Raw genomic sequence first — 72,089 nt, 5'->3', positions numbered from 1 at the left:
CCCTCTGATCACTCTCAAAATATGTGACAACATAGAGGATACAACCAGCTTTGTAATGCACTTGGTTTGGAGATAATCCAACGGTTAGATATTCAGATACACTCGATGCAATAAAGACAGAAAATGCAGTCTCGGAAGACACAAGCCGGGACCGCGGCCCAAACCTCATTTCCCCACTGGTAGAAGCACCGCGACCGCGGCCATTAGTCGTTCACTTCCCAGACAACCTAATTAAAGCCCAAGTCGATTCCCTTTATTATTTCTGAAGCCCTAGTCTAGGACAACTCTAGAAGCTATAAATACCCCCTTTAGGTCATTCTAAAGGGTGTGTTCGTCTTTGTGCTTAGATTTTTGTGTGAGACTCACAAACCCTAGAGAGAGAGGCTGCCGTTTTATAAGGAGGAGCCGCTGAAGGAGAGCATCATCGCGCCTCCGCCGTCGCCTCTGTTCTTCGTTTTTCTTCCCTGTTTTCTTTAATTTCCTGCAACTTTCAATACTCTATGATGATTCGTTACAATATGTTTGTGTAGTTTTCTAGTTGGGTTTAAAGGAATTGTTCAAAGGGAATTTTGTGTGTCTTCTTCTATGACTCAATAGATTTAGGATATATAATCTTCTACATGTTCTTTGTTTGCCTTTGATCTTACTGCGTTATTCTTTGCTGGCCACTTAGAAGCCAATCTGATATGATATGTTGCGAAAGCTTTGATTGATTGTCTAAACTAGGGTGAAACGAATAATTCTTCTATAGGAGTGGAAACCTACCTTTAGTTGAGTTGTGAATGTTGATGAGTCTTGTTCTGCTATTGCATCTTCTCCTTTCCAGGATCAGAGTGGAAATCTACTGATCAGGGTTGCGAGAGAAAATTGTTTAGTGCTGCGAAAGTAGGCTATTCATACTTCCGTGCCTCGAGTTCTAGAACATACGTAGTTGATTACCTTTATCATTTGTTTAAAATCGACATAGCTTAGTCCATGAATCCCTGAGATACCCTTGAGCCCAGCGTTTGTTTTTAATTGCTTACAACCTTCGATTTTATTTGTTTTTCATTCAATTTTTCTGCTTTCAATCTGCCATCGATTTTTACTTGCTTTCATTTGCTTTCGTTTTTCAATTTCTTTTTTTTTTGCTTTCTGATGTTGGTGTGGTGTGACTTGATGTGTGGTGTCGAGGGTTGTCAAGTTTTACCCTAATTGAAATCAATAGCCGCAAGTGCACTGCTGATCGATTGTAGTACTTAGGGATCAAATCCACAGGGGAAGGAGGATCTTTTGCTGCAAAAAGCCTTTGAAATAAGTTAAAGTAAGGAAGTCTAGAACAAAAACGGTTTAGTGGGGGGTTTGGTAGTGTGTTTAAAATCTAAAAACGAAATCTTAAAAGAGAATACGGAAATTAAATGGCGTAATAACTAAACTTAACGAAAATAACTAAAAATAATAAAAACGGATATTCTAATGCTTAAATGAAAACGAACTAAAAAGGAAAGACAATATTGAAATTAAAGCTTAAAGAAAATCGGTGTAAAACAATGGAGAAGAAAGCGTTGGGGTTCAGGGAAGTTTTCTCAGGGGTACGAACGATTCAAAACATTGCTAGAGAGGAAATTTTGTAAGATCTTAGCTTAAACTTTTCGAACTGGAGTCACGGACGTATGAATACGCCACTGTCGTGATCATAGACAACTATCTCTCTCAACCCTGACCAGTAGGTTTCCACTCTGGCCCTGGAAGAGAAGAGATGCATTATGTTTAAGACTCGTCCTAATTCACAAATCGCCCATAGGTAGGTTTCCACTCCTATGTTTGTTTTGCTCTCCCAAACTAGATCTGATACCTGATGAACACTTTCGTCTCACCAAGCATCTGGATCAGATTGTAGTTCATGACGCTACCCTCATGCAGTAAAAACGAATTCAGAAGAAAAACTTCTAAGATTCATCTCAATAGCCAATGGAATCCTCACCGAACATATATATCCCCATCGAAAATCCCTTAATCCCAACAATAAAACTACTCAGACATAATGAACGAAATCAAAGACATAATATTAAGAAGTATAATAGAAACCGAAATTGAAAAAGAAAGAACAAGGGTTCAAGAGAACAAATCTCTCTCTCCCTAAAAGCTAAAGCAAAAACAATAAGAATATGAAGTAAATATTTTGGTGGTGATAGGTTACACGATTTAGGGTTTCTAAGACATGTATTTATAGTGCTCAAGACCTCTCTGGACGTCACTTAGGGTTTCTCCAAATGTGGGCTTCAGAAATGGGCTTTTTGGGCTCGGAGGTTGAAGGCCGCGGTCGGGACAAGTGTGACCGCGGTGGATGAGTGGTTTGCCGCGGTCGGGATGCTCCTGACCGCGGGAAAATGCTTGTTGGCCGCAGGTGGAAGTGCTGGCCAGCTGGTTTACGGGACATCTTGCTCTTCGCGTATCTTTTGATTGAACCGTTGGATTGCCAAGCTGTAAAGTGCACTGGAAAGCTGATACTTTCATCTTTAAGGTATCCAAATTTGAGCTGGATCAGACGGTGAGAAGGCCTTCAATCAGGGGTGAACTTCTGACGGTTTGACTCTGAGCTGAAATCTGGTTTTCTATCCATTTTGTTAAGCTTTTCCCTAAGTTACCTGAAAAGAGTCTTGGAACTACAAATTCTAGAAAAACGTAATAAAAGTACTTAAAAGCAATTAAAAACATAGAAAAAGTATTTCAAAACGATCCATAAAAGTGGTCAAAATACGGTGTTATCAACTCCCCCTGACTTAAACCTTTGTTTGTCCTCAAACAAAGCAAAAGCCTAAACTGGTTAAGTGAAAAGAAAAATAGGGAATGCACAAATCTCATAGACATGAACTCCTAAACTAGGACCAAAGATAGTGCATCAATCCACAACTTAGTCTAGAAAATTCTCACTAATGCACAAGAGATACTAGTCCACTTTTTCCGTCATGCAAAACTTAAACAATTTAAATCTTGATTTCAGTCAACTAGCTCTCTACATTCATTAAGTTCAATAGTGAGTTCTCATTAAAGACATCATCCAGGGTAGACGGCGTTTGGCATTAAAGGGCTATTTAAGTGGTGGAGTTAAAGTGTTTCGGGTTACCTGAAGATCTGGAGGATGCAAGATAATATGCAAAACCGCAAGAGAGATAAAGACCTGTTTATGACCACAGTTTTCAATCACTTCTTCTTGCCAAATGTTGTTGCATAATCCTTCCTCCTTTGTTGTAAACAGTTGTTCCCCCAGACTTAGATTCTTTCCGGGAATCAGAAAACAATCTCCAAAACTCCATAAAATCGAACTCCAGTTGCCTTAGGACTTAAAATTCGACCTCTCTAGACTCTCTAAGGCTTTTATCTCCTTTCTTTTCTTATTTTCGGATTTTTTTTTTTTATTAACGAAAGGAAATGCCTTTTAAAGAGAGAGATAGACTAGAGGACGAGATTGTACCAAAGTTTGAGATTTTTCTAAGGCAAACTGAGTTTCTCTTGTATTGAATCCTTCCGGGAACTTTTCCGGCAAATCGCAGGTCTCTGTCCTTGGTGACTGAAAACTGCGTCGTTCCTCTTTCTCTCCAACATTTTTGCACTTATCTGCATATAAGACAATAGAAAACAAGAGTGCATGTGGTTTGAAAGAGGATTGGTTAAGGTGGGGAACTAGCTAAAGATGAACTAGCCATTCAGGATCAACAGAGAGTGGTAAAAGGATAAAAGAGTCCTGAATGTATGATTCGTTTCCCTGGTCTAATGCTTCAATGAGAAAATTAAGTCCAAATTAAGTCCAAATAAAACAGAGCTAGTGTATCCCTTCATCTAAATCGAAATCATTCAAATTCCTCTGGGGTACTTCGTTTCAAATGTGCTTAGCTACCACCTAGTCTAGTCCTAAGTCATGAATGAGCAAGTCACTAGGAACAGTCTAAAGCACACAGTCAACTATCATTGATTCATGTTCACCTTTCCCTTTAAAACGTATTTTGTTTTGAAAACCGATTTTGAAAAACTTTAAGGAAAATGAAAAAAATGTAGATAATGCAAGACTCATGAAAGAAAAGTGGTTAGAAAGGGATGAAATCCTCCCCCAGACTTAAATCACACTGTCCTCAGTGTGAAACAAGTCGAGATTGGATGAGAAAAATGCATAGATAATCGAATTGGTAAGAACAAAGAGAACTTACCTGGATCCGGGATGCTGGTGGAGATGAACCGGATTCATTCGAAGGGGTTTGGGAAGGTGATTAGGTGGTGATGAAGGTGGTGGAGGGTGATGAATGAGGTGGAGGGTGATTGGTGAGGTGAAATGAGGTGAAAGGGGTGGTTTGGGTCGGGCTTGGATGTCAACGACCAAATGCCGCGGTCAGGGGCTGCACGACCGCGGCAACTAAGTGCTTGGCCGCGGTTAGGACTACGCGACCGCGGTCGATGAGTAGTTTCCCGCGGTCAGAACGTCTGCGACCACGGGGGCTTATATCGCGGCCTCTTCCTGCTTCTCCTTGGTTCCTGCTGGGCCGAGCAGTCAGGTACCATCCTCCTTTTTGGTCTTTTCGGGTTTTTTGATTTTTTTGGCTTTTTTGTTTTATAAGAAACACCTGAAACTAAGAAAAAGAAAAAGATCAAAAGAAAAAGAAAGAAAAATTCTAAAGAAAACAATACCTAAATGGGTTGCCTCCCATTAAGCGCTTTTGTTTTAAGTCGTTTAGCTCGACTTTTGGTATTGGACGTGACTTATTCCAATGAAGAAGACCTTGTCCTGAGACAAGTCTTTTTCGACATCTCCTTGCTTTGCTTAGCAGATTCTTCGTCACTCCAAAGTTCTTCTTCAAACTCTTCTGTTGCAGGACGTTTTCCTGCTTTGCTGTTGTATGGAACAGCTTCTGTGAAGACATCTTTGTCGATATTAGCAAATGAAATCCTCCGGTTTGGCCTGTCCATTATAGCTCCGGAAGTTGCTAGAAAAGACCATCCGAGAATCACTGGATAAGTTGCATCTCTCGTCTCGACAATGTATAAGTCGACAGGAACTATGCAATCTCCTATTCTCAAAGGAATTTCATGAGCTATTCCTTGAGGTGTTGCATTTGAATCATCAGCTAGGCTAATTTTTGCTCTAGTCCTGCGCAGGTGTTTAATACCAAATCTCAAAGCAATTGCCTTGGACATCATGTTAAGACAAGCTCCAGAATCACATAGCACGTTTTTAAACATTTCTCCTCTAATAGAACAAGAGATAAGAAACTGACCTGTAGTCTTGACCTTACGGAGAATTCGAACTTGCCTTTCTCTGTAGGTGTTGGCTGGTGTCTCAAACGCAGAATAGGATTCACAAAAGAAGGCTGCAGCATCATATTCAATGATTGAATCAATGTACGACATCTTTATTTTGCTGCACGTCTGGTCCTCTTGGATTGAAGAGTCAGCTGAATCTTCAACACATTCCTTTGCCATCATACAAGGTAATGATTCATGCCGATCTGGTTCTTCATCTGAAACTTGGTTCTCTTCTTCCTGAGTTGCTTTTTTAGGTGCTGGAGGCTGAAGTTGGGACAGAAGGTGTATTATTTTCCTCTCAAAACCTGGAGGAACATCTGAACGACCAACTCCCGCGGTCAGAGGAGTCGCGACCGCGGGAAAAGTGCTCTTGGCCGCGGTCAGGACGCTTGGACCAGCGGCTCTGGATATGACTTGCTCAAAGTCCGTTTCTTCCTTCTTGTACTTGACACGAACTCCTCCTGCATCTTTATTAGGTAGACTAGCATCATATGAACTCATACCAGGGCGTTGATGTGCATCTTCATCAGGATTTTTGGGAGATTTCTTAGAAAATCTCTCAATTTGCTCAATGTTGGGCATCTGCTCCATTCTTGCATCAATCTCCCGTGCTTTGAGCTCGAGTTTGTTCAGCCTGTGCTCGATCTCTTGCAGCTCTTCGTCTGTCTTCTCTCTATACCAGGAGGTGGACTCTCTGACTTCTTTAATCTCCTGTTTTGATTCAACAATATCACTTGAGTTTTGTATGATGTCATACCCTTGTCTTGTCTGCTCTGTTGCGACTGGGTGGATCATCCCAGCTAGTGTTTGTGAGTCCTTGTGGGTTTGCTCTTCCAAAACTCGAATATGGTTGGCCATATCATCGAATTTTCTGTTGAACTCTTCAGAGATTGAATCATTTTTCTTGAGCAGGGTGTTTTCGGTGAGAATCTGCTGATCAAGAAATTGGTTTATGATTCCTTCGAGGCGTTCCAAACGTCTGCTGATACTCAAGTTTTCCTCTTGCTGACTAGGGTTCTGAAGTGGAGGATTATAGGCGTGTGGCTCGAAGTAGGTCGGAGGAGGGCCATAAGGATCTTCCCGGCATCGAACAGTCTCTCTGCGCCGGTGGTAAGGGTGGTTTGGCTGGCTGTATCGATCCATGTAGCTAGGATTTCGGACTTGGTGTTCTTCTCTGCGTCTGGTGGCTTGAGGAGTGTTATAGAAACCTTCCTCATAGTGTATATTTCGATTTATAGGATCCATATCTTCTGAAATGGAAACAAAATAACCGAAAAATGGAAAGTTGCAGAAAAAGGGGGTTCTAGAGTCGATTTACTAACCTTTCTCGGGGTTTTGCAGAAAAGAAAACGCGTGCCTTCCCCGGCAACGGCGCCAAAAACTTGATGTTGGTGTGGTGTGTCTTGATGTGTGGTGTCGAAGGTTGTCAAGTTTTACCCTAATTGAAATCAATAGCCGCAAGTGCACAGCTGATCGATTGTAGTACTTAGAGATCGAATCCACAGGGAATGAGGATCTTTTGCGGCAAAAAGCCTTTGAAATAAGTTAAAGTAAGGAAGTCTAGAACAAAAACGGTTTAGTGGGGGTTTGGTAGTGTGTTTAAAATCTAAAAACGAGATCTTAAAAGAGAATACGGAAATTAAATGGCGTAATAACTAAACTTAACGAAAATAACTAAAAATAATAAAAACGGATATTCTAATGCTTAAATGAAAATGAACTAAAAAGGAAAGACAATATTGAATTAAAGCTTAAAGAAAATCGGTGTAAAACAATGGAGAAGAAAGCGTTGGGGTTCAGGGAAGTTTTCTCAGGGGTACGAACGATTCAAAACATTGCTAGAGAGGAAATTTTGTAAGATCTTAGCTTAAACTTTTCGAACTGGAGTCATGGAAGTATGAATACGCCACTGTCGTGATCATAGACAACTATCTCTCTCAAATCTGACCAGTAGGTTTCCACTCTGGCCCTGGTAGAGAAGAGATGCATTATGTTTAAGACTCGTCCTAATTCACAAATCGCCCATAGGTAGGTTTCCACTCCTATGTTTGTTTTGCTCTCCCAAACTAGATCTGATACCTGATGAACACTTTCGTGTCACCAAGCATCTGGATCAGATTGTAGTTCATGACGCTACCCTCATGCAGTAAAAACGAACACTACAAGAAAAGACAGAGTTAGCAACGATTTTTTACAACGAATTATTGTCGTCGCAAATTAACGACGAATTAACGACGATTGTGTGCACAATCGTCGTTAATTCGTTGCAAAAAAATCGTTGTAAAACCGTCGCCATCTACGACGTTTTTACGACGATATTTTGTTTTTAGAAATTAATAATTTAAAAAAAAAAATTTTAAATTGTTTTTTTTTTTAATTTTTTTTAAAAATTGTTTTTTATTGTTACAATGATTTTACGACGATTTTTTTTTTAAACTTTTTATTATTTTTTTTTTAAAATTTTTTTTATTAAAAAAAAAAATCAAATCGTCGTAAAATCGTCGTAAATTACAACGATTTTACAACGATTTCATAAAATATACAAAGTCCCATATCGGTAGTTTTGGAAAATTTGTTCTAGTATATATATACCTACTCATAACTATTAAACAATCAGTGTATCACTATCATCAGAGTAACCACCGGCCACCACGGATCACCAACGGCGACCACCGGCGACCACCAGCGACCACCACCGACCACCGGCGATCAACGGCGACCATCGGCGACCACCACCAGCAACCACCGGCGACCACCAACGACCACCGGCGACCACCAGCGACCACCGGCGACCACCGGCACAGGAGGAGCCACCGCCGCCGGAGGAGCCACCACCGCCGGAGGAGCTATCACCACCGGAGTCACCATCGCCGGAAAATTTAAAAAAAAATTAAAAAATCGTTGTAAAATCGTCGTAAAATAAATAAATAAAAATAATAAAAATAATAAAAATCGTTGTAAAATCGTTGTAAAAATAAAAAAAAAATAATAAAAATCGTTTTAAAATCGTTGTAAAAAATTAAAAATAAAAATTAAAAAAATATTAAAAAGCGTTGTAAAATCGTCGTAAATTAGCGACGAATATAAATCGTCGCTAATTACAACGAATTTACGACGAAATTTGATTTACGACGATCGATTCACGACGATTTGATTTTCGTCGTAAAATCGATGCAAACACTCATTTACAACGAATTTACAACGAATATGGTCGTTGTAAATGAGGTGTTTTCTTGTAGTGGAATTCAGAAGAAAAAGTTCTAAGATTCAGCTCAATAGCCAATGGAATCCTCACCGAACATATATATCCCCATCGAAAATCCCTTAATCCCAACAATAAAACTACTCAGACATAATGAACGAAATCAAAGACATAATATTAAGAAGTAGAATAGAAACCGAAATTGAAAAAGAAAGAACAAGGGTTCAAGAGAACAAATCTCTCTCTCCCTAAAAGCTAAAGCAAAAACAATAAGAATATGAAGTAAATTTTTCGGTGGTGATAGGTTACACGATTTAGGGTTCCTAAGACATGTATTTATAGTGCTCAAGAATTTTCTGGACGTCACTTAGGGTTTCTCCAAATGTGGGCTTCAGAAATGGGCTTTTTGGGCTCGGAGGTTGAAGGCCGCGGTCGGGACAAGTGTGACCGCGGTGGATGAGTGGTTTGCCGCGGTCGGGATGCTCCTGACCGTGGGAAAATGCTTGTTGGCCGCGGGTGGAAGTGCTGGCCAGCTGGTTTACGGGACATCTTGCTCTTCGTGTATCTTTTGATTGAACCGTTGGATTGCCAAGCTGTAAAGTGCACTGGAAAGCTGATACTTCCATCTTTAAGGTCTCCAAATTTGAGCTGGATCAGACGGTGAGAAGGCCTTCAATCAGGGGTGAACTTCTGACAGTTTGACTCTGAGCTGAAATCTGGTTTTCTATCTATTTTGTTAAGCTTTTTCCTAAGTTACCTGAAAAGAGTCTTGGAACTACAAATACTAGAAAAACGTAATAAAAGTACTTAAAAGCAATTAAAAACATAGAAAAAGTATTTCAAAACGATCCATAAAAGTGGTCAAAATACGGTGTTATCACTTTCATGATTAGATTTAGTGACAACTAAAACCCTGTAAAGCATGGTTCATATTCAGCAAGGACTTTATAAGGGTTTAGAAGACTTTATAAGGGTTTAGAAGGTTTTATAAGGCTTTAGAAGCTTTTAGAAGGTTTTTATAAAAGTTTATTAGGCAGCCCATATGTATTAGGGTTCTCTTGTATCCCTTTATAAAACACTTGTAGCCACCATTATTCTGAAACTAAGGAGCAAAAACGTTTTTCTTTTCTCTGTTTCAATCTACTTTCTCTTACCTTATTTACAATTCTATTCCGCAAATCTCAACATGGTATCAGACCAATGATCTCTAAATCTTGTTCTGTTCTCTTTAAATCTCGTCTTTAATCTCTGTTTCTTATTCTCTGGTTCACTCTTTCTCTTTTATTCTATTACCCAACGGTTACTTTTTGTTCATCATGGAGAACACAAAAATGGTGGTGATTCCAGTTATGCTCAAGGGAGCTAACTATCTTCTGTGGTCCAGAACCACCAAAACTGCTCTTTGTGGTCGTGGTCTCTAGAGCCACATCTTGGAAGACAAAACACCAAAGGATGAAGACAAAGATGAGAAGGAGAGTGAAGAACTCCTTGCCGAGGAAACCAAATGGTTTCAAGAAGACCAGACGGTGCTTGGCCTCATCCAGAACTCTCTAGATCCGGCGATTCTTGAAGCTTACCCATCTACCAATAGAACTTATGTGTCTCGGATGTTAAGTTCTTGGAGCAGCAGGGATACTACACAGTTAAATACTGGCAAAGCCTCAAAGAAATCTCCAACTCACCCGGTGACCGGGCAACGAGTTTGCAGTTTCTTCTTGATCACCTCGGAAACGATGTTACCCTAAGGCGATCTCCAGAACCTCCCAGCTCTGACCAGACTCCGGATATCGATGCACAAACACCACTCAATCTTTACAGACTCTGGTGGTGAGAAAGAACCGATAGAAGTGGATCCTGAGCCAGAAGAAGATCGAACGCTAACTCCACAACAAGAAGATGTTCATTTGGAGAATGATGAGCCAGATTCCGAAGCTGGTGAAATAGTGGAACTTGACGCAGCTGTTCCTCAACTTCGTAGAAGTACAAGACTCATCAATAGAATGGTTTACTACAACAATATAGCCGTCACTCACCCAACTCAAGTTCCTTGTTCGATTGACCTTCTACCAGATGAACATAGGGCTTTTCTTGGGAAAGTGGAACTCTATGAGATTCCTCAGAGCTATGAAGATGCTAAAGAAAAAGAAGTCTGGACTAATGCCATTCAAGATGAAAAGGAGGCCATGGAGAGGAACCACACTTGGGATGAAGCTGACTTACCAAAATGAAAGAAGGACGTAAGCTCCAAATGGGTCTTCACTATCAAATTCAAGAGAAATGGAGATATTGAGAGGCACAAGGCTCGCTTGGTGGCCTGAGGCTTCACTCAGACATATGGAGCTGATTACACAGATACATTTGCACCAGTGGCAAACCTCAAGACTGTAAGAGTTGTACTTTCATTAGCTACTAACTTGTCTTGGGATTTGTGGCAGATGGATGTCAAGAATGCTTTTCTTCAAGGTGAGCTTCAAGAAGAAGTTTACATGTGACCTCCACCTGGTCTTGAAGACACTATTGCACCAGGCAAGGTCTTAAGACTTCGCAAAGCCATCTATGGCCTTAAGCAATCACTTCAGGCATGGTACCACAAGATTAGCTTCACTCTTAGAGATCATGGCTTCAAGAAATCCGAATCAGACCACACCTTGTTCACTCTCCAAGGACCTGAAGGTATTGTTGTTGTTCTCATATATGTTGATGATCTTATCATCTTTGGAGACAACAAGGAAGGTATTGAATCGACTAAGTCTTTTCTTTAATCTATTTTTGACATTAAAGATCTTGGAGAGTTGAAATATTTTCTTGAAATTGAGGTGTGCCGCTTTGATGATGGTCTTTTCTTGTCACAAAGAAAATATATTTTGGATATCTTGAGTGAAACAGGTTTTCTTGAAGCTAAGCCAGCCAAAACTCTACTAGAAGAAGGTTATTAGGTCAATTGAAAGGGGGAGACATCGGATGAGCTGTTCAGTGACACTCCCAAATACCGCCGGATTGTAGGTAAACTTATCTACTTGACATTGACTAGAACTGATCTCTACTTTGCCGTGAATCAGGTGAGCCAGCATATGCAAAAGCCAACCGTACATCATTGGGGTATGGTGGAACGCATCTTGAGGTATCTCAAAGGCTCATCAGGCCAAGGCATATGGATGTGCAAGAATGACAGCACAGAGATAGTGGGATACTGCGATGCTGATTGGGCTGGAGACAGAAATGATAGGAAGTCCACAACAGGATATGGCACATTCATTGGTGGCAACTTGGTGACTTGGAAGACAAAGAAACAGAAGGTGGTGTCTTGTTCGATTGCAGAATCTGAGTACCGAGCCATGAAGAAACTTGCAAATGAGCTTACGTGGCTCAAAGCATTGCTCAAAGACTTCAACATTGAGTCTTCAAGCCCCATGACATTCCACTGTGACAATCAAGCAGCCATACACATTTCCAACAACTCGGTGTTCCATGAAAGAACCAAACACATCGAGATTGACTGTCACAAGGTCAGACAGAAGATTGAAGAAGGAGCTATTCAGCCTTGCTATACACGCAGTGAAGATCAACTAGCAGATATCTTCAACAAAGCCGAGAGCCTTAAGGTCTGTGATCACACCTACAGCAAAATTGGGCTTGTGGACATCTCGCATGCTTGAGCTTCCCTAACTCATGGACGCCAAACTCTTTATCCCTTAGCATATTTTTCCCCATGTGGTTTTATATGCTAAGGTTTTTAATGAGGTGGTGCTCCATGAGTCTCCAAGCTTAGCCTTCGTATCCTACGGTTAAGCTTGAGGGGGAGTGTAAAGCATGGTTCATATTCAGCAAGGACTTTATAAGGGTTTATAAGGCTTTATAAGGGTTTAGAAGGTTTTATAAGGCTTTAGAATCTTTTAGAAGGTCTTTATAAAAGCCCATTAGGCAGCCCATATGTATTAGGGTTCTCTTGTATCCCTTTATAAAACACTTGTAGCCACCATTATTCTGAATCTAAGGAGAAAAACGTTTTTCTTTTCTCTGTTTCAATCTACTTTCTCTTAGCTTATTTACAATTCTATTCCGCAAATCTCAACAAACCCAAAACCCAAATTGTTTAGTTCTAGTCTGATTTAAGCATTGCCGTGAATTCGTACTGAAACAACTAAGTCTCTGTGGATCGATACCCTAAGTACTACAGCGCACATCTGTGCACTTGCAGACATTTAGGGGTTATAAATTTAAAACCTGAAGCTTAGTAGAATGAACCAATACCCCGTTTACAATCGCATCAAATATGGATTGTTCGTGAAGGATCCAGACGCAGGATATTCCTCAGAAGACAGTACAGAAGAAATTGAATGGATCACTAACAACATCAGTAGAGAGAAGCTCATAGAGTTTAACAACCTGGTCAAGACGTTCCCTGCTCATCTAAGCTTTGATGATATCTGGAAGTTTGGTTGCCTACAGGTCTTGATACTGTAAGGAGTCTAAAGAGGACATCCATAAGTACTTTATGCAAGCTCGATACCTAACATCACCAGAAGCAGCTGTCTATGCAATCCACCTTCAAAAACCTGAAGAATGCAGCTAATACACCAACAAAATCAGTAAAGAAAAGCTTGATGAGTTCAATGATGTAGTTAAAAATTTGCCTGAAGGAATCACCTTTGCCAGAGTTTGCAAAGACTTCATGATAGGCCATTAATTCTGCTAGAGCAAGGAATCAATTCCTGAAATAGAAGACTTGTTCAATCATGCCAGAAGAGGTAGACCTGTTCGAACACTTCACAAAATCGAAGGTATAGGTCAGTTTCTCATCTCTTGTTCCATTAGAGGTGAAATGTTTAACAATATACTTTGTGATTCTGGAGCTTGTCTTAACATGATGTCCAAGGCAATTGCTTTGAGACTTGGTATTAAGAACCTCCGCAGGACTAGAGGGAAAATTAGTCTAGCTGATAATTCCAATGCAACACCTAAAGGAATAGCCCATGACATTCCTTTGAGAATAGGAGATTGCATTGTGCCTGTCAACTTCTACATTGTCGAAACAAGAGATGCATCACATCCAGTGATTCTTGGATGGTCATTTCTAGCAACTTCCGGAGCTATAATGGACTGGCCAAACCGGAGGATCTCATTTACTAATATGAAAAAGCTGTCTTCACAGAAGCTGTCCCATACAAAAGCAAAACAGGAAAATGTTCAGCAGCAGAAGAGTTTGAAGAAGAGCTTTGGAGTGACGAAGAACCTGCTAGGAAAAGCAAGGAGATTTTGAAAAAGACTTGTCTTAGGACAGGGTCTTCTTCATTGGACTAAGCCTCGTCCTACACCAAAGTCGAGCTAAACAACTTAAAACAAAAGCGCTTAATGGGAGGCAATCCATTTAGGTATTGTTTTCTTTAGGAATTTTCTTTCTTTTTCTATTGATATTTTTATTTTTCTTAGTTTCAGGTGTTTCTTATAAAACAAAAAAAAACTAAAAAAAATCAAAAAACCGAAATAACCAAAAAGAAGGATGGTCCATGACTGCTCGGCCCAGGAAGAACCAAGGAGAAGCAGGAAACAGGCCGCAGTTAACCCCCTGCGAACGTGAGAGCTCAGACCGCGACAAAGCCATGTTTGACCATGGCCACATCTTTCTGGCTGCGGCCGAGCACCATTTTACCGCGGTCGCGTGAGCTCGGACCATGGAAAATGGTCGTTCAGATGAAACCCGACCCCAAACCGCCCACTTCACCTAATTCCACCTCACCAAACCCCATTCCACCTCTTTCATCGCTTTCCACCACCTTCCACCACCACTTATCACCTTCCCAAACCTTTCCGAATGGATCCGGTTCATCTCCACCAGCATCTCGAATCCAAGTAAGTTCTCTTTGGCTTACCAAATTCGATTATCTATGCATTTTTTTTATCCAATCTCGACTTATTTCACACTGAGGACAGTGTGATTCTAAGTCTGGGGGAGGATTTAATCACTTTCTAACAACTTTTCTTTCATGAGTCTTGCATTATCTGAACTTTTTGCATTTTCTTTAAAGTTGTTCAAAAACCGTTTTCAAAACAAAATACGTTTTTAAAGGGAATGGTGAACATGAACCAATGATAGTTGACTGTGTGCTTTTAGACTGTTCCTAGTGACATGATCATTCATGATTTAAGATTAGACTAGGTGGTAGCTAAGCACATTTGTTGGTGATACGAAAGTATTCATCCGGTGTCAGATCTAGTTTGGGAGAGCAAAACAAACATAGGAGTGGAAACCTACCTATGGACGATTTGTGAATGCTGACGAGTCTTAAACATATTGCATCTTTTCTTTTCCAGGACCAGAGTTGAAACCTACTGGTCAGGGTTGAGAGAGATAGTTGTCTATTATCACGACAGTGGCGTATTCATACGTCTGTGACTCGAGTTCGAAAAGTTTTAGCTAGGATCTTATTAAATTTACTCTTTAGCAATGTTTTGAATCGTTCATACCCCGGAGAAAACTTCCCTGAAACCCAGCGCCTCTTTTTTAATGGAAAGAGCACTCAAATATCTCAAACTTTTGTGAAGAATCTATCGGCGCTTGGGAAGTGGAAGGTTTCCGGAGGGCTCATATTTGCAGTACATTGACACGATCAGAAAAAGGCTTCTAGACATGTGTTCATTCCGGAAATGTTATCTTCTTGCTCATAGCTCCAAATTGAATGATCTTAAACGTTCTGGAAAGAGGACTCAAATATCTTGAATCTTGATGACGTCTCTGTAAACTGAATCAGTCTGGAAGTGCATCGTCCCTCACAATCTTTGGAGCTCATAAGGTCGGTCTAAAACGGTGGCGAGACAGGTGCGTCTTCCGATGAGCTTAACTTTAGGTCTGTGACTTCCAGGAGAAGTTCACCATTGTGGATGCTCTTAGTATCTCTCCACCTCTATATATTCTCTTTTATTCTTCTTCTTAACTTTGTTTTTTTATTAACCCATCACTCGTTTACTATATATATACGACTCCATGTATTATTTGTTGATTATGTAGTTATGTTTTCAGCTCTTTTGACAGCTAATCATTGTTATTTTCGAAATATTATTAGACCAGCATTATCGCTGTTTCTTATGTTGTTTCTTAGGCTTTAATGGCAATTAAATAATTAGGTGAGGTCCACTAATAAGAAGGATTTGTTTCTTATTTGGCATCAGAAGGATCTGTTGCTTAGTAACGACATGGCAACACCTGATTGGTTAAAAATCTATCGGCGATAAAAAATTTTGAGGACAACATTTTCTTAGCTATTTTGTGTATTGGGTTTGGCGAACCTCTCGGCTAAAAAAAATGTCTGAGAATTTCGTCGAGACGATTTTTTGCTCTAACCACAACTCTTCGTCGACTTCTCCGGCATGCATGGTCGCCTCCGCCGGGCCGAAACGCGGCTAAACCCTTGATTCCTCCTTCGATTTGACAGATAAGTTTGGGTTTAGGATGCTGATTTTGATTGCCTTTTGTGTCCTGTATTTGATTAGTCAGAGTAAATAAAATTGTTAAAGGGAGGGAGGCTACCTTTAGGTTGTATATCACCATCTAATTTTCGTAATCTCTCCATCGGTTTCATTTTGGATTTAGTTTCAACATGTGTCCTGAATTAGTTTGAGAATCAATTAATTATCCAAGTTTACTGAATGATATTGTAGTAAACTGTGATCATGAAAGTTGCTACCTAAGCGTTTTCGAACCGGGCAGACTTGAGACTCACCAACTAGACCAAACCAGACGTCTGACTGAATGCGGTTAGATGGCCGACCTAACATGCCCTATTTAACTTCCTCTCTAGGAAGCCTGGGATAAGGATATTACAATTGGTATCAGAGCCCAGGGAGATCTCCTAGTTCTGTCATAAGAGGTCGCGCCCGTGTTTTACAAAATATATATATATATTGAAAACATTTTTACTAAAAAGTTTTAAAATGTTTTCAAACCTAGAACAACCAACAACTTATAGACGGCTGGTATTATAGTTTCCTCTATCCTCTTTCTTGTTTGTTGTTAGGGGCCCGGGTTCAGGACGCGAGAAACCGCATGGAATAGGGTTATGTCTTTAACCATGTGTTAGTTTAAGTCTTCCTTTGGAGTTGCAACAAAATTGCCTCTAGGCAAGACTGGTTATTAGTGTGGTTCAGATTGTACCAGTTGTAATCATGCCATTTGGATCCATATCCTGGAAGTTATGCTCCCCTGAATGCGAAGTGGTCCAAAGAGACTTGGATTATGCGAGTAGCCGAGCAAAGAACTGAACCGCAGAAAGACTCGTGGTTTACACCGACTTGGGCCTGCGACTTGGGACTACAGATGACCAACTCGCACACATATTCTCTCCAGAATGCGTCTTGGTTGTGCGAGTTGAAGAGAAGAAGACCTGAACAGCACAAACACTTGCGGTTTACACCTAGATAGGCATGCGGCTGATGCTGAGGGATTTATGGCGCAAAAGGCTGTTTCAATGGCTGTGCGACTTGGGCCTGCGACTTGGGAAACACCTGACCATGTCGCACACTTGAGACATGACCCATTTGAAGCCGAGTCAGTACCCAGTTTGTCCTGGGCTGACCCGGTCCGCAAGAGACACTATATATGTTTTTTAGGATTTTTTCCAAGACTTAAGCTTTATTCCCATAGTTTTTCTTTACCTCTTTTGTGAAAGACTCCTTTTAAGAAGAGAAATATCGATTTTTAAGAGTTTGAATCAAGAGAGAATCAGAAATCTTTGTGTTTAAAGCTGTTTTCCTTCTTAATCTATCTTCTCCATCTTCATTTCCATCCATTAATCATGCTAATCTACTCTACTTGCAAAAGTTTAAGAGAGATTAGTATGATTAGTGAGTAGTCACCTTAATGAGGTTCTAGATGTGTAGGTTAGGGTGCTAAAGTGTTAGATTAGGAGTGCTTAGGGCTAGATCCATGCTTTCATCTCTCTAAATATCTGTTCTCTAAGCTAGATCCTTGCACATCACTTGTGATCTAAAATCTGGGAATTTCATGCACCAAAAGTGTTTGATGAAATTCCTGAAAGAGCTATATTAGAGGTTTATGCATTAACCACATGATGATGTTTTGTTATTTGCATAAATGATCTCTTAGAACTGATTCTTAATGCTGTCTTGTTGTTTGATCTCCAATGATGATTGGGTATGTGAAATAACTTGATTTGTGTCTTGATGCTTGGGAAAGATTAAGGCTTGATTAGAGTTCTAAATCATTTGAATCATGTTTCATTATTGTCTTTAGCATTTCTAGTTTAGCACCAAATCACCCTAACCAGCTATCATGTCTAGAATCTCATGCTTCCATCATTTCATATTCATATCATCTATCATTTGCAACTTGTTTGATCATTTGCTTAGTTTAAAATTTGTTTAAGTTGTTAGCTAATCACCTGTTTGAATCAAAACCTCACTTGTTTACTTGAATTAAGAAATAGATCACATAGCTTACTGTCTAGCTTCCACATCCTTGGATTGACACCCCTTATACTACTTTGACAAGGGGATTGATAGCCCTCAAGAGTCTAAAAGTTCTTGTCTATCAGCCTGTTGCTTGATTGGACATCTTGCTATTTCCGTAACTTTTGATTGATGTCAATTGTGATGGAAAACCAGCTGTTCCATCTATAAGGTCTCCAAATTTGAGCTGGATCAGACGGTGAGAAGGTCTTCATTTGTGGGTGAAATTCTGACGGTTTGACTCTGAGATGAAAATCTGGTATTATATCCTATTTGCAAAGCTTTTACCTAGGTTTCCTGAAAAGAGTCTTGAAACTATAAATACTAAAAAAATCATAATAAAAACACTTAAAAGAAATAAAAGCATTAGAAAAACATTTAAAAACGATCCATAAAATTGGTCAAAATATGGTGTTATCAATAACTAGCTCGAGCTTATGATGCAACCACTTCTTATGATGCTGCAGAAATTAGCAGACAACATGAATATGAGAGTGGACAGCTTATACACTGACCTTAATGGTAAATTTGAAGCTCTTGCCCCTCATGTTGATGGCGTGGACGTGCAGTTATCACAAACCACAGATGGTTCACAAGCCGCCAAATTTGAGAGATGAATCACAGATGTGCATGAAAAAATCGTCAAAGACAACCGCAGCCTTCAGTTTAAATTAGACAACATGAATGACATTGAGTACAAGTTAGACATCATGTATGATCACCTCAACAAGGACAATAAGGAGTTATTTGAGAAGTTCACTAATCTCTCAACTCATGTCAAGATGCTCAAGAAACAAATAGGACAAATAAAAGAAAGTGTGAAGAGACAAGATGTTCGTCTTCCGGAAAGAACTGTAGGCAATCCAATCAGATGTTGCAATGTCATAGACACTGATGGTGATAGAGAGGTCACGCCTATTTTTAGCAATCAAGACACTGATGTTGAATCTCCAGCATGTCTCGAAGAGTATGATGCAATAGGCAAAGTTCCACACCAAAGGAAGCTTCATAAGATAAATGATTCGGTGAAATTTGTCTTCCTCTGCGTGATTGAAGGTGTGGAATTTATTGACTCTCTATGTGACACAGGAGAAAATGTGAAAAATAGTTGCAAACGAGATAGGGATTCATGACATCAAACCTGCTCAAATTTCTGTTAAGTTTGGAGACAATTCAAGCACGTTTCCATGTGGTTTCGTACAAGATCTGATGGTGCAAGTAGGAAGGTGTCTTGTTCCTGTTGATTTTCACGTTCTTGAAATTGAAAAAAAAAATCTCCAAGGACATTAAAACTTCGAAGTTCGTTCCTTGCAACTGTAAGGGAAGTTTTTGATCATCCCAACCAAAGAGAATCTTATTACAGTGTTGGTTGAAAAGAGAATCTTCTATCTCGCGGTTTGTTGTGGTGGAAGCCTTACTGCATAACCATCAACAAGGAAGAAAAGCTAATTTTAGACCCTGGAGATAACAAGGATAGCCTGGATAGGTCTCAACATGTTTCTACAGAAGCCCCTTTAATCAAGCCTAAGGGAGTTGTCGCATCGAGAAAATCTAAGCACAAAGCAAAAAAAATCTAAGCGCAAAACTATCTCAGGTAATGCAAACTCGACATTGACTTTTCAAAACCATACCACCTCCACCCTAAACTATTGAAGACGTGGGGAAAGATGGTAATGCTAAATTACTCACCCTAAAGACACGTTCACTACCACCTCCAAAACCAATACTTTCCGAGCTTCCTTGGTTTATGCATATCGCAAATTACCTAACAGCAGATGTCAAACCGCCATGATACTTTGGTTACAGGAAAAAGAACTTCTTGCGTGATGTTAGAATGTGCTTTTGGGATGAACCATATCTTTATAAGCAGTGTTCAGATAATTTGTTTCGAAGATACATCCCCGAAGAAGAAGTTCCAAACATTCTTTTTCATTGTCACAGATCTAACTACGTTGGACACTTTGCTACTAATAAGATTGTAGCGAAGGTTTTACAAGCTGGTTTTTGGTGGCTTACCATGTTCAGTGACACCCATAACTTCATATCTAAGTGTGATGCTTGCCAAAAACAAGGGAACACCAGCAAACAAAATGAGATGCTACAAAACTTCATTCAAGAAGTCAAAGTTTTTGATGTTTCGGGAATCGACTTTATGGGTCCTTTCCCTTCATCTTTTGGAAACAACTACATCCTTATTTCTTTTGACTATATGTCTAAGTGGGTTGAAGCCATAGCTAGCCCCAAAAAAAGACACAAAGGTAGTAATGAAGATGTTCAAGTAAATCATATTTCCAAGATTTGGTGTTCCGCGAATCGTCATCAATGATTGTGGTTCTCACTTCATCAACAAATTGTTTGAGAATCTCTTGAAGAAAAATAGAGTGAAACATAAGGTAGCTACATCTTATCACCCGCAGAAAAGTGGCCTAGTGGAGATATCAAACAGAGAACTCAAAAAAATTTTGGAAAAGACAATAGGACCGACAAGAAAATATTGGTCAACAAAGCTTGATGATGCTCTCTAGACATATAGAACTGCGTTTAAAACCCCACAGGGTACTACATCTTTTCATCTTGTTTATGGTAAAGCTTATCATCTTCCATTAGAGTGAGAGTTCAGGGCAGAATGGACAATAAGAAAACTGAATTACGACATCTAGAAAGCCGGTGCGAAACATTGGATTCAACTGAATGAGTTAGACGAGATTTGCCATAATGACTATAAGAACTCTAAGATCTATAAAGAGAAAGCTAAGACGTATCATGACAAGAAGATAGTTCATAAGACGTTCTCACCTAATGATCAGGTTCTACTTTTCAACTCAAAGCTAATACTGTTTCCTACGAAGCTTAAATCATGATGGTTTGGACCTTTCAAAATCAAAGAAGTTTTACTCTATGGTCCTTTCATTCTCTGAAACCATCAAGGAGGTGATTTCACTGTCAATGGACAACGTCTTAAGGTGCAGACATTGAAGAAGAAAAGGAAGATCCGATTTCCTTAGCAGATGCGCCTAACACCTAAAAAACGACCAAGTCAAGCTAATGACTTAAAACAAACGCTTAGTGGGAGGTAACTCACTCAGTATTTTACTTATTTCCCTTTGATCTTTATGTTCTATTTTTGTTGCTTTGTTTTTGTTTCATTTAATTGCAGTTTTTTTACAAAGAAGAACGAATAGAAGACGACCAAAAATCATAAACCGGAAAGAAGCCACCACCGTGGCCCCGTTGAGTCCAACCGCAGCACATCATTTCACGACCGCAGTTGAGAGACTTCGACCCGCAGCACCATCATTCCAACCGCGACTCATTCTTCCGGCAAGGTAAGTACATCTAAACATTTCAAATTTCTACTTTCTTATCCATCCTTTCTTAGATTTTATCACACTGAGGACACTGTAAATTAAGTCTAGAGGAGGATGTTCATCCGTTACTAACGAGATTTGATTTGTTTTGATTTTTTTTTAGTTTGTTTTGGACGTATAAATTTTTCAAAATTTTTCAAAAAGTTTTCAAACCAGGGACAGAAGAAACAGAGTGCTTCTACGCTATCTCCTCGTTTTAGCTCTTTTGTGATTTAGGCTTAGACTAGGTGGTAGCTAGCACTTATGAACCGCAGTACCCTAGAGGAATTTAGGTTGCTTAGATTTAGATGATAGAATATACTAGCTCTGTTTTATTGGAACTTACTATGGACTTAATTTTCTTTTTGAAAGCATTAGACCATGGAAACGAATCATACATTCAAGAATTCTTATATTTTTTTACCACTTTTTGCTGATCTTTAGAGGCTAGTTCATCTTTAGCTAGTTCTCCACCTTTCCCTACCTCTTTCAAACCCCACACACTTGCTTTTCATTGTCTTATATGTAGATATGTGCAAAAACGTCAAAGAGAAATATGAACGACGCAGTTTTCAGTCACTGAAGAAGGAGACTTTGTGATTTATGGGAGTGATTCAACAAATAAGAAAACTTGCCTCAGAAATTCTCAAAATCATGGTATATTTTTGTGCCCTTTAGACTCTTTCTCAATAAAATGTGTTTTCCTTTTAAAAAAAATCATAAATAAAAGAGAAAAAAAATCAGAAAGGAAAGGAAATAAAAACCTTAGGAGAGTCTAAGTTGGTCGATTTGTCTATGAGGCAACCTTGATTCATTTATTTTTGGAGTCCGGAAGATCATCTTATCGATTCCCGGAAAAGATCTAAGTCTGGGGGAGCTATGGAGTTAACATCAAGAAGGAGGAAGTTTACGACACCATCTAGCAAGGAGAAGTGACTGAAAAATTGTGGACATCAATAGGTCCGTTTTCTCTTGTGGTTTTGCATATTATCTAGCATCCTCCAGATCTTCAGGTAACCCTAAACACTTTAACTCCACCACTTAAATAGCACTTTAATATCAAACGCCGTCTACCCTGGATGATGACTTTAACGAGAAGCTTATGAAAATTCTTAATGAATGTAGAGAGCTAGTTGACCGGGATCCAGATTTAGGTTGTCTAGGTTTTGCATGAAGGAGACCGTGGACTAGGGTCATTTGTGTTTATTGAGATCTTTGGTCTGAGCGAGTTGTTGATGTAGGTGAGAAGGATGAGTGGGATTACATTAGGCTGATAGGGGATTGTGGAATGGAGCCGATTGTGGTAGGACTTGCTCCGTATGTACCGCAAGTGATCCAGAAATTCTATGCTGGGTTACCCTCTGAACTACCCAATGAGCCAGATCAGAACATTCGAGACAATCTAAGAAGTTTTGTGTACACCTTTTCACCAGGTCTGATCAATAGGGTGCTCAACCTTGATCCACTGACTGATGCATAAATTCAGGAGGAAGCGAGTGCTGAGTCCATTCATCTGTCTGAGGTGGCGAAGCACTTGTCAATGGTATGTAGGTATGAGTGGTCAGGATTGTGTTCACGAGATCTGCCACCTTACTTTGCAGATATGATTGTGATTGCTGCATTCAATTGGATTCCTTCCACCAACAAGCATCACATCTCTGAAGAGCGAGCTAGGTTGGTCTACAAGACCAGCAATGGGGTAAGAGTTGAGTTTGGAATGCTGGTATTCAAGCAGATAATGGGTTTGAGCCAAATCGAAAGAGGTGATACACGGTGGTTGTTGTTTCCCTGCTTGATCATGAAGATTCTGAACTTTCAGCATGATCCACAGTTAGGAAAAGGATAAACTCACATTGTACCATTATGGTACAAGATGGACTCCCAAAATGGTGAAGAGTTAATCAAGAAGGAGGGAGCTGCAGCAGAAAGAGATAAGGGGAAAGGAAAACAGAGATCCGAGGAAAACCGTCCTTCTTCACAATCGCAAGAGCCACCACTTCGGTTGTTCAGAGTGCCATCACCATGAGCCATCTTCCTCTGCATCAGCCACAGTCTAAGAAGTACCTTTGGGGATCATTCAAGTGCCAACAGCTCCTGCAAGTGTGAATCAGGTTACCCTGTTTTTACGAGATGTGAGTCGAACACTGGAGCATCTCAGCTACAGTGTCAATATTCTGATCGACTCAATTGCAAGTAAGTCTCCCGACTCGAGTACATAAGCTTAATTTCTATTGATTTGTGTTTTTAATTTGTGTGCTTGGCAGGGGGAGAGGAGAATCCACGGGATGAGAATCCACATGATGGTGCGGGTGCTTGAGCTGTGGAAGAGTGGTTGTACTTTAGGCTAGAAGTCTGGGGGATTAAAGAGAGACTTTATTTTCTGTTCGGGATATGTTAGCTCTCCTTAACTCTTTTTGGCTGGTTCTTTTCGACGAAGACAATGTTGTTTGGATTTTCATCTTATATTTGATGCATTTCAGTCATTTTGGAATTCTGGCTATGTATGCTTTGTGTGTGTTGGTTGGCTATGTGTCTTGTATGTTGTGACAGATGCTTTTGAGACACAGAGAGCTAAAAGATTGGAGATGTAGCTGAGCTTGAATCAGTTGTTGTACCAGTAGAGCTGGAGCACAGAGTGACAGGCATGGAGTGCAGAGCAAGTTACGACTTGGAGCTTGAACGGAAGTGGAGCTGGATGTGTGGCTGAGCTGGACCAACCAGGATGCGAGATGTGAAGACGTAGGGGAGCTGGGCAAGGGTCTCGGAGAGGATCTAGAAGAATGGAAGATTTCTTTAAACTTGGGAGAAGTTTAAGGAAACAAGATATGCTTGGAGATTTAGAATTTTCTCCAAGTAGGGTTTTCTATAGCCATTGTGTCTACTGGATATAGGTAGCAGTGTTGAAGCATTGTATGTGCTTAACACAACTAGTAGAGAGCACTTAGCATAAGAGTAAGAGATTCTTATAAGATGTATTCATCAAGGGTTTAGGGGTTCTTTAGGGAAGTTCTTAGATCGCGTACATATCTAAGAACAGACGAGGCTATACGGCAAATCAAGGTATGTTTTAAGTTTGTTTTAAATCGTGTTAGAGCAAACTTGTATAGTCTCTTAACAGAATACTAATGATACATTTTCAAGTATAGAAAAATCCTGTGTTACGTTGTGTGCTAATTCCTATTCTTATCTCTTACATTTACACTTATTCTAAATCAAGTTACCCATCCGTGAACTCATACCATATTTCTGGAATATATCTGATTTGTCGGATCAAGATCTTTTGTCCATCTTAACTACTTAGAGTCTTAGTGGAATCTAATTTGTAAAATTCAACTAAATTGTAGTTTAATAGCATTGAAGACAATTATGGACTTATTCTCTCCAGTTGCAATATTAAATCTGACGCTTGGGATTAAATAATTTATGGAGACTGGGAAGAAGACTCGATGATCATTTAGTAAGAAAGAATCAAATAACTATCCTCGAGATCATTTATTAAGCAAGAATCATAACACAAACAAGACTTGATCATGGCGGCTTCTTCTTCTGATATGGGATTGAGGTCAACACGACCTCAAGTGTTCGTTAATTTCCGGGGAGAAGAGCTACGCAGAGGCTTCATCAGCTTCCTCGAGCCAGCCTTGAAAAACGAATATATAAACGTTTTCATAGACGTACTGGAGCTGAGAGGCAGGGATCTACAGAATCTGTTTGTGAGGATCAAAGAGTCCAAAATCGCGCTGGTGATCTTCTCCAAGGACTACACCAATTCAGAATGGTGCTTGGACGAGCTAGCAAAGATCAAAGAATGCATGGATCTAGGCAATCTTGAAGTGATTCCCATCTTCTATAAGGTAGAACCTTCCGTAGTGAAACATCTTCAGGGCTACTTTGGAGAAAATTTCATGAATCTAAAGAGCAGATATAAAAACGATCCGGAAAGAACCCGGAAATGGGAGGAAGCATTAGCATCTGTTCCCCAAAAGTTTGGTTTGACTTTTCCAGAATACAGGTTCCTCCCCTTTTTCTTCATTGTTTCCTTAAATAATTTGACAACCTTAATCGAAATCCCAACTAATATTTGAAATATGTAATTTCAAAGCAAATTGCACAATGGCTAATTAGGTATAACTAATGATTGTCCTCTATTGTTGTGTCTAAATAATATGTTACTAGTTAACTTTCTCGCGCCTTGATTCATTTGGTTTTTTTTTACGGATTGATATAATTTCCATTTGTTTGTTTGAAAATGTAATAATAGTTTGGATTCATTTGTTTTTTTTTAGTATATTTGTTTGTTAGATTTCCTTGTATTTTAATGCTGGAAAACATTATCGTGAAAACAATATAAAATAGAAGAGAGTAAATAAAAACATAGTAGTATCCAAATAATTTAGTTTAAATAGTTTTGAGATCTTTTGATCACTGTTTTATGTATTTTAAACGTAATTTTTTAAGGTTCGTATGAGCTTATTCGATTTTGATCTTTGTTTTATGTGTTTCAAATACCGTCATTCCATTAGTTAGATATATATATATATATATATATATATTTTTTAAAAAAATTGTCAGATTTTTTTCTTTTTATATTTCATTTTTTTTTGTTTTGAAACGATATTCCATTACTTTTTACATAGTTTCTTTCTTTGTTTCTTTTAACATTTTTGTTAGATTTTTTTTCTAAATTTTGAAAACATAAGAAATGGAAAACACTAAGATAGATTCTATTTTTTTTTACAAAAAAAAAATTTTTAATTTTTTTTTAAAAAAAAATCGGTTATATATAATTTTAAAAATAGTTTGATTGACTATGAAATTAAACATTAAAACATATTTAGACCGGTTTGTTTTATTTTTTTTACACATCATCAGATAAGAACCAATCAAAAAAATGACACGTAATTGTAAAATAGAGCTAAACGGTCTGTTTATAGCTGTAATTCATTTTGGAGCTGACACGTAAGCAAAAAGCTGTGAAACACGCCGTAAAACGTTTTTTAAAGTTTTTTTCTAAATTTTGGGTTTATAGAATTTCAAAAATGACATTCTATAGCTTTTTAAATAGATTCCATTTTTTGTTTCATTTAACATTTTTGTTAGATTTTTTCTAAATTTTGGAAACATAAGAAATATGGTAAACACTAAGAGATATATTTTTTTTTTAATTTTTTTCTAAATTTTGGTTTTATAGAATTTTAAAAACGGTTTGGTTGACTATGGAATTAAGCATTAAACTATATTAATTTAAACCGGTTCATTTTAAAGTTTTTTTTACACATCATCATTTAGAAACTAATTAAAAATGACATGTAATTACTAAATAGGGCTAAACGGTCTTTTTCAGTCGAAACTCATTCTGGAGCTGACACGTAAGCAAAAAGTTGTGAGATACAATTTTTTTTTAGAAATTATGTTTTTTAAAATTTTTTCTAAATTTCGGTTTTATAGAATTTCAAAAACTGTTTGGTTGACTATAGATATAAACATTAAAATATATTAATTTAAACCGGTTCGTTTTAAGTTTTCTTACATATCATCAATTAGAAAATAATTAAAAATGATATGTAATTGCTAAATAAAGCTAAACGGTCTTTTTGCAGTCGAAATTCATTCTGGAGCTGACACGTAAGCAAAAGCTGTGAAACTTGCTGTGATCGTAACACGTAAGCAAATCATTACACAAATAAGTATATAGATAGATATCAAAATAGACTGGCAAGTAGTAAATAACTCGTACTTTTGACGGTGACAAGTCCGATTAGACCCAAGTAGGTGTAGTTGAAGGGCTTCAGTTGAAGAGTCCAAATCGTAAAATAATTCTTCTTTTGATAAATTACCACAAATTGTTCGTAAGATGATATACTATGGGATAATTAAGTTAATAACTAAATCTTGATTAATATTAAAAATATAGTCATGGACATACTAAAATTAAGCAATTCTTTATAGACAATTTTTCCTTCGCGATAAAGGCCATAAGCTGGCATATAAGAGAGATATATGATGGAGATGCACTTCAGACGCGTAGCCTTTTAGATTGTCCAATAAGTAACGTAAATAAATGTTCTATACACACATAAAAAAAATATTAAAAAAAAGAAATAGATGTTTTATATAAATATATATCCTCTTCTTTTTCACGTTTTACATAAATATATATAAATAAATAAATTTCTATACAAAATAGACGTTTTTATACATTTAAAGAAGACAGTTTCAATAACATAGGAAATGTGGCTCAATCAAATTGCACAATTGCAAAAAAAATAAAGACTATGCACATATAGAAAACATTTTTCAATATTGAAAAATAGACGTTCTATAAAAATATACGTTTTATTTTCTTTCACAAGTAATAAAGAAGACTTTCTATACAAAATAAATGTTCTATATAAAATAAAAGTTCTATATACTTAAAAAGACATTCCAATTACGAAGGAAAGGAAGCTCATTCCAATTGCAAAACTGCAAGACTGCAAAAAAAAAAAAAAACTAAACATTCTATACACATAAAAACTATTCTCCAATATTGAAAATAAAAATTCACGTTCTATACAAATCTATTTTCTCTTCCCTTTCATAAGGCGATAAAGAAATCTTTCTATATTGAGGAAGTTAGTATAGGTAGTCTATGCATTCTATATATACTACCATTTTTAAAGTACATATAAGTGTTTTGAATATTTTTGTTTATTGAAATTTTTTGAAACTCTATCATAGTAAATCTGAAAAATTGAATAATTGAAGTTGAGTAAAATTAAAATTAAATAAATTAAGTGAGAAGGGGAAAACCTATTTATAATAGAAGAAAAAAAAACAAAAAGAAATTAGATGCTCTCTTGCATGTATGATCAAAGGTAAAAAAGTAATTATATATGTTACACAGAGAATATAATAGCCAAAAGTTTAATATGTTCAGTGAGCTAAATATAATATGTTGGATGGTTATACAATGCAATTTCCCATATATTATTATGACAAATTGATTTTTTTTTTTTAATATAAGAACGTAAGAGCATGTGCAATGGCATTTTTTGCATGGGTTTCTTTGATTTTTAATGAATTTAATTAAATCAAAAAGGAATAAATTTGCCAGAAATGTCTCTTAATTAGGAGATGCGAGAGACGTATCTAAACTACACGTGGCGCTGTGTGAAAGGACAAAAAAAATTGGAGGAGAAATATACCCTTGGACATATACCCTTGGACAAATACCCTATGATTGGTTCTTTATCTTCTTCTCATGTGGTGGTACTTGTGAACCCAATGCAACATCATGTGCCGGTCGAATATTCTAGATGTCGTACACAAACTTAAAAGATGTGTTCTTTTTATATACTATCCAGGATTACAATTGATAGTAATATAAGAAGAATCAAGTTAAACTTCACAAAAAAACCATACATAGCCCTTTGTAAAAAAAGAATTAGAATATAAGAAAATTTATATTTTTGAAAATATGTCTCTCTTCGCATTTTACCTGCAAAATCATAATGAATTTATGAAACTGTGCACCATGTTTATAAAATGAATGTACACTTTTTTAACGTATTAACATTGATAGAAGGTCTAGCAACAAATTTTGTGAATGCCTATCAAACCGAATGGAGGTTTCACTAACTCATGCTGTGGATCGGGCCGATGTCTTATGATAGTGACAGGACAGAGAGAGAATTCATAAAGTCAATAGTCGTGGAGGTTAAGAGAGTGCTGGAATATATCGGAGGAAATTCAAATCAGAGAGGACAGACCGAGGCAACTCAAATACCACAGCCTGACGTAAATCGCCAGCGTGCCGTGTTCAATGTAAGGCAACTCAAAATAAGCGGTTCGCACAATGCCAGATATTGGACCTTCGAGTCTATATCCGAGCCACCCAAGTAAGAGTTTTCTTACTAGTTCATAGTATATATAAATGTTGACACCATCTGTCCATCCATTATGCGTTTTAAATTATGGTCGTGTGCAAGAGCAATAGTACAAAGTACAAACCATATCACAAAATGGAAAGAAATAATTTTAGGGTAAATCGTAATTATTTGCAAATCCATATTAAAGTCTAAGTAAATCCATATGAAAGAATAGACTCTCCTAAATGGAGTATCTTCTAAGTTTATATAATTTAAGACGTGACAAATCGGGTAAAAAATCTGATGGTTTTGTTATGTCTCAGTGAGGTGGCCATTGAAGTTGCAAAGATGAAAAGATGTTATTATCTAGAAGTGTGCGGAAAGTTCGACACCAAAGAATTGATATACGGGACAAGATACGAGGTGGTCTTTGTGGTGAAAGTAGAGGAAACAATGACTAGATGGGACAATCCGGCAACAGCGCAACTAATGGTGCCCGATAACGGCCTGCAAGAGCGGGAATTTCAATTTATTGATCTCGTAAGAAATGAGTGGATTGATATCCAGGCCGGCGTTTTCGATGCACAGCTGCATAAAGAGAAGATCGCTTTCTATTTGTATCAACACCAGTCTAACATTCGGATGACAGGGCTTCTAGTTAAAGGTGCTATAATTCGTCCCATGGAGTAAGAGCGGATCCAAAACCCTTAAGTTTAGGATTCTGTAGGTGGCAATTGCTCCACCATGAAAATATTTGCTTCAGTGTCTCTTGTACTAAAAAATACTACTGCCACTCATGCATGGTTTTTGTCCATCTCCATTAGTGAACCCTATGTTGGAGTCAGTGGTGGAGGCAGAAAAATTATTGACATGGGTCAGAATAGAAAAAATTGTATAAATTTTAATGGAAAAAGAAAAAAATCACCATTGATAAACATCTTAAAGATGTACTCTACGCTCACTCATATTTTGAAATCGTTTTATCATAGTATTCATTTGTGATAGTTTCAAGTACATGTTTTTCAATAAAACAAACTAGATAATCGCTTAAAAATTCATCAGCAATGCTATTACGCGAGGTCGTCTTTAAAGAGGATGATAATCTTGAATGTTTTTTCGCTTTGCTGGATCATCTGGTAAATCATCAAATTCAATATTAGATGGTGGAGATCTTCTCTTCAGAAACCGTTCCATTGTGTTTTCCATTGTGTTTTCTATTGTGTTTGACTGTTGAATGTTTTTTCCCTTTGCTGGATTTATATTAGATGGTGGAGATTTTTTTTCAAAAATGGTTCCACTATGTTTGACATCACGACCTACATGTAAACCAAAACAAAAATATGTTAATCATAATTTAATATTTAAAATTTGTAGCATAATATTTTTTTTAAAAAATCGTGTACTATTATCAGAAGCATGAATAGTTGATGTCTATATTTTAAATTGCTTAAAATAGACAGTCAAGCAACTTAGCCATATCTTAAGAGATTTTTAAAAATAAAAGGGAAGTTTCATTTAATTACTTGAAACTTATCTTGCTGATCGACATACAACTTCCCCTTAAAAAAAAACACTAATATAGAGCTTAGTTTCTAAATTATATTAGAATGGATCCACAACTTATAAATAATATTTCAAGATGAATCTTATTTATAGTGAAACTTCTCCTTCTAAATAACACTACTTGTCGATGTGGAATACTACTAATGCAACAATTAATTTTTTTTCTTGATTCCACGTGGGTCAGCTGACCCAGGTCCACAAGGGTTGGCTCCGCCATTGGTTGGGGTTCATAGCATTTTTTAATTATTTTTTCTGATTTTAGAAAATTTAAAAACCTATTTTATTTTTCTCTTCCATTAGTGAACTCCATGTTAGGTTCTTATAAATAAAATAATATTAAATTTTGAAAATATTTAATTTCATATATATTTATTTTTTCAAATGTTGAAAACATAATAAACTTCAACAACCAGAATTTTATTTGATTAACAGAAATTTTAAACATACAAATTACATATATGATCAACTAGATCATCTTTCAATCGTTGATTGATGTGTCGTGTGGTGAGGGTGTCAAGTTTTACCCTAAATTAAATCAATAGCGGCAAGTGCACAGCTGATCGATTGTAGTACTTAGGGATTGAATCCACGTCATGCAAAAGCCTTCAAAAGAAATATATAGTAAGGAAGTCTAAAACCAGGCGATTTTTATAAGGGTTTTGGTGGTGTCTTTAAAACGTAAAAACTAATCTTAATGAGAAAATACGGGAATGAAAATGATCTAATAACTAAACTTAATGAAATAGACTAAAACGAGAAAACAGCTATACCTAATTTGCTTGTATGAAAATCGATTGAAAGAGTAAAAATACTAGACTAAAACTTGAAATAAAATCTGTGATAACAACTCCAAATCCAATGATTCTACCTGCTCTGGATCCGTGATTAAATTTTTTCTAACTTTCATGAAGACTCTGTAAACCAAATCATAGGGGAATGCTTCCCAGTAACGACGTCTTTGAGGCGTATCAGATTTCTCCGGAATGAGTGCGAGACATGTTCGTCTTCCGGTGGCCATATCTTTCAGCTCAGTGCTTTAAATGCTCTGATTCAAACTGTTCTGGGTTCTTGACTAAATTATCTCCAACTTTCATGAAGCCCTCGACAGCTGAATCGGACAGAAAGACCTTCCAGTAACGTGATTTCTAAGATGTATCTGCACCCGAGATTTTTGGCCGAGAAACTTGACCGCCAGTACGTGTTTTTGGCCGAGAGATCTACCCGCAGGAAGGATTGTGGCCGAGAATATTCGACTATCAGTACGGCATTTTGCCGAGAACTTCAAAATTGCTCCTCTACACCATTTTTGATCATTTCAACTCCATTTCTTCATCTGAATCACATTCTCCACTCAAATAAGCTCCATAAGCACCTGTTTAACACTCCAAACCATGCAAAACTCTTTTGGACCTAATGGAATCTCTAAAGTCCTAAAAGAATGCCTAAAGACCTAAAATGTATGCAAATGAGACATGATTTGGACTTAAATATGTACACTAAATGATGCAATTTATGAATATATCAACTCTCTCACACTTATCCTTTGCTTGTCCTCAAGCAAAAAGAACAAATGAGATAGAGAGGTTGATTGCTTGGGAGTTCACATTTCTTAAAGAGAGAGAGAGTAATCATCAAAAGAGTTCAACTCATGGTCCTAGTTACTAATTCTAAATTGCAATACAAACTGGTGTACTCATAAAAACTAGCCATGCTCGTCACCAAGTGAACCAAACTCAAGTGTCACCTTCACAAGAATTCCTAACTCCAGCCCTTTGACATTCATATAAGTATCATGTGGATCATGCTCATGCAAACCATGTGAACTCATTTGGCTAAGGGGTGAGGCTATGAGACAAAGATGATCTCATTCAAAGCTAATGGGTAATGCAGCTCAAGGGATCACTCAAGAAGGAATAAACTTTAACAGAAGGCTAAGGGTAAAAGGCAACTGATGCATACAAGAGTAGAATCCCATCTACCCAATGCCCCAAGTTGGTCTTTCACCTTAACTCTGCACTCATGAAGAACACACCTAGGCTACCCTTCTCTCAAGGCATTCATTGCCTTCTCAACCCATTTCTCACTTCACTCTCAATATTTTTTCTCACCAGGGGATTCATCTTTTCATTTTCAAATTCAGGCTTTGGGTTCTAAACCTTTTCACTTAGCTCCTTCTCACTTAGCATTGTCTAGCCTCTTTTCTTTTCTTTTCACATAGAGGCTAGACTTTACTTTTCAAAACACAAGAGCTTTCTTTCTTTAAACAACAGACCCCAAACCGATTTCTTTTCTTTTCCATCCCCTGGTTCTCATCTCAAACTCTCTCTTTTCCACTCAGTGTTTCCCAAGATCCCTGATGTCGAGCAAACGCGGGGTTGTTGTTTTCGTTTTACTAAGCTTCAGGTTTTAAATTTATAACCCCTAAATGTCTGCAAGCGCACAGATGTGCGCTGTAGTACTTAGGGTATCGATCCACAGAGACTTAGTTGTTTCAGTACGAATTCACGGCAACGCTTAAATTAGACTAGAACTAAATAGGTTTTGGGTTTTGGTTTTGGGTTTTGGTTGTCACAAAATTTAAACAAGAAAGCAAAGCAAGTAAAAGCAATTGAAAAACAAAAGCAAGTAAAGCAAGTAAAAAGCGATTAAACAAAGCGAATGTAAGCAAGTACATAGCGATTGAAAAGCAAACTAAATCAAAGGTTGTAAGCAATTCAAGACAAACGTTGGGGCTCAAGGGTAATTCGCAGGGGTTCATGGTCTAAGCTATGTCAATTTTTAACATATGATAAAGGTAATCAACTAAGTATGTTCTAGAACTCGAGGCCCGGAAGTATGAGTAGCCTAAACAACTATCTCTCGCAACCCTGATCAGTAGGTTTCCACTCTGATCCTGAAAGGGAGAAGATGCAATAGCAGAACAAGACTCATCAACATTCACAACTCAACTATAGGTAGGTTTCCACTCCTATAGAAGAATTGCTCGTTTCACCCTAGTTCAGACAATCAATGAAAGCTTTCGCAACATATCATATCAGATCAGCTTCTATGTGGCCAGCAAAGAATCACGCAGTACGATTAAAGGCAAACGAATAACATCTAGAAGATTAATAATCCTAAATCTATCGATTCATAAGCAAAGACACATGAAATTCCCTTTGAACAATCCCCTTTAAACCCAACTGGGTAACTACTCAAACATATTGTAACAAAGCATCATAGAGTATTGAAAGTGCAGGAAATTAAAGAAAAGAAGGAAGAAAAACGAAGAACGGAGAAGCAGACGGAGGCGCGATGACTTCCTCCAACAGCGGCTCCTCCTTTAAGCGGCGGCCTCTCTCTCTCTCTCTCTAGGGTTTGTGTGTCTCACGAAAATCTAAGTACAGAAAAGAACACACCCTTTAGAATGACCTAAAGGGGGTATTTATAGCTTCTGGGGAGGTCCTGGACACTTAGGGCTTCAAAAATAACGAAAGGAATTGATCTGAGCTTTAATTAAGTCGTCTGGAAAGTGAACGACCAAGTTCCGCGGTGCAGTGGCTCTACCCGCGGGAAAACAGGTGTTGGCCGCGGTCTCGGCACATGGCTCTCTTCCGGAACTACATTTTCTGTCATTCTTGCATCGGGAGTATCTTAAGATCTAACCATTGGACTGTCTCCAAACCAAGTGCATTAGAAAGCTGGTTGGATCCTCTATGGTGTCTCAAATTTTGGGGGTGATCAGACGGTGAGAAGGTCTTCATCGCTTGTCATACTTCTGACGGTCTGCATTTATCCAAAATTGCTCGTTTGTTCCAAATTGCATATCTTTTGCCCAAGTTTCCTGTAAAGTCTTTTGAAACTCTAAAACATTGAAAACACTTTAAAAACCATTGAAAACAGAGTTAAAACACCTGCATAAGATACAATTATGATCCATAAAAGTGGTCAAAATGCGGTGTTATCAACTCCCCCAGACTTACCTTTTTGTTTGTCCTCAAACAAACTTAAGTCAGGAAAGAAAATTTTTGAAAATCGCAGGAACTAAACAATATCTCAGTGACCGTCCTTCTAAACCATAATTTATCGTGAAACATCTATTTGGATCTAGTCTAGAAAATTTTCACCAAATTACAAGCAAACTAGTCCGTTAATATGTCATGCGAAAAATCTACACACTTAGATCTAACTTCCAGTCAACTAGCTCTCTACATTCATTAAGTATATTGTGAGTTCTCATCAAAGACATTATTCAGGGTAGACGGCGTTTGGCATTAAAGGCTATTTAAGTGGTGGAGTTAAAGTGTTTCGGGTTACCTGAAGATCTGGAGGATGCAAGATATTATGCAAAACCGCAAGAGAGAGAAAGACCTGTTGATGACCGCAGATTTTCAGTCACTTCTCCTTTGCCTAATGTTGTTGCATAATCTTCCTCCTTTTGATGTAAACAGCTGTTCCCCCAGACTTAGATCTTTTCTGGGAATCATAAGGATAATCTCCAAAACTTTATAAAATCGGACTCAAGCTTGCCTTAAGTATAAAATTCGATCCTCCTATACTCTCTAAGGTTTTAAATTTCCTCTCCCTTCATATTTTTCTTTTCTTTTTCGGATTTTTTTTTTCGGAAAGAGGAAGCAACCTTTTATAGAGAGAGAGTCTAAGGGACGAAATTGAACCAAGATTTTGAATTTTTTTCAAAGGCAAACTGAATTTTCTCCTTTTGTTGAATCAGTCCAATGAAATCGCAGGTCTTCGTCTTCAGTGACTGAAAACCGCGTTGATCCTCTTTCTCTCCAACGTTTTTGCACATATCTGCATATAGGACAATGAAAAACAAGAGTACATGTGGTTTGAAAGAGGTTAGGTTCGGTGGGGAACTAGCTAAATATGAACTAGCCATTCAGGATCAACAAAGAGTGGTAAAAGGATAAAGGAGTCTTGAATGTATGATTTGTTTCCCTGATCTAACGCTTCAATGAGAAAATTAGGTCCAAAATTAAGTCCAAATAAAATGAGCTAGTGTATCTTGTCAGAAAGAATCTCCATGAATAGAAGTCCTCTGGTGGGATTTCGTAATGCAAGTACTTAGCTACCACCTAGTCTAGGCCTAAATCACAAAAAGAGAAAAAACGAGGAAATAGCGTAAAAGCACACTGGTCTAAATCATCATAGTAATGTTTATTGTGTTCCTGGTTTGAAAACATTTTGAGAAACATTTTGAAAAAGATTTGAAAAAAATTTATGTGTCCAAAACAAACTCAAAACAAATCAAATTTCATTAGTAAAGGATGAAAATCCTCCCCCAGACTTATTTCACACTGTCCTCAGTGTGATAAATCTTCGAAAGAATGGTAAAGAAAATAGAAAAGTTGAAATTTTTAAGTGAACTTATCGTGCTAGAGAGTGCTGCTCATCTTTTTTTATTTGTTCTTCCTTATTGAAAGCCTGAAATTAAATGAAACAAAAACAAAGCAATGGAAATAGAAAATAAAGGTCAAATGGAAATAGATAAAATACCAAGTGGGTTGCCTCCCACTAAGCGCTTGTTTCAAGTCATTAGCTTGACATTGTTGCTCGATTAGACTTAACCGGGGTCGTGACACTCCTTGGTCTCATCATTGGCCGATGATGGATCAATCAAAAACATCACTTCTCTTTCATCTTCTCTTTCTTCAGCCAGATATGGCTTTACACGCTGTCCATTAACTGTAAATGATTTTCCGGTTCTGTCCCACAGGACAATGGCTCTGTAGGGTTTGATTTCCTTCATCGTGAAGGATCCTGACCATCTTGAACGTAATTTTCCTGGAAAAAGCTTAAGACGAGAATTGAAAAGAAGAACTTTATCGTTAGGAGCAAAAGTTCTATGAATAATCTTCTTATCATGATATGCTTTAGTCTTCTCCTCGTAGATCTTCGAGTTTTCATAAGCGTTGTGTGGGATTTCTTCTAACTCGTGAAGTTGAAATAGTCTTCTTTCTCCAGCTGTTTTCAGGTTCATGTTCATCTCCTTGATAGCCCATTGCGCTTTATACTCGAGCCCTACTGGAAGGTGACATGCTTTTCCGTAAACTACGTTGAATGGTGTTGTTCCTGATGGTGTCTTGAATGCTGTTCGATATGCCTATAATGCGTCGTCAAGCTTGGTAGACCAATCCTTGCGATGAACTGCAGTAGTTTTCTGCAAAATCGACTTGATTTCTCTGTTTGAGATCTCTACTTGACCGCTGGTTTGGGGATGGTATGGAGAAGCAACTTTATGTGTAACTCAATTCTTTCTAAGAAGATTTTCGAAAACTCTGTTGATGAAATGTGATCCTCCGTCGCTTATCACCATTCTAGGAACTCCAAAACGCGTGAATATAACAGATTTAAACAGCTTCATGACAACTTTTGCATCGTTGGTGGGACTAGCGACTGCTTCTACCCACTTAGAGATGTAGTCTACTGCTACTAAGATGTATTGTTTTTCAAAAGAAGCAGGAAAGGGTCCCATAAAATCTATTCCCTAGACATCGAAATTTTCGACTTCGAGAATAAAATTTTGAGGGATCTCATTCCTTTTGCTTATGTTACCCATCCTTTGGCATTTATCGCAACGCGATATATAAGCTTGAGTATCTTTGAACAGGTTAGGCCACCAGAAACCTGCTTGTAAGATCTTTGAAACAGTTTTGAAAGTTGCAAAGTGTCCTGCGTAAGACGAGCTATGGCATCCGAATAAAATTCCTTCCATCTCTTCTTCAGCCACGCATCTTCGGAATAACCCATCAGCACATCTCTTGTAGAGATAGGGTTCATCCCAAAAATAATGTCTAACGTCTTTCAGAAACTTTTTCTTCCTATAACCGAAAAATTGAGGTGGTTCTACATCAACTGCTAGGTAGTTCGCTATGTGCCTAAACCATGGGGTGTTGAAAGCATCTGCTCGTCGCATGAGTTGACGTGGAGGTGCGGTGTTGGCATTGGTGGGGGTAGTATCTATTGCATAGATGTTTTCTTCAGGCAAACTGTCATTTATAGGCAATCTTTCTTCAACTCGAATTCGTGAAAGATGGTCTGCAACTCCATTATCTGCGCTTTTCCGATCTCGAATTTCAATATCGAATTCTTGCAGTAGGAGGATCCATCTTATCCACCGAGGTTTAGCGTCTTTCTTAGACATTAAATACTTGATTGCAGAACTATAACCTTAGATCCTACGAGATAAGAACGGAATTTCTCAAATGCAAATACGACAGCTAGAAGTTCTTTCTCTGTTGTAGCATAATTGCATTGAGCTTTGTCTAGAGTTCTGCTTGCGTAGTAGATTACGTGCAGTTTCTTATCTTTTCGTTGGCCAAGCACTGCTCCGACTGCATAGTCACTTGCATCGCACATGATTTCGAATGGGAGTTTCCAATCAGGTGCTTGCACGAATGGAGCGGAGACAAGAGCTTGTTTGATTTTATGAAACGCGGCTAAGCACTCATCATCGAACTCGAAGTTCGTTTCCTTGCAAAGCAAACGCGTAAGAGGTCTAGCTATTTGAGAAAAATCTTTTATGAATCGCCTATAGAATCCTGCGTGTCCTAAGAAACTACGAATTCCTTTTACGTTTGTGGGCGGTTTTAGGCTGGTCATGACCTCGATTTTAGCTTTGTCAACTTCAATTCCCTTTCCAGAAATTCTGTGCCCAAGCACGATTCCGTCTCATACCATGAAGTGACATTTTTCCCAATTTAATACTAAATGCTTATCTTCACATCTTAGCAGAACTTTACCAAGATTGGCTAAACATTTTTCAAAAGAAAATCCATACACGGAGAAATCATCCATGAATACTTCCATGAAATCTTCGATAAAGTCTGTAAAGATCGACATCATGCACCGCTGGAAGGTAGCAGGTGCATTACACAATCCAAAAGGCATACGTTGGTAAGCGAACGTGCCATATGGACAGGTGAATGTCGTTTTTTCTTGATCCTCCGGGCGAATAGGAATTTGGAAAAATCCGGAGTATCCATCAAGGAAGCAATAGTAGGGGTGATTAGCTAATCTTTCTAGCATTTGATCTATGAAGGGAAGTGGAAAATGATCTTTCCTAGTTGCTGCATTCAGTTTCCGGTAATCGATGCACATACGATGTTCAGTTACTGTTCTTGTAGCGATCATTTCATCTTTATCATTTTTAATGATTGTGACTCCTCCTTTCTTCGGAACAACATGAACTGGGCTAACCCAAGTGCTATCTGAGATAAGAAAGATTATACCAGCTTATAAAAGCTTCATAATCTCCTTCTTGACAACATTCATGAGATTAGGGTTCAGTCTCCTTTGAATTTCGATTGAGTTTCTAGCATTATCCTCTAGATTTATCTTATGCATACAAAGATCTGGAGAGATTCCAGGTATGTCATCAAGTGAATATCCTAAGGCTTTTCTATGCTTTCTCAGCTCAGTCAACAGCATTGTGGTTTCTTCTTCTGTCAAACCAGAGTTTATTTTGACAAGATAGGTAGAATTAGGTCCAAGGAGGGCATACTTAAGTCCGACGGGAAGAGGTTTAAGCTCGACTTTAGGGGCTTTAAGCTCGCTCCAAGGATCATTAATTGCTGCAGCAGTGTCTTCAGGAGGTGTAGGAATGTTTGTTTGGTCCTTAAGATCTAGATAGTTTAGAGGTTTCCTATAAGTTTCGGACTTATGAAGCATACGCATGCATTCACTTGAAATTCCTTCAAGGAAATTGCGTTCGTCTTTTGAGGGTGAAAGCGTAACACTTAAAGGGTCGTCTAGAAGCAGATCTTCATAGACTTCCTCAATAATTCCGTCAAACTCATCAACCCAAAAAATTTTGCCATCCAAAGTTGGTTTATCGAAACTTTTGTTCATGTCAAATTGCATAACTAGGCCAGCTAGATGAAGGTCGATTTTTCCTTCAGGAACATTGATTATGGCTCCGGCTGTAGATAGGAATGGCCGTCCAAGAATAAGTGGATCCTTAGGTTCTCTTTCTAGTTCTAGAACTACGAAATCGGTGGGGATGGAACATTTTTCGATTTCTACAGGAACATCTATTAGGATACCTACAGGTTGTCTAACGGAACGATCAGCTAATACTAAGGACATTTTAGTGGGCTGGAAAGTGTGGTGTCCTAAACGTTTTGCTACTGAAAGAGGCATCATGTTTATGCTAGATCCTAAATCACAGAGACCACATTCAAAAGCTACATCATTGATGGTGCATGAAAGCACAAAGCTTCCAAGATCGTTTTTCTTTTCAGGGATTCGGCTTTACAGGATAGAACTACATTAATGGGTTATCATCATAACGCCTTCTTCAAGAGTTAAAGAATTTGTTAGAATACCCTTCATGTATTTTCTTAAAGCGGGAATCATAGCACAAGCTTCTACGAAGGTAATCTCACATTTAATTGGTCGATTAGCTCTTTCAGCTTAGCTTTTTCTTTCTCCTTCTTAGGGGCTCTTAAGGCTCTAGGATATGGAGGTTTAGGTTTATAGACACGAGTTGGTGGAGGTGGAATTGGGTCTTCTCCGAGGATTTCCCGGGATGTATTTTCTCTTACTTCTTCTCCATCTTTTTCTCCTACCACTTCTTTTTCAACATCTCCTATCGTGATTCTTTCTCTTTCTTTTTCCTTTTCCTTACCCTTTTCCTCATCTTCGGGATCTTTAGGAAATTCAGGCTCTTTGTAAGCTAATCCACTCCTAAGTGTGATAGCTTTCACATGATCGGAGGGATCTGCTTCACTTGAGCTTTTGAAAGAATTTTCACTTGGCTCCTCTTCAGAATTTTCTAAGTTTTCAGAATTAGTTTTGATCATCAGACTAAGGAGGGTGGAAAATTTTTCATTGAAATCCTCTTGCATAGTTTTTAGCTCAGATCTAAGATCACTAATCTCTTGAGACCTAGATTTTACAAGCTCTATAATCTTTTTGTTTAGGTTTTTTGCTTCAGAAGAGGGAAAACTAGGATATGAAACAGGATTAAATTGAATAGCCAAGATTGGTTCGGAAAATGGTTTCCAGACAAGCTCGGAAGACAGTTTCCCGCGGTCAGAAGGCTCGCGACCGCGGTGAAACAAGTCTTGGCCGCGGTCAGCATCATCACGACCACGGTGAAAGCTTGGTTTGCCGCGGTCCGGATGAATGAACCCGCGGTGATTAGAAACAAATGGAAAATCTTGAATTTGATAGAATTCTACAGTGTTCATCATCTCTTGATCATAAGAATCCATTGGGTTGTACCAACCGTCAAAGTTACACGTATTGTTTACCTTGTTTGGTTGTTGCAATCCAAGATGACTCATTATGTGATGGAGACACTTCATAACTTCCGAAATTTCTTCTTTCTTCTCAGGAAGTGCAGAATTACCAAAGGTTACTTGATTTCGGATGCTGTTTGCAAAATTTTTAATGAAAAAGTGAGCATCTTCTACAGATCTAGTTGAGAAGTCTCCATTACTTGCTGTGTCAAAAGAGTGTCGTAACTCTGGAGTTATACCGCGATAGAAGATACCCAGCAGGTATTCCTCGGTATATCCATGGTGTGGACAATCTCTTTGGTATTCCCTAAATCTTTCCCAAGTATCTAAAAGATCTTCATCTTCTTTTTGTTTAAAAGTTCTTATCTTGTTTCTTAAGAGATTTGAACGATTTCTAGTATAAAAACGATTAAGGAAAGCAGTTCTACACGCTGCCCACGTTTTTAGTGAAGCAGGTGGCAAAGATTTTAGCCATTTGCTGGCCTTGTCTCTCAAAGAGAATGGGAACAGACTACACTTTTGGTAATCCCCATTTGCTGTAATGGTTGCACATAATTCTTCGAACGTCTCGATATGGTCTATCGGGTTTTCGAATGAGTAACCATAGAATTGATTTTGTTGAACTAAATGGATATAGGGTACCTTAATTTCGGTTTTGCCATCCTCTGGTAAGGCTGGTTGAATAGCTCTTCGATCTCCCAAGAACTTCTCGAGTGAATCGAAACTTCCAATCAGTTCATCATCATCTTCACGTTTTGTAGATCCGATTAGCTCATTGTCATCATAGATCGGTTCTTCAAACTCATCATCAGTCAGGTCATCATCGCTTGGATCACCATCCACACGATATGGTGGATCACCAAGAGTTCCAGGAACATGTTCCCGGTCTCTCATCGCAGAGAAACCTGAAAAAATTCAAAAGAAAAAGTAAAAGTAAACAAGTGTTCTAATGGATATAAGCTGGGATTCGCAACGAAACAAATCAAAGTCCCCGGCAACAGCGCCAAAAGATTGATGTCGAGCAAAGCGGGGTTGTTTTTTTCGTTTTACTAAGCTTCATGTTTTAAATTTATAACCCCTAAATGTCTGCAAGTGCACAGATGTGCGCTGTAGTACTTAGGGTATCGATCCACAGAGACTTAGTTGTTTCAGTACGAATTCACGGCAACGCTTAAATTAGACTAGAACTAAATAGGTTTTGGGTTTTTGTTTTGGGTTTTGGCTGTCACGAAATTTAAACTAGAAAGCAAAGCAAGTAAAAACAATTGAAAAACAAAAGCAAGTAAAGCAAGTAAAAAGCGATTAAACAAAGCGAATGTAAGCAAGTAAATAGCGATTGAAAAGCAAACTAAATCGAAGGTTGTAAGCAATTAAAGACAAACGTTGGGGCTCAAGGGTAATTCGCAGGGGTTCATGGTCTAAACTATGTCAATTTTAAACATATGATAAAGGTAATCAACTACGTATGTTCTAGAACTCGAGGCACGGAAGTATGAGTAGCCTACTTTCGCAGCACTAAACAACTATCCCTCGCAACCCTGATCAGTAGGTTTCCACTCAGTAAGATTAAAGGCAAACGAAGAACATCTAGAAGATTAATAATCCTAAATCTATCGATTCATAAGCAAAGACACATGAAATTCCCTTTGAACAATCCCCTTTAAACCCAACTGGGTAACTACTCAAACATATTGTAACAAAGCATCATAGAGTATTGAAAGTGCAGGAAATTAAAGAAAAGAAGGAAGAAAAACGAAGAACGGAGAAGCAGACGGAGGCGCGATGACTTCCTCCAGCGGCAGATCCTCCTTCAAGCGGCGGCCTCTCTCTCTCTCTAGGATTTGTGTGTCTCACGAAAATCTAAGTACAGAAAATAACACACCCTTTAGAATGACCTAAAGGGGGTATTTATAGCTTCTGGGGTGGTCCTGGACACTTAGGGCTTCAAAAATAACGAAAGGAATTTATCTGGGCTTTAATTAAGTCGTCTGGAAAGTGAACGACCAAGTTCTGCGGTCTCAGTGGCTCTACCCGCGGGAAAACAGGTGTTGGCCGCGGTCCCGGCACATGGCTCTCTTCCGGAACTGCATTTTCTGTCATTCTTGCATCGGGAGTATCTGACGATCTAACCGTTGGATTGTCTCCAAACCAAGTGCATTAGAAACCGGGTTAGATTCTCTATGTTGTCTCAAAGTTTGGGGTGATCAGACGGTGAGAAGGTCTTCATCGCTTGTCATACTTCTGACGGTCTGCATTTATCTAAAATTGCTTGTTTGTTCCAAATTGCATATCTTTTGCCCAAGTTTCCTGTAAAGTCTTTTGAAACTCTAAAACATTGAAAACACTTTAAAAACAATTGAAAACAGAGTTAAAACACCTGCATAAGATACAATTATGATCCATAAAAGTTGTCAAAATACGGTGTTATCAATCCCTTCCTAGCCTACTCTAGACTCATGATGCAGAGCTAGATCTACATGAAACTCTAGTCTTGTCGTCTTAAACCCAACACTTTCTGTCAAGTTTATTCAGAAAAATACCTCACATCTCTCACTAGGGTGTTTCAGGCTTCAAGGAAGGTTTGGTTAAAGGCAAGGGAACTGTCTCAACATGAGAGAACAGCTATTTGAGCTAGCAAAGAGTGGCAAAAAGGGATAAGAGAGCTCAAATATTTTGTTGTACCCATGAGTTCACAATGATATGCACAAACATGATAGTTGGATTTTCAAATTATGGTTTTCACTTAAGCAAGGCTAAAGTTAATCACAACTTGATCCAGCTTAACACAGAAGCATTAAGACATCAGTTCCAAGCATGGTTCACTCTTGATTTCAAACCAGTTTTGCAAGCAATAGAGAATTAATAACTAGGGCCATGAATTCAAGTTCTTAAGATGATTCTCTCTCAAAGAAACCTATCATTACTCCCATGAAAATGATGAAACCTACATGATTATGCAACTAGACTCAATCCTAAAATTTGAATGCAACTAAATGAACATTTTTTTGTGAAAATTTTTCAGATTTTCCTATTTTTTTGTTTTTCTATGCACTTAGATGCAGACGCAAGATGCAAATCAAAATAAGAACAAGAGAAAACATGATTAATAAGCACAAAGCCCCTCCCCCACACTTAAATAACACAGTCCCTTGTGTTATAAAAGCATGAGAAAGAGGAAAAATCAAATTCAAAATGCATATGACAAATGAAAAATGCTGAATGCTCATTTACAAGTGTTTGGAGTGATACCTGGTGTGGTTTTTATGCAAATGTGGAGTGAGTAGCTGCACCAGGTGAGGCTAGACATCACTGGAGGTGGGTTTGGCTTGGCCTTTACTCCTTTGTGCGACATGGTCTTGCCTTGGACCGACTCGCACACCCAAGTCGCACATAAAGCTTGGCTTTCTTCGTTTGTGCGACATGGGCTGCGCTCCTTCCTATCTTGCACACCTAAGTCGCACACAAAACCTTCTTAAAAGCTTTGGCCTCTCCCTGGTGTTCGACAAACACTCTCCTCTGATCCAACTCGCATGACCAGGTCGGTGTAAACAGCGAATACTTCTGCGCCCTGGTCTTCTTTTGTTCCAACTCGCAGGCCCATCTCGCACTGACCGACCCCTGAACTCATTGGCTTCTTCTTTTGGTGTGCGGCCTGGTTTCTCCTGAATCAGCTCGCAAGACCAACTCGGTGTAAACAGCGAGTTCTTCTGCGGCCTGGTCTTCTTTTGTTCCAACTCGCAGGACCATCTCGCAGACCAGCAACGCTTAGCATTTTTCTTGCTCAAATCTCTTGCTGCTAGATGAATACTTCGCAGACCCAAGTAGGTTTTAACAGCGAGTTCTTGTACAAGTTGGTGTATAGCCTGACTGAACCGCACACCCAAGTAGCACACAGGTGTCCAGCAAGTTTTTATGCCTTAAGCCCCTTTTTCAGCCTTCTCACAAGCTCCTGTCCACTTTGTTCTTGAGCCATAGCCTACAAAAGTTACCTGGGACCTGAGAACACCTCACAAAAACCATCAAAAGATCCTAAAACATAAAAAGAAAGAAAAGAAAATATTAAAAGAACTATGTACAAGGATAAGCTTGGGGTGTCTCCCAAGAGCACTAAGTTTGACTTTGAAAAACCTGTTCTTAGTTGGGGTGAGGAGGAGCACTGATGCTCTTTAGCATCTCAATGGTCTTGAGCATGAAATCTGAGGTTGGCTGCCTTTGATAACCTTTAGACTCTTGTCCTTGACGTCCCATCTTGAGGCCTTTGTTTACCACCTCTTGAATACCATCTGGGTCCTTATCAAGTATTGCCTTTGTTAGACCTGCCATGACCTCAGCAAACAGTCCTGATTTCCCATTGCAATCCAGATTATACTTCAGAGATCTTCAGAGATATATCATCATCAGCCCAAGGAGTCAGAGTAAAGTCTTGAGAAGAAGGATCAGGTTCAATGCTCTTGTCTGTTGATGTTGAGCCATCACTCATGGTGTTCATCAACTTTAGATCATCAAGTGTAGGAAACCATGAGAGCAAGATGTCTTCTTCTCTGATTAATGGCCCTCCATTCTCATACTTATAACAATTGGGGTGAGGGTCTTTCTCCTTTTCCAAAGCTGAAAGAGGTTGGAATCCACCTAGAATTCCAGCAGTGCCCACATACTTCATCTCAAGTACCTTATGCGGTTCTATCTCTTGAACAACTAATCCACAAAATTCAGCCAGAGGAGGTGTAACAGGGTAAGAGACATCCTTATCCACCTTTGAAAGCACCACTCTTTGAGTATCAAAGTCAATCATTGCACCAGTGGTGTTGAGAAATGAAGTTCCAAGCAAAAGGGGGAGCTCCTTGGTCTTCTTCATCTTCATGATTACAAAATCGGGAAAAAGGCCGATTAGTACCTCAACACCGTAATCTGGTACCAATAAATACCCAAACAATTTTGATAGGTTAATTAGTACCTAAACTTATTAAAATCGATAAATACATACTTCAACAATGTTTTTGTGGCCAATTAGTACATTGACTTTCTCTCTGTTAGTCAAACATGTTAATTTGCAAACGGAATCCGTTTCAGACGTCACGGTGGATGTTGTGTTCGAATGAAACCTATACGACGTCGTTTAAGGTTAAAAATCTGAGAAAAAGAGGCAAAAACGATGTTGTTTTAAATTTAAATTGAAATTGAAATTGAAATTGAAATTTCTGATTTGATTTTCCGAAAGTGTTTGAATCAAAATCAAAATCAAAATTGCAAACCTAAACCTACCTGGAATCTCTGAGGAAGCGTTACATTCGACGATGCAGTCATTCCAATTTGATTTCGAACACCACTCAAACTCTAACTATCGATGTTCTTCGCCGTTTTAAGTCGTCAAAGAAGAGGGACGAAGAAGATGGAAGAAGATATAAATGGTTTATTCTTTTAATGTATAATAAATTTAAAATGACGTCGTTTTTGGCTTTTTTCTAGATTTTTAATCTTAAACGATGTCACATTGGTTTCATTCGAACAGAGCATCCACCGTGGTATCCGAGTCGGATTCTGTTTGCAAATTAACAGGTTTGACTAACATAGAAAAAGTCAATGTACTAATTGACCTCAAAAATATTGTTGACGTATGTATTTACCTATTTTAATAAGTTCAGGTACTGATTAATCTATCAAAATTGTTTGGGTATTTATTGGTACTAGATGATGGTGTTGAGGTACTAATCGGCCTTTTCTTGGAGTAGTGGATAGTGTTTAGTGCATAGTCTTTTAAGAGCCCATATGGTTTCTTGGAGTAGGAACCTCCAAAGATGATAGAAGAAGGGTAGGAGTTTAGAGATTTGACCCTTAACTTCTCCATCATGTCCTTAGACATTATACTAACACTTGAGCCTGAATCACACAAATCATTCTCAACTATAAAGTTTCCAAGAGTGCAAGAGATGGTAAACTTCCCAGGATTACCCAGCTTGGGAAGTGAGGTGGGCTTCATTATTGATGAATCAAGGGTGGAGGTTCTATCATGGGGAGTTTCTTGATCTGTTCTCAGCCCCTTATCTTGAGTACCATCAGAAACCTTCTTGTTCCTAGCAAAACAAACTGCCTCCCCACCTTCTTTCTCAATGTCCTCATTGAGATCAGAGAACATGTTCACAAAGTCCTCTATAATGGCATATTCTTCCTCATTGGTGGATAATAATTCATCAGAGACTTGACCATAAAGGAGGTATTCAATCTCTGTAACAGCAGCTGAGTGATCATCATCCGAGTAGATGGCATTGCAATAGTCTTTGGGGTTTTGAACAGCTTTGCCAGGAAGAAAGCCTTGATTTCTTGAGCTAGAGGCCTGATTTTGATTAAATTACTATATTTGGTGCATAAATGCATACTGACTTGCAAACATTTGTTGACCTGAAGCAGCTGTTGTATAATCCCAACCATATATGGCCCCATCTGCTGCTGCTGGTGAACCGGTGCTGACGAAGCTGATGCTGAACCGGCGCCTGCTGCTGAAACTGTGGTGGACTGAACCCTGGTGGTGCTTTTGGCTGCTGCTGTGAACTGAAACTAGAACCCTGAAGTGGTTGCTGTTGATGCTGACTGTAACCCTGATTCTGAACAAACTGATTCTTTGGTTGAAAAGACCCTTGGAAGTTGTTCTTGGGAACAAAATTCTGTAGAGCTTGAGAGGTAGGGTAGACTTGATCTTCTGGATTGGCTACATTGGTGCTTCTGTAAGACAAGTTCTGGTTTTTGTTGAAGTTGTTGTAACCTTGAAACTTGTTCTGATTCCCTATGTAGTTGAGCTCCTCTTGTGTTAAATCCTCTTCATTGCTGTTCTCAAATTCACCAACATAATGGATTGGTTTTTGAGAAATCATCTTCAGCTTGTCAAGTTCACCTCTTATCGCTTTGACCTCTCTAGCAAGCCTTTGATCTGAACTTGAACCCTCTGATCTGTTTGTCCTGTCATAATCCTCACCATATGTGTCATTAGACATTGCCAAATTCTTTACCAGCTCTAAAGCAGCATGAATCTCCTTCTCAAGAAAGTTTCATTTGATGCAGTATCCAGCTGATTCCTGATCTTGGGAAGAGCCCCTCTATAAAGAATGCTGAGAAGAGAAGCCTCACTAAACCCATGGTGTGGACACTGGTTTGTGTAGCTCCTAAATCTCTCCCATGGTTCACCAAAACTCTCATTGCTGTGTTGAGTGAAGCTGGAGATTTGGTTTCTCAGTTTTGCTGTTCTGGAAGTGGAAAAGAACTTGGACAGAAATGCCTGCTTGCATTGCTCCCAAGTTTGAATGGAGCCTCTTGGAAGATTTTTTTCCCATTGGTGTGCTTTGTCACCAAGACTGAGGGGGAATAATCTGAGCTTGAAGCTGTCCTCAGATACTCCATTTATCTTTGTCAAGTGACAAACTTTATCAAATTGGTCCAAGTGTTCCAAAGGATCTTCCATTGGCAATCCATGGAACTTGGAGTTTTGGACCATGTTCAGTAAAGATGCTTTCACTTCAAAGTTATTATTCTGCACCGGTGGTGCTTGAATCCCTGCTCCATACTGTTGAGCATTGGCCCTGTCATTCTCTCCTACATAGACCTGTGGCTGCTCATATCTCCTTGGTTCGTTTTGGAAGGGTTGTTGGTGGTGAACCGGTTGTCTTTGCTGCACATTGGCTTGGTGCCTTTGCTGATTAGCTTGAGCCTGTCCCTGGTGGACATAAGCTTGCTGCTGATACACCTGATCCTGCTGATCATTACCCTGAGGGAACCCATGACCTGCTCCATTACCAACTCCATTACCAGTTGCATTACCAACTCCATTACCCTGCTGAACCTGAGGCTGTTGATCCTCTTGAACTTGCGGCTCAATGTCAACCACATGCTGTCTATGATCTTCCATATCAGCCGGATCAGTCTTTCATCCACGCCTATCCCTTCTCCATCTTGGAACCAAAAGATTGATGTTGTCGTTTAAAGGGAAAGGTGGACCATAGCTTCTTGACCTGGATCTGGTGTTCATACACCTTAAAACAAAGACAGAACTTGCAAAGTGGTCAGTAAAACAAAAAAAAGATTTGATCTCAAGAACAATCAACAATTTGGCAATGGCGCCAATTGATAGACAAGAATTTTTAGACTCTTGAGGGCTATCTATCCCCTTGTCAAAGTAGTATAAGGGGTGTCAATCCAAGGATGTGGAAGCTAGACACTAAGCTATGTGATCTATTTCTTAATTCAAGTAAACAAGTGAGGTTTTGATTTAAACAGGTTATTAGCTAACAACTTAAACAAAATTTAAACTAAGCAAATGATCAAACAAGTAGCAAATGATAGATGATATGAATATGAAATGATGGAAGCATGAGATTCTAGACATGATAGCTGGTTAGGGTAATTTGGTGCTAAACTAGAAATGCTAATGATAATAATGAAACATGATTCAAATGATTTAGAACTCTAATCAAGCCTTAATCTTTCCCAAGCATCAAGACACAAATCAAGTTATTTCACATATCCAATCATCATTGGAGATCAAACAACAAGACAGCATAAAGAATCAGTTCTAAGAGATCATTTATGCAAATAACAAAACATCATCATGTGGTTAATGCATAAACCTCTAATATAGCTCTTTCAGGAATTTCATCAAACACTTTTGGTGCATGAAATTCCCAGATTCTAGATCACAAGTGATGTGCAAGGATCTAGCTTAGAAAACAGCTATTTAGAGAGATGAAAGCATGGATCTAGCCTTAAGCACTCTTAATCTAACACTTTAGCACCCTAACCTACACATCTAGAACCTCATTAAGGTGACTACTCACTAATCATACTAATCTCTCTTAAACTTTTGCAAGTAGAGTAGATTAGCATGATTAATGGATGGAAATGAAGATGGGGAAGATAAATTAAGAAGGAAAACAGCTTTAAACATAAAGATTTCTGATTCTCTCTTGATTCAAACTCTTAAAAATCGATATTTCTCTTCTTAAAAGGAGTCTTTCACAAAAGAGGCAAAGAAAAACTAAGAGAATAAAGCTTAAGTCTTGAAAAAATCCTAAAAAACATATATAGTGTCTCTTGCAGACCGGGTCAGCCCAGGATTTCATATTCAAACTGGGTACTGACCCGGCTTCAAATGGGTAATGTCTCAAGTATACGACATGGTCAGGTGATTCCCAAGTCGCAGGTCCAAGTCGCACAGCCATTGAAACAGCCTTGTGCGCCATAAATCCCTCAGCCTCAGCCGCATGCCTATCTAGGTGTAAACCGCGAGTGTTTGTGCTGTTCAGGCCTTCTTCTCTTCAACTCGCACAACCAAGACGCATTCTGGAGAAAATATGTGTGCGATTTGGTCATCTTTAGTCCCTAGTCGCAGGCCCAAGTCGGTGTAAACCGCGAGTCTTTCTGTGGTTCAGTTTTTTTTTCGGCCAACTCGCACAATCCAAGTCTCCTCGGACCACTTCGCATTCAGAGGAGCGTAACGTCCAGGATATGGATCCCAATGGGATGATTCCAACTTTAATAGAAATAGCACTCAACTATCTCAAACATTTGTGAAGAAACTATCAGCGCTTGGGAAGTGGAAGGTTCCCGGAGGGCTCATCTTTGCAGTACATTGACACGATCAGAAAGAGGCTTCTAGACATGTGTCTATTCCGGAAACGTTATCTTCTTGCTCATAGCTTCAAATTGAATGATATTAAACGTTCTGGAAATAGGACTCAAATATCTTGAATCTTGATGAAGGCCTTGTAGACTGCATCGGTTTGGAAAGGCATCGTCCCTCGCAATATTTGGAGCTCATCGGGTCGGTCTAAAACGGTGGCGAGAACGGTGCGTCTTTCGGTGAGCTTAACTCTCTGATAACAACTCCAAATCCAATGATTCCACCTTCTATGGATCCGTGATTAAATCTTCTCTAACTTTCATACAGACTTTGTAAACCAAATCGGAGGGGAATGCTTCCCAGTAACGACGTCTTTGAGGCGTATCGGATTTCTCCGGAATGAGTGCGAGACATGTTCATCTTCCCGTGGCCATATCTTTCAGCTCAGTGCTCCATATGCCCTGATTCGAACTGTTCTAGGTTCTTGACACAATTATCTATAAACTTTATGAAGACCCCGATAGCTGAATGGGATGGGAAGACCTTCTGGTAACGTGATTTCTGAGATGTATCTGCACCCGAGATTTTTGGCCGAGAAACTTAACCGCCAGTACATGTTTTTGGCCGAGAGATCTACCCGTAGATCCAAGAAGCCCAATTTCATGCCCAATCGATTTCTTTCTTTGAAGAAACCCTAAATGACGTCTAGAAATGACTTGAAGACCTAAAAATACTTGTTTAAAGAACCCGAAGCTGTGTGTTAGGCTAGGCTAAGAGAGTTTTTAGAGTTTTAGATTCTTTAGTTTTTTTAGGATTAGGACGATAGAGATTTATCTCTTGAACACTTTTTGTTTCTTCTTCAATATCGATTCCAATACAATGTTTTTGCTTCCATTAATCATGTATGAGTAGTTAACTTGTTGGGGTTTGATGCGAGTGTAAACAGGGGTTGTTGTTGGTTTCGTTTTACTAAGCTTCAGGTTTTAAATTTATAACCCCTAAATGTCTGCAAGTGCACAGATGTGCGCTGTAGTACTTAGGGTATCGATCCACAGAGACTTAGTTGTTTCAGTACGAATTCACTGCAACGCTTAAATCAGATTAGAACTAAAAGGGTTTTGGTTTTGGTTTTGGGTTTTTGGTTGTCACTAAATCTAAACTAGAAGGCAAAGAAAACAAAAGCAATTGAAGGCAATTAAAACAAGTAAAAAGCAATTAAACCAAGGGCGAATGAAAGCAGGCAATAAGCGAATGAAAAGAAAATAAAATCGAAGGATGTAAGCAATTAAAGACAAATGTTGGGCATCAAGGGGTTTCGCAGGGGTTCATGGTCTATGCTATGTTGATTTTAAACAAGTGATAAAGGTAATCAACTACATATGTTCTGGAACTCGAGACACGGAAGTATGAATAACCTACTTTCGCAGCTCTAAACAACTATTTCTCGCAACCCTGATCAGTAGGTTTCCACTCTGATCCTGGAAGGAAGAAGATGCAATAGCAGAACAAGACTCATCTATATTCACAACTCAACTACAGGTAGGTTTCCACTCCTATAGAAGAATTGCTCGTTTCACCCTAGTTCAGACAATCAATGAAAGCTTTCGCAACATATCATATCAGATCGGTTTCTAAGTGGCCAGCAAAGAATCACGCGTAAGATTAAAGGCAAACGAAGAACATCTAGAAGATTATAAATCCTAAATATATTGATTCATAAGCAAAGACACATGAAATTCCCTTTGAACAATCCCTTTAAACCCAACTGGGCAACTACTCAAACATCTTGTAACAAAGCATCATAAAGTATTGAAAGTGCAGGAAATTAAAGAAAAGAAGGAAGAAGAACGAAGAACGGAGAAGCAGATGGAGGCGCGATGTCTTCCTCCAGCGGCGGCTCCTCCTCCTTAGGTGTTTAGGGTTACCTGAAGAATATGGAGGATGCAAGATATTATGCAAAACCGCAAGAGAGAGAAGGACCTGTTGATGACCGCAGATTTTCAGTCACTTCTCCTTTGCCAATTGTTGTTGCATAATCTTCCTCCTTTGATGTAAACAGCTGTTCCCCCAGACTTAGATATTTTCCGGGAATCATAAAGATGATCTCCAAATCTCTATATAATCGAACTCTAGCTTGCCTCAAGTATAAAATTCGATCCTCCTAGACTCTCTAAGGTTTTAAATTTCCTTTCCTTTCATATTTTTCTTTTCTTTTTTGGTTTTTTTTTTCGGAAAGAGGAAATACCTTTTATAGAGAGGGAGTCTAAGGGACGAAATTGTACCAAGAATCTCCATGAATAGAAGTTCTCTGGTGGGATTTCGTAATGCAAGTATTTAGTTACCGCCTAGTCTAGGGCTAAATCACAAAAAGAGCAAAAAACGAAGAAATAGCGTAGAAGCACACTGGTTTAAATCATCATAGTAGTGTTTATTTCTTGGTTTGAAAACTTTTTGAAAAACATTTTGAAAACGATTTTTTGAAAATTTTATGAAAAACTTTTTGAAAAATTTTATGTGTCCAAAACAACAAAACAAATCAAATTTCATTAGTAACGGATGAACATCCTCCTCCAGACTTATTTCACACTGTCCTCAGTGTGATAAATCTTGGAAAGAATGGTAAAGAAAATTGAAATGTTGAAATGTTTAAGTGAACTTATCGTGCTGGAGAGTGCTGCTCGTCTTTTTTATTTATTCTTCCTTATTGAAAACCTGAAATTAAATGAAACAGAAACAAAGCAATGGGAATAGAAAATAAAGGTCAAAGGGAAATAGATAAAATACCAAGTGGGTTGCCTCCCACTAAGCGCTTGTTTCAAGTCATTAGCTTGACATTGTTGCTCGATTAGACTTAACTGGGGTCGTGACACTCCTTGGTCTCATCATTGGCCGATGATGGATCAATCAAAAACATCACTTCTCTTTCGTCTTTGGTTTCTTCAACCACGCATCTTCGGAATAACCCATCAGCACATCTCTTATAGAGATAGGGTTCATCCCAAAAATAATGTCTTACGTCTTTCAGAAACTTTCAGAAATTGCAGGGGCTTTACATCAGCTGCTAAGTAATTCGCTATGTGCCTAAACCATGGGGTGTTGAAAGCATCTGCTCGTCGCATGAGTTGACGTGGTGGTGCGGTATTTTCATTGGTGGGGGTAGTACCTATCGCATAGATGTTTTCTTCTGGCAAACTGTCATTTAAAGGCAATCTTTCTTCAACTCGAATTCGTGAAAGATGGTCTGCAACTCCATTATCTGCTCCATTCCGATCTCGAATTTTGATATCGAATTCTCGCAGTAGGAGGATCCATCTTATCAACCGAGGTTTAGCGTCTTTCTTAGACATTAAATACTTGATTGCAGCATGATCAGTATGAACTATGACCTTAGATCCTACGAGATAAGAACGGAATTTCTCAAATGAAAATACGCAAGCTAGAAGTTCTTTCTCTGTTGTAGCATAATTGCATTGAGCTTCGTCTAGAGTTCTGCTTGCGTAGTAGATTACGTGCAGTTTCTTATCTTTTCGTTGGCCAAGCACTGCTCCGAACGCATAGTCACTTGCATCGCACATGATTTCGAATGGGAGTTCCCAATCAGGTGCTTGCACGACTGGCGTGGAGACAAGGGCTTGTTTGATATTATGAAACGCGGCTAAGCACTCATCATCGAACTCGAAGTTCGTTTCCTTGCAAAGCAAACGCGTAAGAGGTCTAGCTATTTGAGAAAAATCTTTTATGAATCGCCTATAGAATCCTGCGTGTCCTAAGAAACTACGGATGCCTTTTACGTTTGTGGGGGGTTGTAGGCTGGTCATGACTACAATTTTAGCTTTGTTAACTTCAATACCTTTTCCCAAAATTCTGTGCCCAAGCACGATTCCGTCTTGTACCATGAAGTGACATTTTTCCCAATTTAATACTAAGTGCTTATCTTCACATCTTTGCAGAACTTTACCAAGATTGGCTAAGCATTTTTCAAAAGAAGATCCATAGACGGAGAAATCATCCATAAATACTTCCATGAAATCCTCAATAAAATCTGTGAAGATCGACATCATGCACCGCTGGAAGGTAGCAGGTGCATTACACAGTCCAAAAGGCATACGTCGGTAAGCGAACGTGCCATATGGACAAGTGAATGTCGTTTTTTCTTGATCCTCCGGGCGAATAGGAATTGAAAAATCCGGAGTATCCATCAAGAAAGCAATAGTAAGGGTGATTAGCTAATCTTTCTAGCATTTGATCTATGAATGGAAGTGGAAAATGATCTTTCCTAGTTGCTGCATTTAGTTTCCGGTAATCGATGCACATACGATGTCCAGTTACTGTTCTTGTAGCGATCATTTCATCTTTATCATTTTTAATGACAGTGACTCCTCCTTTCTTCGGGACAACATGAACTGGGCTAACCCAAGTGCTATCTGAGATAGGAAAGATTATTCCAGCTTCTAAAAGCTTCATAATCTCCTTCTTGACAACATCCATGAGATTGGGGTTCAGTCTCCTTTGACTTTCGATTGAGTTTTTAGCATTATCTTCTAGATTTATCTTGTGCATACAAAGATCTGGAGAGATTCCAGGTATGTCATCAAGTGAATATCCTAAGGCTTTTCTATGCTTTCTCAGCTCAGTCAACAGCATTGTGGTTTCTTCTTCCGTCAAACCAGAGTTTATTTTGACAGGATAAGTAGAATTTGGTCCAAGGAAAGCGTACTTAAGTCCGACGGGAAGAGGTTTTAGCTCGACTTTAGGGGCTTTAAGCTCGCTCCAAGGATCGTGAATTGCTGCAGCAGTGTCTTTAGGAGGTGTAGGAATGTTTGTTTGGTCCTTAAGATCTAGATAGTTTAGAGGTTTCCTATAAGTTTCAGATTTATCAAGCATACGTGCGCACTCACTTGAAATTCCTTCAAGGAAATTGCGTTCGTCTTTTGCGGATGAAAGCGTAACACTTAAAGGGTCGTCTAGAAGCAGATCTTCATAGACTTCCTCAATAATTCCGTCTAACTCATCAACCCAACAAATTTTGCCATCCAAAGTTGGTTTATCGAAACTTTTGTTCATGTCAAATTGCATAACTAGGCCGGCTAGATGAAGGTCTATTTTTCCTTCAGGAACATTGATTATGGCTCCGGCTGTAGATAGGAATGGTCTTCCAAGAATAAGTGGATCCTTAGGTTCTCTTTCTAGTTCTAGAACTACGAAATCGGTGGGGATGGAACATTTTTCGATTTCTACAGGAACATCTATTAGGATACCTACAGGTTGTCTAACGGAACGATCAGCTAATACTAAGGAAATTTTAGTGGGCTGGAAAGTGTGGTGTCCTAAACGTTTTGCTACTGAAAGAGGCATCATGTTTATGCTAGATCCTAAATCACAGAGACCACGTTCAAAAGCTACATCATTGATGGTGCATGAAAGCACAAAGCTTCCAGGATCGTTTTTCTTTTCAGGGATTCGGCTTTACAGGATAGAACTACATTCATGGGTTATCATCATAACGCCTTCTTCAAGAGTTAAAGAATTTGTTAGAATACCCTTCATGTATTTTCTTAAAGCGGGAATCATTGCACAAGCTTCTACGAAAAGTAATCTCACATTTAATTGGTCGATTAGCTCTTTCAGCTTAGCTTTTTCTTTCTCCTTCTTAGGGGCTCTTAAGGCTCTAGGATATGGAGGTTTAGGTTTATAGACACGAGTTGGTGGAGGTGGAATTGGGTCTTCTCCGAGGATTTCCCGGGATGTATTTTCTCTTACTTCTTCTCCATCTTTTTCTCCTACCACTTCTTTTTCAACATCTCCTATCGTGATTCTTTCTCTTTCTTTTTCCTTTTCCTTACCCTTTTCCTCATCTTCGGGATATTTAGGAAATTCAGGCTCTTTGTAAGCTAATCCACTCCTAAGTGTGATAGCTTTCACATGATCGGAGGGATCTGCTTCACTTGAGCTTTCGAAAGAATTTTCACTTGGCTCCTCTTCAGAATTTTCTAAGTTTTCAGAATAAGTTTTGATCATCAGACTAAGGAGGGTGGAAAATTTTTCATTGAAATCCTCTTGCATCATTTTTAGTTCAGATCTAAGATCACTAATCTCTTGAGACCTAGATTTTTCAAGCTCTGAATTTTTTTTGTTTAGGTTTTCAGCTTCAAAAGAGGGAAAACTAGGATAGGGAACATGATTAGATTGAATAGCCAAGATTGGTTCGGAAGGTGGTTTCCAGTTAAGCTTGGAAGACGGTTTCCCGCGGTCAGAGGGCTCGCGACCGCGGTGAAACATGTCTTGGCCGCGGTCAGAACAGCTACGACCGCGGTGAAACCTTGCTTGGCCGCGGTCCGGATGAATGGACCCGCGGTGATCAGAAACGAATGGAAAATCTTGAATTTGATAGACTTCTGCAGTGTTAACCATCCCTTGATCATAAGAATCCATTGGGTTGTCCCAACCATCAAAGTTACATGTATTGTGTACCTTATTTGGTTGTTGCAATCCAAGATGACTCATTATGTGACGGAGACACTTTATAACTTCCGAAATTTCTTCTTTCTTCTCATGAAGTGCAGAATTACCAAAGGTTACTTGATTTCGGATGCTGTTTCCTAAATTTTTAATGAAAACGTGAGCATCTTCTACAGATCTAGTTGTGAAATCTCCATTACTTGCTATGTCGAAAGAGTGTCGTAACTCTGGAGTTATACCGCGATAGAAGATACCCAGCAGGTATTCCTCGGTATATCCATGGTGTGGACAATCTCTTTGGTATTCCCTAAATCTTTCCCAAGTATCTAAGATCTTCATCTTCTTTTTGTTTATAAGTTCTTATCTTGTTTCTTAAGAGATTTGAACGATTTCTAGTATAAAAACGATTTAGGAAAGCAGTTCTACACGCTGCCCACGTTTTTAGTGAAGCAGGTGGCAAAGCTTTTAGCCATTTGCTGGCTTTATCTCTAAGAGAGAATGGGAAAAGACTACACTTGTGGTAATCCCCATTTGCTGTAATGGTTGCACATAATTCTTCGAAAGTCTCGATATGGTCTATTGGGTTTTCGAATGAATAACCAGAGAAAGCCTCAGGTAAGGCTGGTTGAATAGCTCTTCGATCTCCCATGAACTTTTCGAGTGAATCGAAACTTCCAATCAGTTCATCATCATCTTTGTGTTTGACCGATCCGATTAGCTCATTGTCATCATAAATCGGTTCTTCAAACTCATCATCAGTCAGGTCATCGTCGCTTGGATCACCATCCACATGATTTGGTGGATCACCAAGAGTCCCGGGAACATGTTCCCGGTCTCTCATCGCAGAGAAACCTGAAAAATTCTAAAGAAAAATTAAAAGTAAAGAAGTGTTCTAATGGATTTAAGTTGGGATTCGCAACGAAACAAATCAAAGTCCCCGACAACGGCGCCAAAAACTTGATGCGAGTGTAAACAGGGGTTGTTGTTGGTTTCGTTTTACTAAGCTTCAGGTTTTAAATTTATAACCCCTAAATGTCTGCAAGTGCACAGATGTGTTCTGTAGTACTTAGAGTATCGATCCACAGAGACTTAGTTGTTTCAGTACGAATTCACTGCAACGCTTAAATCAGATTAGAACTAAAAGGGTTTTGGTTTTGGTTATTGGTTTTTGGTTGTGACTTAATCTAAACTAGAACGCAAAGAAAACAAAAGCAATTGAAGGCAATTAAAACAATTAAAAAGCGATTAAACCAAGGGCGAATGAAAGAAGGCAATAAGCGAATGAAAAGCAAATAAAATCGAAGGATGTAAGCAATTAAAGACAAACGTTGGGCATCAAGGGGTTTTGCAGGGGTTCATGGTCTATGCTATGTCGATTTTAAACAAGTGATAAAGGTAATCAACTACGTATGTTCTAGAACTCGAGGCACAGAAGTATGAATAGCCTACTTTCGCAGCACTAAATAACTATCTCTCGCAACCCTGATCAGTAGGTTTCCACTCTGATCCTGGAAGGGAGAAGATGCAATAGCAGAACAAGACTCATCAATATTCACAACTCAACTACAGGTAGGTTTCCACTCCTATATAAGAATTGCTCGTTTCACCCTATTTCAGAAAATCAATGAAAGCTTTCGCAACATATCATATCAGATCGGTTTCTAAGTGGCCAGCAAAGAATCACGCAGTAAGATTAAAGACAAACGAAGAACATTTAGGAGATTATAAATCCTAAATCTATCGATTCATAAGCAAAGACACATGAAATTCCCTTTGAACAATCCCTTTAAACCCAACTGGGTAACTACTCAACCATATTGTAACAAAGCATCATAAAGTATTGAAAGTGCAGGAAATTAAAGAAAAGAAGGAAGAAGAACAAAGAACGGAGAAGCAGATGGAGGCGTGATGTCTTCCTCCAGCGGCGGCTCCTCCTCCTTCAAGCGGCGGCTTCTCTAGGGTTTGTGAAGCACCCCCACGAATTCTCTCTCTATTTTTATCTTATGTCTTCTCTACACCTTTAGGAATGACCTAAAGGGGGTATTTATAGCTTCTGGGGTTGTTCTGGACACTTAGGGCTTCAAAAATAACGAAGGGAATTGATCTGGGCTTTAATTAAGTCGTCGGGAAAGTGAACGACCAAAGTCCGCGGTTGCGGTGGCTCTACCCGCGGGAAAATGGGTGTTGGCCGCGGTCCCGGCACCTGCTCTCTTCCGGAACTGCATTTTCTGTCATTCTTGCATCGGGAGTATCTGACGTTCTAACCGTTGGATTGTCTCCAAACCAAGTGCATTAGAAAGCTGGTGGGATCCTCTATGTTGTCTCAAATTTTGGGGGTGATCAGACGGTGAGAAGGTCTTCATCGCTTGTCATACTTCTGACGGTCTGCATTTATCCAAAATTGCTCATTTGTTCCAAATTGCATATCTTTTGCCCAAGTTTCCTGTAAAGTCTTTTGAAACTCTAAAACATTGAAAACAATTTAAAAACCATTGAAAACAGAGTTAAACCACCTGCATAAGATACAATTATGATCCATAAAAGTGGTCAAAATACGGTGTTATCAAGATTAAGGGAATTTTCAATGGGGATTACATATGTTCGATGAGGATTGCATGAGCTATTAAGCCGAATCCTAGCACTTTTTTTTCTATACTTACTTTTAATGCATGGGAGTAGCGTCATGAACTTTAATCTGATTCAGGTACTTAATGTTGCAAGAGTTTTTATTATCTGCCAGATCTAGTTTAAGAAGAGTAATTTTGCCATAGGAATCGGAAGCTACCTATGTGTGAGTTGTGAATGTAGATGAATCTAGTGCAAGATTGCGTACGTCTGTGGCCAGGGCTAGATTCGGAAGCTACTGGTTAGGGTCTTGGATGACAGTTGGTTATGATCACGGGAGTGACATAGTCATACATTCGTAATCGAGTTCTAAAGGTTTTAGCTATGATCTTTTATATTACTTTTTAGCAATGATTTGTATCATTCATACCCCGAAGAAAATCCATGACAACCCAGCGTTCGTTTTAATAGTTTTACCTCGAATTTTATTGAAGATTTTTTAAATTATGTCATTTCTCAGCCGATTTCTTTAAGTCTTTGCATTACGTCATTTTTAGTTTTTAATCGATTTTTCCTTTTCCTGTTTAGTTTATGATTTACGTTTTTAGTGACACCAATACCCCTTTAAATAAAAAATAGTTCTAGACTTCCTTACTCTAATCTTTCAAAGGTTTATGCAGAAAAGATCCTCATTCCATGTAGATTCGATCCCTAAGTACTACAACTGATCAGTTGTACACTTGTGACTTTCATTGTCTCAATTCAGGGTAAAACTTGCTCCCACAAACACACCACATCAAGTTTTTGACGTTGTTACCGGGGAAGGAAAGCATTTTCTCTTCCAAAAAAATCCTAGAAATGTTTGTAAATCGACTCTAGAACACCCTTTTCTACTAATTATCGTTTTTGGTTTTCCTTGTTTCAGGTTTTAAAGCAATGGACCATATGGACCGAAATTTCTACTATGAGGAAAGTTTCTACAACACTCCTCAAGCTACCAGATGCCGAGAAGAGCATTACATGCTTGATCTTCTCCACTCAGTTCGGAATTCTAATCTGAACCAGCAGCTGTATGGACGCTGCGAGCCTCTTATGTACCAAGATGAAGCTTTTACATCTCCTATGGTCAACCCTAGACCATATGTTCATAGTTCATACTCTACCTCATCAGATCCTAAGACAACAAGATGAGAACGTGCATATCAGTAACCGTTTGGAGAAGTTTGAAGCCACAATCAAACAGTTCATTGATGCTCAAGCCATTTCCAAAGCAGCCCTTCATGAAACAATCGATGGTATGTCAAATCTCTTCAACAAAGAGTTTGAAGACCTTTATGCTCAAGTCAAGTCCATTGAAGAACAAGCACTCAAAGATGCTGCAAAATCCAAGAAAGAATGAAGAACATGGAGGAGAGAGTAGGACAAAACAAAATCAGCTTCCGTAAAGCCAACGAGAACATCCGCACTTTAGGAATCAAGCTCGATGAAGCAGAAGGAACCATCAATGATCACAACAACCAGAACTATTTCTATATGGAAGAACTATGGGATGGCGTACACAAGGTTTGAGACAAAGCAGATAAGATAGATTTCATTGTGGAAAAAGTTGTCTATGCTCTTGATGAAGTTGAGGAAAAGGTTGAAAATATTATGCAAGGACGTGAAGTACATGATTTTACACCTCTCAAAAATGATCTTGACTTAGGAAATGAGTACACTAAGCCTCAAGACCCAGGGGATCACTTAGAAGACAAAGAAGAAGGTGAATCAAGAATGTCACCTCGGAGACAGTTCCCCGCAGTTGCACCCTCCGTGACCACAACCAACAAACCCTTCCCCGTGGTCGTACCTCATCTACCCGTGGCCAATAACCACTTCTCCAGAGTCATGTATCCTCCGACTGCGGACAATCATCAGTCCGTATCTGATCCACCTCTTTCGACTTATACGGGTCACTGCTCATCTGATGCACCCCCTGGAGTGACCATAAATTGTTTCTTCGAGCAAGCAATTTCTTCTATCAGCACACAAGCATCTCAGGATGAAGATGAGCCAATTACCTATGCACCTTGCAACATGGCTCTATCTTGTGAAGATGATTTTGAAAAACAGTACTCTGAAGATGAAGAATATGACTTGTTTGTTGAAGATGCAAACCCAAGATACTCATTATGAAGAAATTCACCAATCTCTAGAGAGAGACTCATTGAGTTCAACAACTTTGTGAAGACAATCCCTATCTACAAAGGTTTTTGATTATGTTTGGAAGCTTGGTTGTCTACAAGTCTTCTTCAGTTACAGCAAAGAGACTAAGGAGAACATTCACACCTATTTCATGAGAGCCAGATGCCTGACTTTCCCTAGAACATCACCTGATGCTGCAATATACTCAATCCATCTTCAGAATCCTAAAGAATGCATAGATTACATGATGGGCCTCAGGGTTGCTCGTCATTTGCAAGCCCGTTGGTCCAGATTTTTTAATTTATAAAACCCTAATGTCTGAAAGTGTACAGAAGTACATTGTAGGACTTAGGGTGTCGATCCACAGGGAAGATGTCTAATCTGCAAAGAAACACCAAATAAGGAGAGTAAGCAAAGTCATAAACTCATGGGGGTTTTGGGTTTTTGGGTACGGGATCCTAAACTAAACCTAATCTAATATTTACGAGAAATAAAATGCAATGCAAATGAGTTACTGAAAGAATATCTCAAGGGTGTTCGACTCAAACTATAGACTCTAGACTCATAGTGGGCGATTTAAACTTCTCCGGTTTACTCTAATCAATGTCAAAGCATTTCCACTTAGCTTCCGGACAATTTATCCTTATCTATCTTATGGGATATGCATAGAACCGGAATAGACATATGTATGATTAACCAACTCTCACCATCTTAATCAACTAATCACTTAAATCTGACAATTAACTCTCGCTCTCATCCCAGGAATAAGATCACGCATTAACTATTAAATTTGTTTGCTCACATCTTCTCTACAGGTAGCTCTCGACTCTTGTAGCGACTATTTTTTTCTGAAGCTAGGTATGGATGATCTGATACAGCACTCTCGTGGCTCTGATCGATCATAGGCTCAGAGAATAAGTTATCAATCTACTCTCATGCAGTATGAACAACTCAGAAGACATGGGATCCATAATATGGTTAAGAAACTTAGAAATCCTAATCGAACATGTATACATATCGATGAATCTTTAGAAACTTGACTCTCTGGGACAGATCTACATGATGCAAGGAATGTTAAAAGACATGAAAGAGTGCATAAGATGAAACAGAAAAGTTAATTAGATAAAAGGACAAAGAAAAATGGATCCAGGGAAGAATCCCCTTCTCCATCGCCTAACCCTAGAAAAAAAAAGTTTGGTGGCTCAAAATTTCTTTAGAAGAGCACACAACCGTTTAGGACTCCTAAAAAATGTATTTATAGGTCCTAAGGTCTTACAGGTCTCTTTTTGGGCTTCTCTGCAGAGAAATGACGAAATGGGCTTTGATGTTGGGCCTTGTCGCTAGGCATAGGTCCACCGGGGGTGAGAGTCTTCCGGGGCAGGTAAAACACTTGTTTGCCGTGGGTGAGAGTCTTTCGGGACTGGTGAATTTGGTCAACTTTTTCTCCACGTATCTTTTGATTGCCCCGTTCGATCTTCCTGGTGTAAAATGCTATGGAAAGCTGGTTGTATCCTCTTGAATGCCTCCAAATTTGAGCTGGATCAGATGGTGAGAAATTCTTCATTTGAGGCTGAAATTCTAACGGTCTGACTCTGAGCTAAAAATGTGGATTTCTTCCATTTGGCCATCTTTTTCTCTAAGTTTCCTGAAAATAGTCTTGAAACTACAAATATAAAGAAATCATAATAAAAGTTCCTAAAACTGATTAAAACCTTTGAAAAAGCATTTGAAATCAATGGTAAAAATGGGTACAAATACGGTGTTATCATTACACCAACAAAATCAGCAAAGTGAAGCTAGAAGAGTTCAACACAGTAGTTCGAAGCTTACCTCAAAAAAATCACCTTCGCCAGAACTTGCAAAGACTACATGATTGGCCATTTCTTTTGTGAAAGCAAGGAGTCTATTCCCGAGATAGAAAACTTGTTTATTCACGCCAAAGAAGGAAGACCAGTTGGAACACTGCATAAAATCCAAGGCCAAGGTCAATTTCTTATCTCTTATTATATTAGAGGAGAAAGGTTTAATAATGTTCTTTGTGATTCTGTAGCTTGTCTTAACATGATGTCCAAAGTAACTGCTTTGAGACTTGGTATTAAGCATATTCACAAGACTAGAACGAAGATCAGTATTGCTGATGGATCCACTGCAACACCAAAAGGAGTAGCTTATGACATTCCCTCGAGGGTTGGAGACTGCATTGTCCCTGTTGAGTTCAACATTTTCAAAACCAAAGATGATTCACATCCAATCATCCTTGGATGGTCTTTTCTAGAAACTACCGGAGCCATCATGGATTGGCCAAATCGGAGGATTTCGTTTGCCAATGTTGATAAGGACATATTTTTTACAGCTGTCCTTTACAACAGCAAAGGAGGAAAACGCCCAGCAACAAAGGTTTTTGGAGTGATGAAGTACCTGCAAGGGAGAACAAGGAGACTTTGAAAAAGACTTGTCTTAGGACAAGATCTTCACTGGACTAAGCCAGTCACTTTACCACGTCGAGCTAAACAGCTTAAAACGGAAGCTTAATGGGAGGCAACCCATCTATGTATGCTTTTCTTTAGAATTTATTTCTTTTTCTATTGATAGTTTTTTTTTTCTTAATTTCAGGTGTTTCTTATAAATAACTAAAAAATCCAAAAAAAAAAAGCGAAAAGACCAAAAAAAAGTATTGGTTTCTAACTGCTTGGCCCAGCAGAAACCAAAGAGAAGAAAGAAGCTGGCTGCGGTCACATTCAACAAACCTGTGGCTAAGACGGTTTTGACCCTGGTCCCGAGATTCTAGCCGCGGCCAACCACCCCCTCCCTGTGGTCGCATGAGCCTGGACTGCAGCCAATCGTCGTTGGCACAAACTCCGACCCAATTCACCTCATTTTACCTCGGCATGCCTTATTCCACCTCATCCATCACTTCCCAGCACCTCACATCACTTTCTAGCACATTCCCGCATCGATTCGGTTCATCCCGCCAGCATCTCGGTTCAAAGCTCATACATCCTACATCCACCCCAGCATCATTTGCATCATCACCATCATCCCTAATGCATTCCACCAGCATTTGCATCATCCATATCATCCTGCATTTATGTATGTTTTTTTTCTTATTTTTCCATTCATTCATACTATTTTTCTCATCCAAACTCATTTTATTTCACACCGAGGACAGTGTGATTTTAGTCCAGGGGAGGATTTCTTTCCTTTCTAACCACCTTTCTTTCATGAGTCTTGCATTCTCGTTTTCTTCAAAAAATTACAAAATCGGTTTTCAAAGCAAAATATATTTTTAAAGGGAATGGTGAACATAAATCAATGATATTTACTATGTTCTTTTAGGTTATTCCCTAGTGACATGTTCATTCATGATTTAGGACTAGACTAGGCAGTAGCTGAACAAATTTGGAACGAAGTACCCCAGAAGAATTCAAATGGTTTCAATTTAGATGAAGGAATACACTAGCTCTATTTAATTGAGATAAATTATTGACTTAATTTTCTCATCAAATCTTTAGATCAGGGAAAGAAATCATACATTTATGACTCCTTTATCATTTTTACCACTCTTTGTTGATCTTGAATGGCTAGTTCATCTTTAGCTATTTTCCCACCTTACTCAACCTCTTTCAAACAACATGCATTCTTGTTTTTCATTGTCCTATATGCAAATATGTGCAAAAACGTTGGAGAGAAAGAGGATCAACACAGTTTTTAGTCACTGAAGACGGAGACTTGCGATGTCTGGAATTATTCAACAAAGGAGAAAGCTTTTTTTTTTCCTCAGGAAAACTTCAAAACTTTGGTATATTTTAGTCTTGTTTTGATTATTTGAAGTGCTAAAGATTATCTTATTGATTCCCGGAAAAGATCTAAGTGTGGGAGAAGTAGCAGTTAACAACAAAGGAGGAAGGATTATGCAACAACACTTGGCAAGGAGAAGTGACTGAAAATTGTGAGCATCAAAAAGTCCATTCTCTCTTGTGGGTTTTTCATAATATCTAACATCCTCCAGATCTTCAGGTAATCCTATATACTTTAACTCAACACTTAAATAACCTTTAATACCAAACGCCGTCTACCCTGAATAATGTATTTGATGAGAAATTCACTTTATACACTTAATGAACGTAGAGAGCTAGTTGTCTGGAATCAAGATTTAGATTGTTTAAGTTTTGCATGACGGAAACAGTAGATTAGTATCTTTTGTGTCTTAGGGAGAATTTTCTAGACTAAGCTGTGATTGATGTACGATCGATAGTCGTAGTTTAGTGGTTCATGTATTTGAGATTTATTCATTCCCTATTTTTTTTTTCACCTCACCTTAATTTGATTTTGCTTTGTTTGAGGACAAACAAAGGTTTAAGTCTGGGGAGTTGAAAACACCGTATTTTGACAACTTTTATGAATCATTTTTAAATGCTTTCCTAATGCTTTTTATTTCTTTAAAGTGTTTTTATTATGGTTTTTTAGTATTTGTAGTTTCATGACTCTTTTCAAGAATCTTAGGTAAAAGCTTTGCAAATTGGATAGAAGACCAGATTTTCAGCTCAGAGTCAAACCGTCAGAAGTTCACCCACAAATGAAGACCTTCTCACCGTCTGATCCAGCTTAAATTTGGAGACCTTATAGATAGAACAGCTAGGCTTTCCAGTACACTTGACATCATGACAATCCAATGATTCAATCAAAAGTTACGCGAGATGTCCAGTCAAGCAGCAGGCCAGCCTTCCGGATCGCGGCCAATTCATGGTTTCCCCCGGTTGCACACTTCCTGATCATAGAGAATCAACATTCAGACCGAAAAAGCCCAATTTCAAGCCCAATTAATTTCTTTCTTTGAGGAAACCCTAAGTGACGTCTAGAAATGACTAGAAGACCTATAAATACTTGTTTTTAGAACCCTAAGCCGTGTGTTAGACTAGGCTAAGAGAGTTTTTAGAGTTTTAGATACTTTTGGTTTTGTTTTATGATTAGGGAGATAGATATATATCTCTTGAACCCTTTTTGTTTTTTCTTCAATATCGATTTCAATACAACTTTTCAATGTCTGAGTAGTTTACTTGTTGGGTTTAAGAGAATATTTGAGGGGATTATATATGTTCGATGAGGATTGCATGAGCTATTAAGCTGAATCCTAGAAGTTTTTCTTATAAACTTACTTTTAATGCATGGGAGTAACATCATGAACTATAATCTGATTAAGGTACTTATGTTGTGAGAGTTTTCATTATCTACCAGATCTAGTTTAAGAAGAGCAATTTTGCCATAGTTGTCGGAAGCTACCTATGCGTGAGTTATGAATCTAGATGAGTCTAGTGCAAGATTGTGTACATCTGTGACCGGGGCCAGAGTTGGAAGCTACTGGTCAGGGTTTTGGATGACAATTGGTTATGATCACGGAAATAACATAGTCATACATTCATGCTCGAGTTCTAAAATTTTTAGCTATGATCTTTATATTACTTTTTAGCAATGTTTTGAATTTTTCATAGCCTGCAGAAAATCTCTGATAACCCAGCGCCTCGTCTTATTAGTTTTACATCAACTTTTATTCAAGTTTTTTACATTAGGTTATTTTTTGTTTTCCAGATGATTTCCTTAAGCCTTTGCATTAGGTCATATTTAGTTTTTAATCGATTTTTTCTTTTCTTGTTTAGAGTAGGATTTACTTTTTTAGTGACACTAAAACGCTTTTAAATATCGGTAGTTCTAGACTTCCTTACTTCAATCTATTCCAATGGTTTTTGCAGAAAATATCCTTCTTCTCTATGGTTTCAATCCCAAAGTACTACAACTGATCAGTTGTGCACTTGCGGCTTTCATTGTTTCGATTTAGGGTAAAACTTGCTCCCACACACACACACCACATCAGTTATCATGAGAGGTTGGGAATGATTTTGGAGCAGATTGGAGATTCATATGAGTGTGCTCTTGTTCTGAAAGTTGATGATTAATCTCAGCTGCATTAATTGCTTCACATACATTAACAGATAACAATGCTTTTTTTTGAGAAAAAATTCCACCATGGCTTTAAGTTCTTCGATTTCCCTAAGATCATGAGAAGTGGAACGTGATGTTCTTTCTTGATAAGGACAATTGTTTCTGCTACTAACAACTAGGTTATTAATCAAGAGGTAAGCTTCTTCCACAGTCCTTGTCATGAAATTTCCATCGCTTGCCATATTTAGAGGTGACTTGGATTTCCATTCAAGACATTCTTAAAAGGTGAACCATGGTGAGGACATTCTCTAATGTACCCCTTATAACGATCCCAAGCTTCATGAAAAAGTTCACTTTCTTTTTGTTGGAACCTATAAATCTTCTCTAAAGAGGTTTGATCTAGAGGTGGTGTAAAAGTGTTTAAGAAACACAGCCTTGCATTCGTCCAATGATCCGAGTGAAACAGGAGACAAGGACTTAAATCATGCATGTGCCTTATCACAAAGAGAAAATGGAAACGTCTTGCACTTTACGTAATCTGCAGGAACTCCGATCGATTTTTTGGTACTGCAGATTTCTTTGAAATCTTCGAGATGGTTCATAGGGTTCTCCGATATATCGCCATGGAACTGGTTCTACTTAACCAATTTTATGAGCTTTCGGCTAATCTTATAGTCTACGTTAATGGGTTATAGACTAATGGGAGAACGGTTCTCATAGAAAGCATAAGGAGTATTATAATCTCTTAGAGTTAAGCGAGGGATGTCTTGGAACCAAGCGTGCTCGTCAAATTGTTGTTGCTGGATATTGTGGTTATCTCTAAGCCTTTTTTTATGAAGTAATAGAAACAATATGAACAAAAAAACGTACCTTAGACTCGACTCTAACCTGAAACTCGTAGGCAACGTTACAGGTTCCCTGCAACAGCGCCAAAAACTTGATGTGCTCAGGCTTTAACCCTAGTTTTCTGCAAGCGAACTGATGTACGTTGTAGTACTTAGGGGTCGATCTAATGAAGACAAGTAACTGCATTACAAATTTATTTGAGATGAGAATTGGGCTAAGATGAAAACATGGGTGTTTGTTTGGGGGGGGTGTGAATAGTAACGAAAATAACAAATAATAAACTTTAAAACAAGTAAATATAAAATCAAATCAGTACGAGAAAGCGTTGGGCATTAGAAAATTCGCCAGGTATCACGGACTAGCTAACAAAATAATTAAACTTAAGAGTTTTCAGTTTATATGTTCTTGAAATTGAACCAAGACTACTCACATAGTATTAATCACAAATCCAGCCACTCAGATAACTTCACAGAACGCTTTAGATTGACTCACGCTGTCTAAGAAGATTTGGTCATCTAAATAAGGTTAGTCAATTCAATGTCACTTTTGGTGACTAAACCAACCTAATTGCAGTCGCTAGATTTTCGATCAAACCAGATATTCGAAACTCAAATTTAGACAAAGAACTCTAAAGATAAACTCTAATCTAACAAACTAGAAAACAATCCATGAGTTTGAAAAAGCCCTTAAAACTCAATCATAGTGTATTGAAAGTTGTTGGAAATAAATAAATAAAAAGTAAAGAAAGTTACCAAAGAACGCTGATAAAGGCTGAAATCAATGACAGCTCCTTTTGGCGACTCCTTCTTCTCCTGAAGATGGCAACTCTGATGGTGTGCAGCTCTCCTCTCTCCTTTCTATCCATGTCGTGGTCATTAGAGTGACCTAAAACGAGTATATACAGTCTTCTAGTTCGTCGGGAACGTCTAAGGTTTGAAGAATAAGTGACAGGCTTGACTTGGGCTTGAAACAGGTCTCTCAGGACAGAAAATACCTCAGTCCGTGGTTGCGGCTTCTGTGGCAGTGGCAACTGATTTTTTGGCCGCAGTCGTGGCCATTGCTCTCCTTCAATACTGCATCATCTCTCTTTAGTGCATCAGGAATATCTGAAGATCTCACCGTGGATTGTCTCCAAACAATTTCATTTGAAAGCTGGTTGTCTCCTCTATGTTGTCTCAAACTTTGGGGATGATAATACAGTGAGACTGTCTTCATCGAGTGTCATACTTCTGATGGTTAGAATTTATCCAAAATCGGTTTTTGCTCCAAAATGCATTCTTTTCTCCAAGTTTCCTGAAAAATCTTTTAAAACTCTGAAATATAGAAATCACTTAAAAACCAGTGAAAACAGAGTTAAGAAAACCTGCAAAAGATATTAAAACTGATCCATAAAAGTAGTCAAAATCCAGTGTTATCAATTCTTAAACCGAGATGCAAGCATGTCTTTCCTTGAATTTTTAATCTTGGTGGTTCCTTCAGTTCGCAATTGCAACACATCCCAAGTATCTTTAGCTGTCTCGCACCCTTGTATCAGTTCAAATGTCTGAGCTGGCATACTGCAGTGAATAGCTGTCAAAGCCTTTAAGTTGTACTTTGACTTCTTGCATCCTCGTCCCATTCCTCCTCTGTTTTGGGAACATCAGCTTCTGCTTCATCTTTCTTCTTTGGCTCTTCCCACTTCACGGACACAGCTCTCCATGCGAGCAGATCAATACCTTTAATCCGCGACCGAATCCGAGCCTTCGAAAACCATATATAGTTCCCCGAATTTAAGATCGCTTTTGAACTGTTCACCAGTTCTTGATAGCTCTCCATTTCTTCCTCAACACACACCTTGACTGGTCGTTCTAGCTTTGCATGTTCTCAGATCTGTATGTGATCTAAGAACTTCCCTAAAGAATCCCTTAACCCTTGATGAATACTTTTTACAAGAATCTATACCCTTATGCTAAGTACTCTCTAGGAGTTGTGTTAAGCACATACAATGCTTTAAAAATGCCTACTTATACCTAGTAGACACAATGACTATACACGCTGAAAACTCTACTTGGAGAAAATCCTAAATCTCCAAGCACATCTTGTTTCCTTAAACTTCTCCCAAATTTAAGGACATCTTCCATTCTTTTAGATCTTCTCCGAGACGCTTTCCTGGCTCTGTTACGTCTCACGTTTCGCATCCTGGTTGGTCCAGCTCAGCCACACGTCCAACTCCACTTCCTTTCAAGCTCCAAATCGTGACTTGCTCTGCACTCCAGCTTGTGTCACTCGTGCTCCAGCTCCACTAGTACAGTTGATGCGTGTCAACTGCGTGAGGGACCAAGTTTTACCCTTAACAAAAACAAATGAAAGCCGCAAGTGCATAGCTAATCAGTTGTAGTATTTAGGGATCGAATCCACAGAGATTTGTGTGCCTGGTATTCTTCTACGGTTTCTAACTTTATGCCTAGACTAGATTGTTTTTTATAGGTTGGTTGTTTGTCACGGATTAAGCTAAAGCAAAAGAAAGCAGATAAATCTATCCTAAGGAACAAGTAGAAAAATCGAATGGAAAGGAAATAAAGCAAGCAAAATATCGAACTAAAGCAATTGAAATGCAGATCTAAATAAGCAAGTAAAAATCGATTGGTTTGTAAACTATGGCTAAAAACGCTGAGCTTTCGGGAACTCTAAAGGGATCATAATCGGTTTTAACACTAGGGTAGATAGATTGGGATTGACGGATATCGATATATAGGGTTCTAAAGCTAGAGTACGGCTGTATGACTATGTCACTGTCATGATCATAACCAACTGTTTCTCGCAACCCTGACCAGTAGGTTTCCACTCTGGCCCTGGAAGGGAGAGAACGAAAGAGCTGCACAAGACTCGTCAATACTCACGATCTCGTCGCAGGTAGGTTTCCACTCCTACGGAAAAATCGTCTGTTTCATTCTAGGGGTGATACTTAATGAAAACTTTTGCAACACTAACTATCTAGATCAGATACTAGGTGATCAATCAAGCATACATGCAATAAGAACGAGAATAAACAGAGAACAAAGTTAAAATCCCAGATCTATAAACCTAGATGTCTTAATCGATTATGAGAGCCCCTTTCGGGAACCCTAAGCCCAACTCGGGATCTACTCAGACATAGCTGAGGTCGACATCATCATTGCTTTTAATAAAAGTAATCAAAAACAGTAAAGAAAAGAGATGAAAGAAAGCTTCTCTATTGAAGAACTCGGACTTGAACAATCTTCTACAAAAATCACATAAAAACGGCTAAAGGAAAAGGGTTTCTGTAAAGTATGAAGGGTTGTGTCTAAAAACAACCTAAATGACAAGTATTTATAGTCTTCAATACTCCATGGTCTCTAGGGTTTCGGAATTGGGGCTAAGATGACTTTGGGCTTCAGAAATGTGGACTTTAATTCGGAGTTGGTCGGTCGCGGTCGGGAATGACGTGACCGCGGGAAATAGGTGGCTGGCCGCGGTCGGGAGGCTTGTGACCGCGGGGAATGGGCTGGTGGCCGCGGACGCGTGACTTGGTGGCCTTCTTCAAGTGGCTCC

At 38.7% G+C, this 72,089-nt stretch overlaps 1 protein-coding gene and 3 non-coding genes across 4 annotated transcripts; all 4 read left to right on the top strand.

Annotated features, from left to right (window-relative positions):
* Positions 1–24,702: 24,702 nt before the first annotated feature.
* LOC18020567 (protein PHLOEM PROTEIN 2-LIKE A8) lies at positions 24,703–29,825 on the top strand. The gene is given in 3 exon segments (XM_024157418.1): positions 24,703–25,297; positions 28,941–29,171; positions 29,459–29,825. Coding segments are annotated over 3 exon segments (1,080 nt in total). The 5' UTR covers positions 24,703–24,815.
* An 11,391-nt stretch (positions 29,826–41,216) lies between these two features.
* On the top strand, positions 41,217–41,324 carry LOC112087632. The gene has a single exon (XR_002900180.1). It is a non-coding gene; the product is annotated as a small nucleolar RNA R71 (small nucleolar RNA).
* Positions 41,325–48,063: 6,739 nt separating this feature from the next.
* Positions 48,064–48,170, top strand: LOC112087675. The gene has a single exon (XR_002900221.1). It is a non-coding gene; the product is annotated as a small nucleolar RNA R71 (small nucleolar RNA).
* A 19,809-nt stretch (positions 48,171–67,979) lies between these two features.
* Positions 67,980–68,086, top strand: LOC112087687. Its single transcript, XR_002900232.1, has one exon. It is a non-coding gene; the product is annotated as a small nucleolar RNA R71 (small nucleolar RNA).
* Positions 68,087–72,089: the final 4,003 nt, after the last annotated feature.

The sequence above is a fragment of the Eutrema salsugineum genome, unplaced genomic scaffold (assembly GCF_000478725.1).
Source record: "Eutrema salsugineum unplaced genomic scaffold, Eutsalg1_0 scaffold_17, whole genome shotgun sequence".
NCBI classification, from domain to species: domain Eukaryota; kingdom Viridiplantae; phylum Streptophyta; class Magnoliopsida; order Brassicales; family Brassicaceae; genus Eutrema; species Eutrema salsugineum.
The sequence above is the reverse complement of the archived record's forward strand: the minus strand, read 5'-3'. Positions and strand labels throughout refer to the sequence as shown.